At 40.3% G+C, this 72,089-nt stretch overlaps 1 protein-coding gene across 1 annotated transcript; it reads right to left on the bottom strand.

Moving 5' to 3' along the window:
* Positions 1–38,620: 38,620 nt before the first annotated feature.
* Positions 38,621–66,464, bottom strand: LOC103187478 (syndecan-4). Its single transcript, XM_007906995.2, has 5 exons — positions 66,287–66,464; positions 44,257–44,374; positions 43,008–43,495; positions 41,531–41,696; positions 38,621–40,896 (listed from the first exon to the last, which is right to left on the bottom strand). The coding sequence occupies exons 1-5, from the start codon at positions 66,338–66,340 to the stop codon at positions 40,730–40,732; spliced, it is 993 nt and encodes a 330-aa protein (XP_007905186.2). The 5' UTR covers positions 66,341–66,464; the 3' UTR covers positions 38,621–40,729.
* Positions 66,465–72,089: the final 5,625 nt, after the last annotated feature.

The following is a 72,089-nucleotide window of genomic DNA, read 5'->3' as shown; positions in this document are numbered from 1 at the left end:
TGGAATTCTCTACCCCAGAAGGCTGTAGATGCTCAGTCCTTGAACATATTCAAGACTGAGATTGATAGATTTCTAAAGGACAGAGGGATTAAGGGATATTGGGATAAGGCCAGCAGATAGAGTTAGGTTAGAAGATCAACCATGATCCTATTGAATGGCGGGTCAGGCTCGAGGGGCCGAATGGCCTACTCCTGCTCCTAATTCCTATGTTCCTATGAACTAGAACACATCAGCGCTTTCAAGCTAGGAGAAGTGGAAAGGAAACTGACAAAGATAAGTCTTAAGATTTCACAATCAATGAGAATTTTTTTAATATAAAAAAAATCAAAGTTGATATTTATGAAAGCGAGAACTACTCAATTGTTCATGAGGATTTTCACTGTTACACTTTTTCTGTTTAAAGCTTTTGTAGGTTGTAAGACATAGAGTGTATTTAAAATTTTATATTTTGTAAAATATAAACTGACATTTTTCGCTGGAAAATTGTTTGGATTTGGATATTAGGCTCAGTTAGTGGCAAACAAAGGCAAACAAGCAACATTATCACAAGTTAAAATTTTGATTATCAAAACTTAATGGATAATTTCAAGCTAAATTAATGTCTGCTGATAAATTACAAGTAACAGACATGTTTAAAGATGAAACACACTCTTTGAGGTGTAGATAATGTTGATGAACCAAGGTGTCACCTACAAATCTCAGATGTCTTACAGCTTAATGAAGACAAATGATTTTGCATTTTATAGCACACATGACAAAACAGCTTAAAGTGTGCCTTACAGTATTTATCGTCAAATGTAGTTACCATTTCTGAATGCAAATGTAGCCATCATTTTGCGTGCAGCAAAGTCCCAGAAACAGACCTAAGCAAATTGCTAATTTATCTGGAAGAACGTTGGCCAGGACATTCGGAGAAACTCCTTTGTTTGTAATAGTATCAGGAGATGTTCAATATTTACCTGAATAACAGACAAAGAGGAACTTGGTTTATCATGTCATCCAAAGGACAGCACCTCTGGCAATGCAATAATTGCCAGTACTATGCTGAAGAGTTGAGCTTAGATTATAAACTCCTGTCAAAACGTAGGGTTTGAATACACAATCTTGTGACCTCTTTGCATTATCCATCACAATTACTATTGTAAGCTTCAATCCTCAAAGGTCTCAACTCCAGCAGCATCTCCAGGCTTCAGCTACATAATCAAACATTTCCTTCCTATGTATAAGACCTGTTGTTGAAAAGGAATTATATTTTCATTACATTTCCTGCTAGTTTAATTATTTTGCTTGACAGCAGCTAAAGAATATTTTAGTAAAACAATAATATAGAATGCAATACAATGAAAGATAAAATACCACCTTGCACACAATCAGTAAACTCACAAAAATGATTTGGAAGAATAATTTCATAACTGATTAGGAGGAGATTAGGAAGGACTCATATGGAGTATAAATACTGGACTAGTTGGGCCGAATGGCCTGTTTTCATCTGGTACCGTTCAATGAAACTCTATGTATTTGATGCTGTTACAAGTAATTCAGAATCTTTGCACTGTATACAATATCCAGAATTCTAGTAATGAATGACTGGCTAAATCAATTTCCCTTAAAGCGAAGCGAAGGTTATCCAGCACACAAGGACTCACAAAGTACAGATTGCACAAATTCTGTAACAACACGTACCTGGGTCAGTGCTTTCATGAAAAGGCCGTGGGCAAACCTTTTTCCTCATTTGTCCACAGACATGTAACACAATCACATGAATAACATCAAAGCCTTCATTCTATCAGTTGCTCGTGAAGGCCAAAATTACATTGGCTCTTCTCCTACCTCAAACAACGAAAACCAAGATTTGCCAAGCATGGGTGCCTGAGTACAATGATAGCCTGTTTAATTCCATTACAATTCTTCTTTACAATTTCAGGACACTTTCTTTACCACACCCTGCTGAGAATCAGTTTCTACTATCATTCTGCGTTTCAGTAACAGAACAATAACCAATCACACTCTGTGACTAATGAAGTTTGTTAGTGCCTCTATATTGCCATTGTAATTATTTACCTTTCTATTGGCACCACATTGTTTATTATAAAATATTTTGGTAAATGAATAGCTAACGGTTAAGCTCACACTACGGCACTCATCCAGTTAGGACCTCTTTGCCCATTTAAGGATTTGTCTTATGTGGCTGTACAAAGGAGAAAAATAAAAGGCTAGAAAGTAATCTCAGGAGTTATACGTATGACATTTCTGAACCATTTAAGTTTAGTCTTGCAGTTTATGATATTATCCGACACACCTAATAAAGTGTTTAGCCTAGAATTAGAAAAGGCTGATTAAGGCTGTTTCTTCAACAACAATGGTGTCTTTCATATAAAACAAAAATTTTGAGGTGCTTGATAGATGCAAACAGGCAAAATGGAGATTTAATGGCTAGGACAGCATTTCTGATAATATTTTTCTGTATAATTTATTTCAGTTCATTTTATTGAAACTTTAAAAAAAAAAATATTTGTAACCTTTTCACAATTATCTGGACCGTACATCAATGTTCAATGAATGCCAGAAAAATTGTTTATTTAATGCTTCATCGGAGCAGTTAATGTGACAAAATTAAATTAAAATTCTCATTAAAAGTTCTAACCCTGTCATTAAGAAGCAATAGAGCATTGATAATCTTATTTCCTGTATCAATGTCAGTTGACAAAAGGCCCAATTAGGTATGACAAATATCTAACTGGGCTTGGAAAAATGTATACATTACAGTAGAATACAATATACATTTATATATTCAAATGAAAATGCTGCTGAAATTCTCATTCATGCTTTCATTAGCATTACCTTGATTTTTCCAATGTACTCCTCTAGTCTCCCCAGGTCCACTATTAACAAGGTTCAAATGATTCAAAACTCTGCCACCTTGGCATCACCTCTACCAGACTCCGTACTCCCATTACCCCAGTTCTTGCCAGGCTCCGTTGTCTCCCCTGTTGCAGAATGGATCGATTTCAACATCCTCATTCTCACTTTCAAATCTCTTCACGCAATGACACCACACTACCTCTCTAATCCCTTCACACCCCACTCCTCTCCCAGGCAATGGGTTCCACCCACTTCACAATTGGCGGCCTTGCTTTCAGCCACTATGCCTGAATCTCTGGAACTCCTTGACTCAATCCCTCCATCTTGCCCTCTCTCTGCCTGTCTTCAAATCACACCTGAAGACTTTCCTCTTCAAATCATGCCTTCGGTCAGCTCCCCACCACCCCACCATCCCACCCACCCCAGCCCCCCCTCCCTCACCATCCCACCCACCCTTTCTGGCTTGACGTGTTAGCAAGCCACACCATGTTAAGCAATCCGTGATAGTCCCATGTGAAGGGTGGTGGATAAATACAAGCTGTTGTTGTTGTTGTTACAGTTATATAGTGCTTGTCATTCCAGGAATATGTCACAAATTGTTTGACAATTCTGGTAGTGCACAAGAGTTGAGGGTCAGATTTCACATTATACTGAATTAAAGCAAAGTCTTGGGGGAGAGGAAGAAAGAAAGTCTATAAATGATCTTTATTAGCTATAGCAGGAACCGTGGAGATAAGAAGATACCTAGGACATTGTTAGGTCGGTCATTCACAGAAGTTATCTCTAGTTTATTTCATATCAACTAAAATCAATAAAGCCCCTTTGATACAATGTGCAAATATTGTTCATCAATGTGCAGACACAGAAGAAAAAGTGCTGGACTTTATATTGTAAATATCCTAAAATAATGGTGCCCAGTTTTCTACGCTGTGACACTATAAAAGGATAAGTACTGTCATTTTCTCTGTTTTTATTATTTTCACTTTTCTTTTACTTTATTTCCAATTAATCTCTAACTAATAAACCTGACTCACTTATTTAGTGGCACTCTTGCCATTGTGTCACTTTGTTCAAGCTGCATGTTCAGACTTCGACCTCATAGTCTAGGCTGACACTCAAGTGCCGTCCTTCAGATGAGATATTAAACTGAGGTCCTGTCTGCCTGTTCAGTTGCATGTTAAAGATTCCACGGCACTATTTGACTGTTTGGTTGGTGTATAAATGACAGTAACTACACTTGAATGAAGTGACTGTAAATTGCTTTGAGACATTTTGATGCAATTCCTTTCTTTCATTCTCCTGAAAAAGTGATGGTCAGCCATTTATATATCAACAAAAACACATCCATTTTATTCTTGATAATCATTTTAGTTTAGTCTTCAGGTGTTTAACACATGCAGAACGCACTCACCACGTTGTCTTAATAATACTAATGATCTTGATAGAGATCTTAATCAGCGAAGTGTACATAATTAATGTGGAAAGAACTGCAGGGTTTCAATGCTGAGACAACAATAATATTGTCTTAAAGTTAAAGAATTTTAAGACTCACATGAATTGGAGTCACACGAATTGCAGTGGCAGATTCGTTCAGTGACATATGATTAAATTACTCTGCAGTATGGAGTGCAATATTAATCAAATGACAAATTAATTCATGGAGTGATAAGGTCCACCTGACTTACAATACAATTTACATTATATAGGGCCTTTCTATTGTTTAGGATTTCTCAAAGAGCTTTACACAGCTGACCAGGAACCTAAGGTCATGTGGGACCTGAGTGAAAGCTATTGAGAATCCCAGTGGTTGAACTGAAGCAACCTGAAGAAAATTTAATTTGCTAGAAATATACAAAGCTGATTTTACTTACCTACAATGTATACACTCATTACACTTTAGAGTAAATCCTGTGAGATACTTTGAGACATTCTCAACGTGAAAGGCGCTACATCAAATGCAAGGATTATTATTTTATTATTACTTACAGGGGACCTGCCTGTGTAATATTGTTTACCTGTTGTTTGAGAACCAGAATGGAGATATGAGCCTGTTTTAGATAAGGATTTTCCACTTCCTTTTTTGACAAATAACAACTGCACACAAGCCGTTTAGAGGGTTGGATGTGCTTCCCAGGTAACATTAGTTTAATCTCAATTTGATCAGGTTAATTACTGGTAGGTCCCTAGAAAGCTCTTGGCATATTTTCTGTTAACATATGACTTGTTTTTCTCCTCTGTATACTTTTTTGTGCATATTACAGGCCTTACACATCCTCACTGTTCCAACGCTTTGAGATATCCACCCAACATGAACGGCACTATGTAATGTTTAAATTGTATTGAAATTGTATCTTTCAGGAAACACTGGGCTATTAGTTTTCGCTGTGTTTGTATATTCTGTGTTCCGCTGTTAATTAGTGTCAGAGTCACGTGTCTGTACCCTGGCAAACTGATGCAATCAGTGAAGGACAACATCCTTGAACTAATTTGATGCCAAACTGATCAACAAGACTCCCCAATGTATTCAGTCAGCTAATAACAAACGTATTACAGACATGGAAGGAAGTTGCTTGTAGGATCACACTCCCTAAGTATATGTAACCTTCATTCCTCTTACAATGGCTGAATCATTGAACCTGCAGCAACAAAAAATTCTAAATTTCTGTAGCACAACTGCAATGTATAGCTAAGCCTCGAAAATAGTTAAACAAAGCAACACTTGAAATTTCAACAACAACAAATCACATCTATATAGCGCCTTCATGTCGGAAGGATGCCTGAACTTGTGATACTGTAATTTTTTAAAAAAACATGATCCACATATCCTGATAATGAGGCATAACTTGGAAACGTGGGTTAATTACACACTGACTCATACATAAAAGGAGCTGTTTGTTACTGAAGGCAAACAATAAAGGTGAGGTGATTCACTGTTACATCACCGTCACACTAAGCCACAACCTCCTTTACGTTTTCATAGTTAAGATTTTATCTCTCCGCCCAGGGAGCAGCTTTATCAACTTCGCAGCAGGCGATAACGTACACAATATCTAGCAGATATGAGTACAGTTTGTCAATTTACCAATCAGATAGCCTCACAAACTGATCCAATACAAAGATGTTTCCTCATCTGTATTTCTCCTTCCTTTGTTATTACAACCCCCTGCACTCATAAAATTAAATTTATTACCAAAGTAAGACCCAGATAATCTATAAGAAACCCTTTGTTTTGGGAGTCAATTTAGCAAATCTCCCATGTTGCTATATACACCCAAGGAGTCAAACAGGAATTGGGACAGATTCTGTAAACTGCATTCAGATGAACTTAGTTCCAGTGTATGCAAAGGGACTGGGCAATACACTGTTTGTACTTTATAATGTGGCTTAATACCACCTGGCAATCATTGCCAGCAACAATAACAACAAAATTACATTTATAGAGCGCCTTTCACGTCGGGAGGACGTCCCAAAGTGCGGAACAGTCAAGTGTCGGAGCCCGAGCATGGGGGAGGGCGGTGTAGGGGTGAGGGAAGGCAGAGAGGTGGGAGGGCGACCAAAGGCACGATCGAAGAGAAGGGTCTTGAGACCGGCCTTGAAGGAGGCAAGGGAGGAAGAGAGGCTGAAAGCCCGGCCACTGATGGTAGGGTGGGTCGGGCGGGAGACATGGAGCAGACTGGAGCCCGCTGAACGGAGGGAGCAGGCAGGTTGGTAAGGAGTCAGCAGGCCGGAGAGGTAGGAGAGGGCGAGGCCATGGATGGCCTTGAAAGTGAGGACTAGGATCGTGAACTCGATCCTCTGGGGGATGGGGAGCCAGTGGAGTCGGGCAAGGGTAGAAGTGATGGGGTTACAGAGCCTGGTGTGCGAGAGTACACGGGCTGCAGAGTTTAGGATGATCTGCAGCTTGTGAAGGGAAAAGTTGGGAAGGCCGATGAAGAGGGAATTTCCATAATTGAGCCTTGATGTGATGAATGCGTGAGTGAGAGTTTCGGCAGCCTGAGGGGTGAGGCAGTGGAGTCCTGTAGCTCAGTGGTTAGAGCACTCGCTTTGCAAGTGAGAGACCTGAGTTCAATTCCAGGCAGAGGGCGAAACCTTGGGCAAGTTTCCTTACTCCACACGCCTAATAATAATCCCTCCAAAAAACCAAAAACAATAATTAAATTGGTCATTTTCAATCTACGACTGTTTGTGGGACATTGCTGTGCGCAATTGGCTGCCGTGTTCGCCCACAAATATACAGTCAATTCACTTTACAGTGTGTTCTGTGAAGCGCTTTGGGACATCCTCCTGACGTGAAAAGCGCTATATCAAATGCAAGGATTATTATTATTATTAAGTCTGGCAATGTTGCGGACGTCGTGGTAGGCAGTGCCGGTCATGGCACGGATATGGGGGAGAAAGGACAGTTCAGGGTCAAACAAGATACCTAAGTTCCTGACTGGCTTAGTGAGGTTGAGTGTGCAACCATGGAGACTGATGCTGCCAGCGCCTGAGGTGCGGAGGCACTGGCGTGAGCCAATCAGAAGGGCCTCGGTCTTGCTGACGTTGAGTTGGAGAAAGTTGGCCCTCATCCTTGATGTCAGACAGGCAGTCAGTCAGGACGCCAGTACAATAACAACAACAACAAGATTGCATTTATAGAGCGCCTTTCACGTCGGGAGGACATCCCGAGGCGCTGGATAGTTGGGTCGGGACCCGAGCAGGGGAGAAATGGTCAGGGTGAGGGGAGGGAAGGGAGGGAGCGAGGAGGGGGTAGAGAGTCGAGAGGGGAGCTGAAGGCATGGTTGAAGAGAAAGGTCTTGAGACCGGCCTTGAAGGAGGAAAGGGAGGAAGCAAGGCGAAGGCACTGGGGGATGGAGTTCCAGAGCCTAGGGGCTGAGAGGCTGAAAGTAGTCCTAGAGTTGAGGGTGGAGGCAGAGAGGTAGAGTTGGGTATCATCCACATACATGTGGAAATTTACCCCATGTCTGCGGATGATGTCACCAAGGGGAAACATGCAGAGGGTGAAGAGGAAGGGACCAAGGACAGAGCCCTGAGGAACACCGCACGAGACGGTGTGGGAAATGGAGGAGAAGCCGTTTGCCGTGATGAAATGGAGGCGGTGTGAAAGGTAGGACCTGAACCAGTCAAGGACAGAACCTTGAAGGTTGAGGTGGGAGGAGAGGCGGTAGAGAAGGATTGAATGGTCCACAGTATCAAAGGCGGCGGAGGGGTCGAGGAGGACGAGGAGGCAGAAGGAGGCCTGGTCACACATGGTCAGGATGTCATTTGTGACTTTGACCAGAATAGTTTCCGTTCGGAAACCCGATTAGAGGGGTTCATGGAGGGAGTGGGAGGAGAGGAATGAGTGAAGCTGGGAGGCAACGGCTCTCTCAAAGACCTTGGATTGGACCTTGAGGTTTGAGATGGGCCGGTAGCTGGCTAGTTGTGATGGGTCAAAGGAAGGTTTCTTCAAGGTGGGGGTGATAATGGCTGTTTTGAGGGGGGAAGGAAAAGTGCCATATGACAGGGAGAGGTTGATGATGTCAGCGAGTAGTGGGGCAAGGAGGTGGAGCTGCGATTTAAGGAGAGGGGTGGGGATGGGATCCAGGGAGCAGGTGGTGGGCTTCATAACCAGTCAAGTGATTAAGAGAAAATTTAGCTACAAGATAAAGGGCCCGATAGCCTACATGTGCTAAACATGAGATATATTAGGAACATAGGAAAAAAGCAGATAAATGGGGACTGAATGTATTGCTTTTTCAAAGAGCAGGTGGCCATCAAACCTGTTCCACCAGTTTATTCAATTTTGACATATTTTTGTTTTAGTGAACCGGGTGTCTGACACAGGCGGAAACCTATCGCCATGCTTAAGAGTATCCAAACCAAACTGAGAATTCACCTACATATGGGAATTTCAGAGATAAATTGTTGGAATGGAATGCGCACTCTCTCGCTAGAGGGACACATCCTGCTTACTTAATTCCGGAGTGTATTAGGTGAAGATTGGCACCAGCCAAGGCTCGGAGACTCCAGAGTATGTGACCTGCATTAGCTTGCCAAAGCCGCATCTACCAAATAGCTTGCCATTATCTGGTAAGCTTTCCCGCTGCTTGTTCGGCTAGGACCACCCTACCCACTAGGGCTTTGGGTTGCAGAGTTAACAGGAACTGAGTGCGATAATTCCCTGCCCCCAGTGACTGATCTGGGGTCCTGCCGATGAGTCAGGCTGGCTTTGCTATCATCAGCAGTGCCCTGGAGTACTGCAGACCCACATGGATCAGAACAAAACTTCCGAGATTGCCACAGAGGTTTGGCTCGATTCCAACATTCCATTGCCAGTTCAGCTCCAAGGAGACCTTTTGCTTACCTCTCCCCAAGGAGGATAGTCTCTTGTAGGAGGATAATCTCTAGTAGGAAGATAATCACGAGTCAGATCTATTAATTCCAATGCCTCGCCCTTTGCCCATACCTCTAAATATCAATGCTCCTCAAGTAAGTAAATACCTAACTAATAATAATAATAATAATAATAATAATAATAAAATAATAATACTAATCCTTGCATTTGATATAGCGCTTTTCATGTCTTCTAGACATCTCAAAGCGCTTCACAGAATATACTGTTAAGTGAATTGATTGTATATTTGTGGGCGAAACACGCACAGCAGTGTCCCACAAACAGTCATGGATTGAGTGACCAAATTATTATTATTTTTTCTTGAGGGATTATTATCAGGCGTGTGGAGTAAAGAAACTTGCCCAAGGTTTCTCCCTGCCTGCCTATCCTTCATTTAAAAAGCCGCACTGACTACAGCTCTATTGATTCAACCCTAACTCTTTGATCACCCATTCAGTCATCTTTCCTCTTTTCACTCCCCTCAGCTCCCATCCCCAGCTCGGATGCCCAGCCAGCAGTGTCATGAGCTTTGGGATGTCCAACTCACGTGAAAGAAGCTATGTAAGTGAAAATATGTATTGTAATTTAAATTGTACAGCTTTCTGAGGTTGCTGTACCTATTTGAAGAAATACTTTGTGGAGTACTGTAGCTCAGTGGTTAGAGCACTCGCTTTGCAAGCGAGAGACCTGAGTTAAATTCCAGTCAGGGCGAAACCTTGGGCAAGTTTCCTTACTCCTCACGCCTAATAATAATCCCTCCAAAACCAAAAACAATCATAAATTGGTCATTTTTAATCTACGACTGTTTGTGGGACATTGCTGTGTGCAATTGGCTGCCGCGTTCGCCCACAAATATACAGTCAATTCACTTTACAGTGTGTTCTGTGAAGCGCTTTCGGACGTCCTCCCAACGTGAAAAGCGCTATATCAAATGCAAGGATTATTATTATTATTACTTATTATCCTCGGTTCTGTTTTAGTTCTGGTTTTAAGGCTGTCTTCTTGCAATAGATCCCTTTATACTTTCTCATGTTCTAAACCAGTGATCTTCCAGCTGTTTATTGCTACTTTAGGCTGCCAAATGAGCAGTTTGCTTACTTACAAATTTATTGCAATCCAAAACATAATTCCTTCTTAAGCAGAATGTTTCGGTTAATAAACTGTTTTCTCGAGGAAAGTCAGAGGAGATCTTTTCAATCCCCTGATAAGTTGTATAATAATGTGTTCACCTTTTCTGTCTTGACTTGCTTTATCACAACAACAACAACAACAACATCTTGGATTTATATAGTGCCCTCCACGCCGGATGGCGTCTCAGAGCGCTTTACAGTAACGGATCCCGGGACCGAGCCAGGGGAGGGGGAGGAAGATGACCATAGGCACGGTCGAAAAGAAAGGTCTTCAGCAGAGACCTGAAAATGGGAAGGGAGGGAGCGAGATGAAAGGGGTGAGGAAGGCAGTTCCAGAGCTTCGGGGCATAGTGGCTGAAGGCATGGTCGCCGAGGGTGGAATGGAGGACTCGGGGGACGAGGATGAGGCCAGACCCAGAGGAACGAAAGCAATGGGTACTGTTTTGAGGAGAAAGGAGGTCAGAGAGGTAGGGGGGTGCAGAGGAGTGCAGGGACTTGAATACAAGGGTGAGTACCTTGAAATCGATCCTCTCTGAGATAGGCAGCGAGTGCAGTCTGGCAAGGACTGGGGTGATCGGGAAGTGGAGTTTCGTGTGGGTGAGAATGCGGGCAGCAGAGTTTTGAATGATTTGGATTTTATGGATGGTAGTGGATGGGAGACCAGCCAGGAGGGTGTTAGAGTAGTCCAGCCGAGAGGTGACAAACACATGGACCAGGCTTTCAGTGGCTTTTGGGGAGAGGTATTGGCGGATTCGGGTGATGCGTCAGAAGTGGAAGAAAGCGGTGCTGGTGAGGGACCGGATGTGGGGGAGGAAGGATAATTGGGGGTCGAACCTGACGCAGAGGTTGCGTACAGGTTCGGAGAGTTTTAGGGGGAGGTCGGGTAGGTGGAGGAGGTGAGAACCATGAGATTTTAGACGTTGACAAGAGCCAAAGAGTATGGCTTCCGTCTTGTCAACGTTCAGTTGAAGGAAATTTGCGCTCTTCGAGCCCCTGAGGTCTGACAGGCAGACTGACACAACATCAGGGGACTGCGGGTCGCAAAGAGAGGTGGAAAAATAGAGTTGGGTGTCGTCCGAATACATGTGGAAATGTACCCCATGTCTGCGGATGACATCCCCAAGAGGGAGCATATAGATTAGAAAGAGGAGGGGGTCAAGGATGAATCCTTGGGGTACCCCACAGGTGACCGGGTGAGAGCGGGAGGAGAAGCCGTTTGTGCAGATGTACTGCTGGCAGTTTGTGAGGTAGGACTCGAACCAGGTGAGTGCGGTCCCACTGAGGTGGATGACGGAGGAAAGGCGGTGGACGAGGATGGCGTGATCGACTGTGTCAAATGCGGCGGAGATGTCCAGGAGGACAAGGAGGCAGAGGGAGGTCTGGTCACAGATAGAGAGGATGTCGTTTGTGACTTTCACAAGCGCAGTCTCTGTACTGTGGGCAGGATGGAAACCGGACTGGAGGGGTTCGAAGAGGGAGTGGGAGGAGAGGTGTACGTGGAGTTGATTGGCAACATCGCGTTTTAGAACTTTTGAGAGGAAGGGCAAGTTAGGAATAGAGCGGTAATGGCTGGAGTTTGAGTGATCTAGGGAGGGTTTTTTCAGGAGGGGGGGTGATCATAGCAGTTTTGAGGGAGGCAGGAACTGATCCGGATGAGAGGGACTGGTTGATGACGTCAGCCTATAGTGGGCAGAGGAGGGGGAGCTGTGTGACCAGTAACTTGGTGGGAGGGGGTCAAGGCAGCAGGTGTTGGGTTTCATGGAGGTGATGGTGGGTGAGAGGGAGGAGGGAGAGATGGGGAGGAAGGAATGTAGAATGGGGATGGTGGTAGGAGCAGATGATGAGGAAGGTGAAGGGGACAGAGAGGGCGTGGTGGTGGGTGACAAGGGGCAGGTGGATGAGGCTGCCTGGCGGATGTTAAGTATTTTAGATGAAAAGAATTCCATGACCTCCTCGCACTTGGCATTTGATACGAAGATTGAGGAGGCCTGAGGGGGGGCACGAAGGAGGTAGTGGGTGGTGGGAAAAGGATTTTAGGGTTGTGTTTAGTCTCCAAGATGATGTTGAAGTAGAGTTTAGCCTCCAAGATGATGTTGGAGTAGATATGTTAGTCACATATGTAACCATGACCCTGTCCCATAGACTTCCTGCCCACACCTGCCAGATAACCTCAGATTATATTAGTCATGCATGCTTATCTATCAGACTTAAATCAGGGTAGCTTTACCTCCATTTCAAGGGTGCTGGGTTAAAATCTTAAAAGGGCAAAGGATGAACGACTTATATCACTTTGGTTGGAACTTAAGATGAAAGCTGCTTTCTGCCGCAATTTGTTTTACAATTTCACGATTAAATGTAGCGTTCCAGCAGCATTATTTATTTCCAACCGTTTAAAACCAGCAAAACTCGATGCTTACACTGTTCTGCATGATTGTCACACAAGAACCATTTAATTGTTTTGTAGATACTCATTCAACTGGTAATATTTAAACTAAGATGAGCCGAGCAGTAATTTCTGAGACATCTACTGGCTGAGTTGAAAAAGTAGATTGAATGATTAACTTGATTTTAACAAACCAAGGTGAACTGATCAGGTATGTTTCAGAGGAAACGTGACAGTGAATGATCTATTGTAACCAACATCTAAGAATGTTTAAAGTCATTTTTTATCGATTTCCAGGCAAACATACCTGGAATTTTTTTGATGAAAGTAACTTGGTTAAAGAATGATTCTCTCTGAAAAAGAATTTAATTTTCCATCATGTTCACCCTGTTCAACTTGTGTTCTGCATGCACATTACAGTCCACCACCCTAAAGGCAGGTGATGTCAAACAGCTGATGAGGAAACTCTAAGGCCTGAGACGACAACTGCTGGAAGGTGTTATGGAGTCCAAGCTCATGAATAAATGCTCACGTATCCAGGCCATTGAATCCTACTTGGTTATATACAGAGAGGTATAACTCCTGCTCAAGCTCTGCAATTCCAACTGGTGGAACCATCACTCAATGGGTAGAGATGTGTGTCCTCAGTAGGGTTCTGGCAATGCTCTCGCATATTTTGTTATGAGATGCACTGCTTACAAGGAAGTGTTCAAATCTGCATTTATCAAATGTCAACTGACCAATCATTAACTATCTTTCAGGAGTGGCCAGGTAGGGAGGTAAGTGAGGTCTCCTTGGGGCTAATCTGGCTTCAAGGTGACATAAGAATAAGAATAATAACCCTTGCATTTGATATAGCTCTTCATCATGTCTTTGAGACATCTGAAAGTGCTTCACAGAGTATACTGTAGAGTGAATTGACTGTATATTTTGTGGGAGAAACATGGCAGTCAATTGCGCACAGCAGTGTCCCACAAACAGAGTGACCTAATAATTTTTGGTTTTATTTTGAAGGAATTATTACCTCTGGAAAGGTGATCCACCAATCAACTAACAACTTGGTTCCTACTTACCTAAACAGAGGCATGTGGAGTTAGGAAACTTGCCCAATGTTTCGCCTTGCTGGGAATTGTCTCACTTGCGAGGTGCGTGCTCTAATCACTGAGCTACAGGACATCCTTGGCAATGAAATTAGGTCAATCCTCTGTAGTGGTCTTGATGTTCGGGTTCCTGAATCGGGTGGGTCCGCAGTGCTCCAGGGCCTTGCTGATGAAAGATCAGCGAGTCATTAATGTGACAGACATTAGGGTCACAGGATACTGGGGCAGAAATTCATACCACTCACATACATCAAAATCCCTAACCGATAGGGTGGTCCTAGCTGGACAAGCAACAGGAAACTTAAAAGACAGTTCATTCAATGACAAACTACTTGGTTGTATCTGATTAAACTCTACAAGCCTTGGTTCTTGCTAACCTATGATCATGCATTCCAGGATTGATATTATTAAGGTGAACAGCCTTAATAAGAGAGAGTATCTGCTCCTTTTCAGACATATGGAAATTTACATGCATAGATGTAACACTCAGTAATTTAGTATTAATACTCTTAACCATGTTGATGCGCATGTCAATTCATGCTCAGTTTTAAGCACAATTTGAACCACAATGCCTGTACCATTCCTCAATTATCCCAAATGATAATTAATGAAGCAATATCTATGGAACTAAACACTGAGTCAATAGAGGAAAAGAGAATGCTGTAGAGAGGAAAAAAATATAAGCGTGACAAACTTAACAGACTGTCCTTGTGAACTGATTCATGCCATAGATTTTTTTCCCCTAATCTTCCCACCCAAACCAATTATATCTGTGTTTTGATAAGTTCAGTTGTTACTTGGCTGCGGAGGACTGGTAACTCTGGAAACCACCTGGAGAGATTGATTTGCTTGACTCCTATTGAAAACACCAACAGTTCACGTTCCTTGCGTTTACCAACAACAAGTTGTCACAACTTGTAAGTACAGTAAAGCAGAAAAATGAACGATCTTAATCTTTCCATTTTTTAAAAAAAAATTATGCAACAGTAAACGATTATCTAATATTGAAATCGTAAACTGCTTTAGAGTTAATTTCATGTATTTCTATTTCTAATCGGTTAAGTTAATGCCAGTAATATAATCCTTATTCGCACCATTATTTTCATCATCTATGGGAACAGGATGCAGAAGGAAGCTTTCAATGAGAATAATTCCACTGGGAGGGCACTAGTGGGGTTCTTCAGGGATAATGTGTAGCCATGCCATTGGCAAGGAATTGGAGCTGTAATGTTTTGTACAGAATTCATGAGGAAAGCAGATGATTACAAAGTGAGAAATGGTGTTCAAAGCTATGTACAGAAACTAAGTAACAAGAAATACAATGATACTGAACTCTGCTGCAGGAGTTCTCTCCAGCACAAGGCTCTGCATGTGCATTATTCCATTTAGCGCCAAGCTCCAAAGTTTCACCTCAACCCACCAACCCAATCTTCTCCACCCCTACATTCTCATCCATGTCCACCCTTCAGTCTTCCAATTCTTGCTCACCACTATCTTTAATCACTCATTCCTCGCTCGCCACTCTCTTTACTCCACAAACAATAGTTGAATCTTCAACCATCATGCCCATGTCTCCCATACCTCTTCCAAAACTGCTCCACCGTGTAACTTCTCTCCCTTCGCTTAATTTCAGAAATGTCCTAAAACATCGCTCTTCACCCATACCTTTGATCAACGTCTTTAGTTCCCTTCTATTTTATCTGCTAATAGTACAGGCTGCCCAGTGATCATGAATGATACGTGTGTGAGGAAATAATAAATCCAAACCAAATGTAAATGGGGAAATCTTTCATATTAGAACTGAGATTCCCACAGAGAGTTATGAAGATGTGGAATGCTCGGTCCCAGAAAGCTGTAGAGCAGAGTCAATAGGTATGCTTAACAGAGCCAAACAGATGCTTGTGTAGTAGACTTATTAAAGGATAGGGTGAAAGTGCAAAGCATTGGGAATAAAAGACCTGCTAAAGTGTAGTAAACAAATCGAATTGGTTTGATGGGCAAAAAATAAGACATTTTATATGAACATAGGAAAATGTTTGTTTTCTTGTGCTAATATAATGGAGTCCTGTAGTGTAGTAGTTTACCCCGCTTGTCTCACAAGCGAGAGGACTGGGGTTCGATTCCTGGGTGGGCTTATGCAAGTTTTCTTACTCCACATGCCTCTGTTTACCGAGCAGTAAGTAGGAACCCAGTTGTTAGTTGATTGGTGGATCACTCTCCTGGGATGATAATCGCTATATGCACTCAATCCATGACTGTTTGTGGGACACTGCTGTACACAATTGGCTGCTGCGTTTCACCCACAAAATACACAGTCAATCCACTTTACAATAAATTCTGTGAAGAGCTTTGAGACGTCTCAACAATGTGATAAGATGCTATATCGAATGCAAGGATTATTACTATATAAAATATCTCTTGTTTCTCTAGTTCCTAAGACTAAGCTACAAATGTTGAACAATCAAATATCTGGTTAAAAGGTCACCAGTAAAATTGTACATGTCAAAGCTGTGCAGCATTTATGCATTCATACATTTTCACAGCAACTTTATATTTGTTCTCATTTCTCAAATGAAGTAAATACTGAGAAATTCCATGTGATGTTGCCTTTGACCCTAATTTATGGAATAAGAACATATTGCTGTACTCTGTTACAGAGGAGAAATTCTGCCCACAGCCATTTGTATTTCTGAAAAGGCTGCTCAGTATGAACTGCCCATTTCATCTCCATTACATTATGATCATCACGGCTTAAGTACTGTCAGTTTCAATCCTGATTTACTTTTAAATTACAATTTTTTTCAGATAATATTCTATCCAGTTATAATGCTGTATTATTGTAATTCACAGTGATAGAGGAAATGGCAGGCATAAGAAGTTGACTTGTAAATATCCAGGTTCCCTCCCATCCTCTCTCCTCCTTCTGCCTGAAATCTGCTATTTGATTCTTCAGAAGATTTAACGTTGAAAAAAGAACTCAATCAACATCTGTAATCCTCCACAAGGGAAAGTCAGCATCTGTTTTTCCTGCAGGGCAACTTGGGATGAGGTGATGGGGCGTTACATGAGAGATGTCACTCAGTACAAAACATTCCTCATGGGGGTTAAACGGAACAGATAAAGGTTAGGAACAGTCATTATAGATAGGAAAGCACATGATCTGTGAAGCGAGTAGTAAAAATGGCTTTTTCTAATTAATAACTGTGGAGTCCTGTAGCTCAGTGGTTAGAACACTCGCTTTGCAAGCGAGAGACCTGAGTTCAATTCCAGGCAGAGGGCGAAACCTTGGGCAAGTTTCCTTACTCCACACAGAGCCTAATAATAATCCCTCCAAAACAAAACAATAATAAATTGGTCATTTTCAATCTACGACTGTTTGTGGGACATTGCTGTGCGCAATTGGCTGCCGCGTTCGCCCACAAATATACAGTCAATTTACTTTACAGTGTGTTCTGTGAAGCACTTTGGGACATCCTCCCACATGAAAAGGGCTATATCAAATGCAAGGATTATTATTATTATTATTATTAATAAATACATTACAATACAAATTGTTGGGGGTCAACAGGAGGTGAGGGGGGTAATAATAATTCTCTGATTATTCTTCACAAATGTAAGGAGCCTTCAAATCCCCCAAATAAAATTGGTCATTCATTTCATGGTTGTTTATGGGATATTGTTCTGCGCTAATTAGCTGCTGTGTTCACCTTCAAAACATATAGTTACTTAATTTTGCAGTAAATTCTTGTGAAGCACTTTGACACATCCTCCTGACATGAAGGTGCTATACTAAATGTAAGGATTATTATTATTGCTATTGCTATTGTTATTGCTGTTATTATTATCATTATTATTGTTGTCATTATTGTTATTGGTATTATTATTATAGGGGAAAAAGCGGGCACCACCAGGATGTGTGACTCAAAACCACTCATTTAGAAATGGTGAAACGGCAACAAAAGGCTCAAATTGCAATGACAATAAAAGCAGATGAGATGGAGACAAACCTGCATTGAGTGCCTGAAACAGTGCGTAAGTGAGGAATCAACACCTAGGTAACATTTTCACTTTGCAGCATGAGTTTGAGCTCATGATCCATTTCACAAACAACTTCCAGACACCAAAGTCAATGCAGGACCATATTTAAAAAATCTAATTTTATGTGGCAGAATGCTTTTTTTTAGCATTCCAACATTATTTTCAAGCATTTCAAATTAACCTTATTTTTAAAGATTAGAGAGCAGACATGAAAGCGAATCAGATTGCTTTTACAACATTGAGAAGAAATTATTATCATTAATTATGCGATCAGTGTTTATTATTCTTACATTAGTCATGGACTGGAATTCTGGTTCAGTCCTCGTCAGTTTACAACAACAACAACAACTTGAATTTATATAGTGCTTCACGCGGGGTAGTGTCCCGGAGCACTTGACAATACAGCGTCTGACAAAGAGCCAGCGTGAGAGGGAATGGGGAGGTAACCATAAACATGACCAAAGAGGAAGGTCTTTAAGCGGGATTTGAAGATGGGGAGGAAGGAGGCAAGGGGCTGGATTGAGGAAGAGAGTTCCAGATTTTGGGGCATAGTGACTGAAGGTACGATGATGAATGATGGTGGAATGAAGGGCACAATGGACAAATAGAAGTCAAGCGGAGGCAGCGGGTGTGGAGTGGGAGGTAAGCAAGTCAGATAGGTAGGGGCGTGCAAGGGAATTAAGTGATATGAAAATGAGTCGGAGGATCTTGAAATCGATATATTTGGTGATTGGGAGCCAGTGGAGCCTGGCAAGGACTGTAGAGATGGGTGTACAGAGTTTTGTGGGGTGAGTATCCTGGTGGTTGAGTTTTGAATTAATTGGATTTTGTGTTTACCATCAAATGTAGTTAGCTACGTATGTTTTGCAGTCCTGCTTATCAGCTTTATGTCAGCCGTGGTTTTAATTAGAACAACTGAAGATGTTAATATGAATCGGGTTACACTGTGGTTACTTGTCAATCTACTTTCCTTTCAGCTATGTTGTTTATGCATAATTATTTTTTGCCCTCAGATATTAGATATTCTGGAAAAAATGGAGTAAGAATGGGATATGTGATGTGCTAATTATCACAACATGGGACATTTTGCTCCTGGAGATATCCCACAAATAATTGTGGCAAGGAAACACCCCACCTTTGCAATGATCTCCCTCATTGCAGCAACAAGCTTTTGCCCAGATGCCAGTAGCTGCAAGCGTTGGATCATGTAACTATGCAGATCCCAGAAATTAAGGGTCAGAAACAACAACTTGATTCTACTTTAAATGTTAAATTGAGTTAGCATTTCCCAAATCAGCACTGAAATGCTGGGGTCTGTGTGAAGGCAGGATTAAGCTTCTCACCAGATACTCAGGAGCTGCAGCAAGTGGCTTTCAGCCTGTGTGTGTGAAAAAAGGTTTTTTGCTCTGCTTTCAATCTATAAAGGTCTGGATAAATTAACTTTGATTTGTCATGGAGTTGAGCAGCTCTGGGTCAATGGGTAAAATCCCTGAGGGGGAAAGATTCAGGAGGAAAGCCGGTTAGCACAATGGACATTTCAATCACTTAAAGATGAAAGAAGGTTTTGATTTGAAAAAGTCCACTGGAGATCTTCCTTCTGATCTCCTCAACATTTAGCCTATTTTTGAATATGGAACAGGAAAATGACTTTAAATATAATAGTGTACACAGCATATTACTCTACTTAACATCAACAGTTCAGTTTCCACCAATGAGAAAGCAAAAATCCTATTAAAAATCCCATGGCATTGTATGAGTTTGTAAAATACTCAATGTGCTTTTAGCTGAAAAGCCTGACGTAATCAAAACTATGTCTTCAAACTGAAATCAGCCCAATAAAACTAATCATTCACTTCATGGCTGTTTGAGGGACATTCAGGGCTCAAATTGGCTGTCGCATTTGCCTACAAAATACACAGTAATTACACTTTACAGTTAAACCTATGAAATGCTTTGAGATGTCCTCCTCGCTTGAAAGGCTCTATACCATATGTAAGGATTATTATTATCTGTATAATTTGGATGGGTTTTGATTATAATAATAACAAAAATCCTTGCAAGTTAACACATTTTCACTGGGTTATAGACAGACTAAATGAGGGGGCTGAGATGTTACAGATGATGTTTAATATAGCACAATGTGAAATCGCATACTTTGGCTCCGAGTCTGATAACCTGCCCCTGTGGAGAGATCACTTACTCAAAATGGATGAGAAGCTTGAGAAGTATTCTTAATACTATAGTAGTAATGACCATAATTTACTGAAGCTGCTTATACATTTATTGTTGGCTATGTATTTACCATAACACTGATTATATAGTAATATATTGTCCTGATATAATCTCAATGATTGCTGATGGTGCGCACAACATTTCGTTGTCATAATAAACAACCAGTACTAATCAGTTTCTTGTTACACAGGTATTCTGTTGTGCAGAGAGCAGATATATTAGAATCTGGATCATGGCTACTTGATAAAGGTGGTTACTATTTGTATCTAAAGTACTTTGAGATGTTTACCTATATGAAAAATGCAATATTAGTGTAAGTTGTTTTGTGACTTTGTTTTATATCGTGTATAATAGCACGAATGTCCCCAATGTTGATACGTCAAATATCAATTCCCAAGATATTTGGAAATGTCAATTTCAATGCAGCAGGGAAAGCCATCATTTTTACCTTTTTGATATTTTTTATTAAGGCACAACTTAGCATTTCATAATGGGTTTATTGTGATCATTAACATGTTGAACATTTTACAAATCACTGCTAAAATTGTAGACAAATTTTATATTGGGATTCATTGCAATTCAGAATGACTTGGCAAAACAGAAAATCGACCGAGCTTTGAAACATTGTCAAATAATGATGATTTTCCAAATGCTTCACACCACCCTTTGCCCCCACCCTCTGGAACTCCATCCCACAGTCCCTCCTCCTCGTCCCCTCCCTTTCCTTCTTCAAGATCCATCTAAAGACCCTCCTCTTTGACCATGCCTTCAGTCACCCTCCTACCCCTAGCCGCACTGCCCTCCAGCCCGCTTGATCCCAACCACCAGCTCGGGTGCAGATCTTTGACTGTCCAGGGCCTTCGGATATCCTCCTGATGCTATACAAATGTAATTTGTTGTTGTTGTTAACTATTGATTAAACTGTCTTATTGAGTTACTTTTGTAATAACGTACAGGACAGTGTTCAAAATCTCTTCCAACATTTACTTTATTAACTTTCAGGATATATTGTTTAGGATTTCCGAATGTGGAATTTACAGAATACTTGCATGAAAAAGGCAAGAACAAGTTGTAAAAGAGCTTAAGCCTTGAAAAACAACTTTTGGATTGAGAAATAAACCCATGCTCTCCCCTGCCCCCAGAGAGCTTTGGTAGGACACTGCTAAAATGAAATGGTGCATCTCCCATTAACAGGGAGTGGGAGGAATGTAGAATTAAATAAAAAGATTCAAGCAACAAACCAGAAATTAATTGACGAAGATTCAGTAACTCCCTCAGGAGTACAAGAAGTTGTCTTTACATCCAAAGAGCACCTATAGCTAATACAATGGAGCCCTATAGCATATTGGTTAGAGCACAAGCGAGAGGACCCGGGTTTGATTCCTAGATGGGGTGAAACCTTAGTCAAGTTTCCTTACTCCACACGCCTCTGTTTACCTAGTAGTAAGTGGGAAGCCAGTTGTTAGTTGATTGACGGATCACTTTCAGATGGTAACAATCTCTTAAAAAAAATTGTTCCCTCAATTCACGACTATATGTGGGGCACTGCAATGCGCAATTGGGCTGCCATGTTTCGTTCACAAGATGTACAGTCAATTCACTTTAGAGTATATTCTGTGAAGCGCTTTGAGATGTCTCAATGATGTGATAAGGCGCTATATCAAATACAAGGTTTAGTATTATTATTACAGAGGACAGCAGTGAAGCACATCACAGGGTATCGATAGTTTTGAATGGAGCAGAAAGTGATGGCAAGATGCTAGCTTCTCAATAGTCTGACGGTAAATCCTTCATTATACTATTATTTTATTTATTCTTTTAAGGATCCCAAAAATTCTTGCTTCTAAATTATTATATATACAAGTCTGATGTCTGATATGTTCTCATGCTGCTCTATGGTTAGTAGATAAACTCTTTGGTGTTAAGCAGACGTCTAGAGAGTTATTTGAATGCTGACTGTATGTTTCACAGCCTACACCCAGGATCTCAAAACCACCCTTTCTTTCTGTCACAAGAGTTTGTATGTGTAATTAATCATAATAATAATAATAAAAATAATCATTGCATTTGATATAGCACCTTATTATGTCTAAGACGTCTGATTAAGACATCTCAAAGCACTTCACAGAATATATACTGGAAAGTGAATTGATTGTATATTTTCTGAGGAAAACATGATCATGGACATGAAGCCAAATTCTCTTGTACTTTAATTTAATGATATATAAATAGTCACTGGTAGGAAGCAGCATTATGGTATCTGTGTCATAATTGTGTCCTTGCCAGGTTCCACTGACTCCACTGACTATGTAGAATGGATTAATTTCAAGATCCTCACACTCATGTACAAATGACTTTGTGCCCTGTAACCTCCCTACTTATCCAATCTACTTACACTCCACTACCCGCCCCTTTCACTCAGCTGGTTCTGGCCTCCTACACATCCTTCATTCCCTTTGCTCCACCATCGTCAGCTGTGCTTTCAGTCACTATGCCCTGAGACTCCAGAACTCTGTGCCTCAATTCCTCCACCTTGCCCCATCCTTGCCTATCTGCAAGTCACACCTGAAGACCTTCCTCTTTGACCTTGCCTATGGTCACCTAACCTTTCTCCCTGGCTCAGTGTGAAGTTCTGCCACCGTTCTGAGATGCTACCCAAGTGAAGGGTGCTGTATAAATGCAAGTAGTTGTTGTACCTCTACAGTATTAAGAATATTTCTCAAGATATTTATCCAGCTCCAGTGAGGTGCTCCCAACCCCAGAGGCAAGTTGGAGACTGTGTTTATCCCACCTTCCAATCCAATTACTCCAGTAGCATGGGATTCCTTTTGTTAGCTCAGTTGAAACAGATTCCCAGCGAGGACTCACTCTTATAACTATGTATGACATCAGTTCCTGTGGGTAAGAGAACCAATAATGTAGGAAAGTCCACAATTAACTGAATACTCATACGGTGAGGTCATGAGCTTTAATAATAATAGTTGTGTTTAATATGGCGACTTATCATGTTGAAACATTTCAAAATATTTACTGGAAAGGTCACTTTGAAGTGTAGTGAGTACAGGCTTTCCTTCCAAGCAGTCACATCTGGTGTAAGAAGAACTATAATGCAATTGTGCAAGCAAGTACAAGTCACATAATGTTGCAGCGCTGAAACCCACACCAACCTATTAGTACCTATGGATGTTCTACAAATGTCATTAATTTTAACACAACAAAAAAAATTAAACATACAAGGCATAAAAGTGGGAACATGTTATCCTTTTATTCAAATCCTGCTCTCGAATCTGACCATGGGAGGTGATTTGCATAGACTCATAAACATTTATAGCATAGAAGGAGGCCATTCAACCCATTAAGTCTGCACCATCTCTCAGGTCAAGGTTTTGCAGTATTTGTTTTGACCGATTTCTTAATTAAGAAACAGCTTGGCCTGATTGAACAATTTCCTAATCCTATGTGAGGAGCGTGTTTCAAAATACTATAGATTTGTCCTTAATCGTTTAATGATTTTCTAAGACTTTGTAAATTTGCCTACAGTATCTACACTCTAGAGCAAATCTTGTGAAGCACTTTGAGTAATTTCAATGACATGATAAGATGCTATATCAAATGCTAGGATCATTATTCTTTTCTTCTAAATGTCTGGCTTCTCTACACAAGTTGTTAACTTCTACCAAGCAAGACATTCCACTTTTGGTTATTTAAAGCATTAAGCACTCGCCTTGCAAACGAGAGGACCTGGGTTCGATTCCCAGGCAGGAGCAAAACCTTAGGCAAGTTTCCTTACTCCACACATCTCTGCTTACCTAGCAGTAAATAGGAACCCATTGTTTAGTCGATTGACGGATTGCTGGTCGGTGGTAATAGTCCATTCAAAAAATAATAAGAATGATAATAATTTGGTCACTCAATGCACGACTGTTTGTGGGACTCTGACCCATATCCTCAAAAATATACAGTCAATTCACTTTACAGTGTATTCTGTGAAACGCTTTAAGTCTTCTCAATGACGTGATAAGGTGCTATATCAAAAGCAAGGATTATTATTATTATAACTTTAGAACAGTCCAGGAGCACATGTTTTAGACTTTTATACAGTCCCCGAATTATTGGCAAAACTTTCCATTTTAATGTCCTACATTAGTCACTGGTCACATTGTTTATCTCAATGTTCATGGTTCCCACAGTCATAGCGCCAGATTCCATAAACATGTCTACAAACATAGGCAGATACCAGGAAATAGTAATAAATTAATAAATTAGTGGTTGATACTATACCTTTCACATCACTGAAATGTATAAAAGCACTTCACAGTATTCAATGTAATTGGTAGCAATAATAAACAAACATTAACAAGCTGCTTCTTAAAAATGTATCCCACCTCCTAGCATCAACCACTTTTCCTGCTTATCTGTTCCAGCTGCTGATTAGTCTTGGATGACACTGGGTGTTGGGGTTGAGGTGTTGGGGTTGAGGAGGTCAGAGCTGCAGGAGAGAAGACTTTGACGGGAGCCAAAAAGTGTGGCCTCTGTCTTTTCGACATTCAGCTGTAGGAAATTTACACTCATCCAGGCCTTGATCTGACAAACAAGCTGACAGAATCTCAATGGATGGTGATCAGACTGTTTAGATGTAGTTGCTTTAAACAAAGAATGGTGAATATGTAGAATGAATGACTCAGAGAAACAGAGGAGACAGATTATGTAAATTAAATAGTTATTCAGTGAAGTAATCAATCGAGGAATTTGAGAGATAGAATACTGCAGCATTTCTTTTTATATGTTGACACCAGCCAGATGACCACAATGATTTTTTCCAGGCTGTACATTCCTTGCTTGATTGCTTGGATTAAATAAGCAAGTATGTCATCCTCTTCCTTTAGAAGGGAGATGCTAGTGTGGTAATGAATTCACTGTTTCTGACCTCTGAGAGAAAAAATAGTTATCTTCCTTTGCACCATTCTGCAAAATAAATGAGCAGTTTTTATTGAATCATGTAGCTACAATTAAAAGATCATGATCTTAATCGTCTTTGAATAATGGCACTGAACAAAATGTCCTCTTCAATTTTGAATGTTCAGTGGAGACAATACAACAGTCTTTGGACACTTGACTGGACTCAGTACAATGCAGGGAATAGGATTGTGTCTTAGGAACATATCACAATGACCACTTTCAACAATGGACTCTGAGGTGTAATATTCACAAACCGGATTTGTTGTGTTAATTGCGATATCTGGTTTCAAAATTCCAGATTACAAAATCCAAAGAAGGCTGGAGTGTTATCAACTGAGGTAGGTGGATATAGTCAATCTGATTTGCAAATACTGTAGAGAGGTTTAGACGCCAATATACAATATTGCTTGGAATTTTATTGCTTATTTTCTGTCATATTTCGCTATTGTGAAGCATTTGAACCTTCACCTCCCTAGAGTGAATTTCTTTATTTTTTAGAGGTGAGCATAAGGGCACATGTTACTATTCACTGATTTAACATTCCAAAACTTCTCTTTCAATTCTGTATGCCACACCTCGATGCCCTCCTATTCTAATCGTGGGATACAGATTGTTTACCTGATATCTTTGGCATCTGTTACATCGGAAAATTAGACAATGTGGGATATTATCTTTAGTATCGTACTTCAAAACATGGACTGGAGTCTTCTAATCAGTCAATCTATGTCATGTTGTTCTTATGTTTTAGAAACAAGTCTCTTGTGTGGCGGACACATTATTTAATATGCCGATTCTATTTTCTTCAATCGCACCTCATCTCTGATATACCTCTCAGGAATTTCACCCGCTATCTATCTTCCTTTGGAACTTTACCACTACCAAACAAGTGAATTAAAGCAAGTAATTTACTGATTCAGATGTATTTTAAAGTACAATCCAGAAACACAGGAGGTATGGGATAGGATAGGGTCACATTCTATTTTACAGGTCCCTTTCATTTATTATCTTGAAGCCCATTCTCAATCTACAGATAAGCAATGAGGAGATATAATACTCTGTAATGCCTTGGTTCTCACATCTACAACAGTGCCCGACAGAGAATGTAGCAAAGATTGGAAATGAGAAGAGACTGTTCATTTCACCAAACCTCATCCTTCTAGGATATTATACTGTAGTAATTTTAATTATTAATTTTGTATAAAATTAATGCGGGTAATGCAATAGATGTATATTTAGATATCCAAAAGGCGTTCAATAAGATACCATATAATAGACTAATGAATAGGATCAGAGCATGTGGAGTCAGGGAAAAAATAGCAGAATGGATAGCAAGCTGGCTGCAAAACAGAAAACAGAGAGTAGGGGTAAAGGGTAGCTACTCAGACTGGCAGGGGGTGGGCAGTGGTGTTCCACAAGGATTGATATTGGGATCAATGTTGTTCACAATATACATTAATGATTTGGATTCGAGAATCAGCAGCACAATTTTAAAATTTGCAGACGAAACCAAAGTGAGGGGAGTAGTTAATACAGAGGAGGACTGCAACAAATTACAGCAAGACATTAATAAACTTGCTGAGTGGGCATTTAAATGGCAAATGCATTTCAATGTAGAAAAGTGTGAGGTGGTACATTTTGGTAGAAGGAATAAGGAAGTCAAATACATCCTGGAAAATAAAAACCTAAATGGGGTAGAGGAGCAAAGGGACATAGGGGTACACATACACAATTCACTAAAAGTAGCAACCCAGGTTAATAAGGCCATAAAAAAGCAAACCAGGCACTGGGGTTCATTTTTAGAGAATTAGAAATGAAAAGCAGGGAAGGTATGCTAAACTTCTATAGAACCTCGGTTAGACTTCACTTAGAATACTGTGTGTAGTTCTGGTCCCCACATTATAGAAGGGATGTAGAGGCACTGGAGAGGGTGCAAAGGAGATTCACAAGGATGATCCCAGAACTGAGAGGTTATACCTATCAGGAAAGGCTGAACATGCTTGGACTCTTTTCTCATGAAAAGAGGAGGGTCAGGGGTGACCTGATAGAGGTCTTTAAAATGATGAAAGGTTTTGATAGGGTAGACATAGGGAAGATGTTTCCACTTATGGGGGAGACCAAAACCAGGGGCCATCAATGTAAAATAGTCACAAATAGATCAAATAGGGAAGTTAGAAGAAATGTCTTCACACAGAGAGTAATAGGAATGTGGAACATGTTACCACAAGGAGTTGTTGAGGCAAATAGCAGAGATGTATTTAAGGGGAAGCTATACGTACATGAGGGAGAAAGGAATAGAAGGTTATGCTTGAAGGCCTAGTTGAGGAAGGGCAGGAAGAGGCTCATGTGGAGCATAAACACCGGCATAGACCACCGAATGTCCTGTTTCTGTGCTGTATATTCTGATGTATTCTAATGTACATCTTTGTATTTTATTCCAGTTAATTTGCTTACTGGTACTGTTCATTGAAACAGAGGGATATGATCTACAATACTCTATTACACTTTTCCTAAAAGGTACCATGAAATGTAATGCTTATTACCTATCAGGAAAGGCTGAACATGCTTGGACTCTTTTCTCATGAAAAGAGGAGGGTCAGGGGTGACCTGATAGAGGTCTTTAAAATGATGAAAGGTTTTGATAGGGTAGACATAGGGAAGATGTTTCCACTTATGGGGGAGACCAAAACCAGGGGCCATCAATGTAAAATAGTCACAAATAGATCAAATAGGGAAGTTATGCTTGAATGCTTAGTGTGAATGCTTAGTAATGCTTAGTGTGGAGTCCTGTAGCTCAGTGGTTAGAGCACTCGCTTTGCAAGTGAGAGACCTGAGTTCAATTCCAGGCAGGTCAGGGCGAAACCTTGGGCAAGTTTCCTTACTCCACACGCCTAATAATAATCCCTTCAAAAACCAAAAACAATAATTAATTGGTCATTTTCAATCTACGACTGTTTGTGGGACATTGCTGTGCGCAATTGGCTGCCGCGTTCGCCCACAAATATACAGTCAATTCACTTTGCAGTATGTTCTGTGAAGCGCTTTGGGACGTCCTCCCGACGTGAAAAGCGCTATATCAAATGCAAGGATTATTATTATTATATTATTATTATTCTACAGTGTACTGAGACAGAATATAAAAGTTAAAAAAAAGTTTATCTTTCCTTACTCCAAGTTCTTTAACCCTCTTGAATTTCTTTTTAACAATCAGCTTAATAATACACCTAAACATCTTTTTGCTAAACATCCAGAATCTAACAGTCATTATGCTCTACAGTTCAACACCAAGTTGAGATGAAGCATGCAACAACAACAATTTGCATTTTTAGTTCCTTTCGAAGAGATTTACAAAGATAGTGTCAGATATTGAGAAAGTGGGAGGTGGCCATAGGTACGGGGGAAGAAGTAGATTTTTAGGCAGTATTTTAAGACACTCAGAAATGGAGCAAGACAGAGGGGTATTATAAGAACATAAGAAATAGGAGCAGGAGTAGACCATTCGGCCCCTCGAGCCTGCCCCGCCATTTAATAAAATCGTGGTTGATCTTCTAACCTAATTCCATTTACCTGCCCTATCCCCATATTCCTTAATCCCTTTAGTTTTTAAAAATCTATCAATCTCAGTCTTGAATATGTTCAATGACTGAGCATCCACAGCTTCTAAAGGTGGAAGGAAATGTTCTAATAGTTGGAGGCATAATTGCTGAAGGTTCGGCCATCGATGGTGGGGCGAAGGGGGATGGGGTTGCGCAGCAGGTTTGAGCTTGCTGAGTAGAAGAGTGGAATAAGAGAAGCTCACAGAGATATGGAGCTGCTAGGGGGTGAAGGAATGTATAGGTAAGAGTGAGGACTAGAAGATTGATCTGTTGTGAGACAGCGAGACTGTAAAGTCTGGCAAAGGCTGGAGTCATGGGTGTGAAGACTTTGGAGCACATTAGGATGCAGGAGTCAGATTTTTGTTTGAGATGAAGCTTGTGGATGGTGGAGCAAGGGAGACCAATGACAGGGTGTTTAAGAAGTCAAGTTGGGAAGTAACAAAAGCATGAATGAGGTTGCAATTGATTATTGAGGATCACAGGTAATGAATGCTTTTGTGGAAGTACTGTATGTAGATATTCATAATAAGTCTCATTGCAATACTGTATGTCGATGTCACACTGTTTGGATTAGCACAGCTTTGAGCCCAGCATGAGTACAAATGCAACAAGAATCTTTTGGAATGGGACCTCTTCCTGTTTACCTTTGTTATACTGGCATGACATTTTTTAAAACCAAATCTTTACATTTAATACAGTGCTATTTTGTCGAAGCATGTCACAAAGTGCTTCGCAGGATTCACTGCAAAGTGTAGTGACTGTGTTTTTTGTGTGGGCGAAGGCGACAGCCAATATCTTTGTTGCTCTGCTATTTCTGTTGATTGAGAGAACATGTGTGAGCTGTAAGGCCTACTCCTTTTCCTGTGTTTGTGTTGTTCCAGTTCTGAGAAAGTGTCATGTTAACAGTCATACATCCACCTTTCTTTTTTAGAAGTTGGTTGACTTGCTCAGTATTTCCAGTATTTTCTGATTTTATTCCAGAGAGAACTCCGGTGAATGAAGATTAAATAACAAAACCATATAATAAAGTAATATTGAAGGTGTTTGAGAATCAGTGAACTCTGCGGGCAAGTATTTATCAGTGATAATTTATCCAACCCTTTAAGTCTATTGTCGACCTGTCTCGGTTGGTAGCAGGTCAGAAGGTTGAGAGTTGAGGACTTTTAACTCACAATCTAGACCTATACAGTGTTGTGGGAGTGCTGCATTGTTGGAGGTGCCATCCTTCGGATGAGACATATACCTGCCTGCTCGTGTGGATGTTAAACGTCCTATTGCTTTATTTGAAAAAAGAAAGGGGATTTTTGATTGGTGAACAGGCCAACAATCACCCAGATAAAATTGGTCATTCATTTCATGGATGTTTGTGGGATATTCCTGCATGGTTTGCATATAAAAGACACAACAAGTTACGTAAATCATATGAAACACTTTGAGACATCCTCCTGACATGACTTGACTGTATCAAGAATTAAGCAGGTTCTCAAAGTGAAACATTATCTCTTACATGAATAGAAGTGTTCCCAAGTCAGTTTCTCCCACTTAAAAACACACTGTGGTATGCAATTCACAAATTCATTTCACTACAGCAGTAAGTATAGTATCTAGGAGTATGTTAAACTTGGACAAGTTATTGCTCATCATTAGTCCCCATAGCAGGGAGCCCACACTTCAAAGGAAGCTTTTGTTAATGTAGATTAGAAAGAATGTGTCATTCAAAGGTGATTGTAGTTTAAGATTGATTCTTTCCTGTCACACTGTAATAACTCTCCTAAATGACGGAAGTGTCAGGTTATAATCAGTAGGTAGCTGTGCTTTGCCATGAATTTACTTTTTATGAGAGGATTTTACAAAACCAAGAATGAACTTCTCTATTGCTCAAGTGCAGCATAGGGCTACGTGGTGGGTGCAGTGATTGAAATAGATTTGCAGAGTGTGCAAAAGGCATGTACAGAATGTGGTAGATCTTTACAAATCAGTAGAAATATAGCCAGGTAATGTTGCAGGAAATGTCAGCTTAGTTATGCTGTGATGTTGATTGAAATTTAAACCTGTATCTAAGAAAAGGAAATTAGATTTACCAAAATAAAAGTGTATTTCATTCTAAAAGTTTGGATGCTGTTCTTTGTATCAGTTCATGCCTCTCTTGTTCATTCCTTCATCACCTCCAGGCTCGACTATGCAAACCCCCTGCTTTTTGGCCTTCCCAACTCCTCCCTCCACAGGCTGCAGATAATCCAGAACTCTGCAGCCCGTGTCCTTTCCCGCACCAAACTCCGTGACCCCATCTCCTCCATTCTTGCCTGACTCCATTGGCTCCCTATCCTTCAGAGGATCCAGTTCAAAATCCTGGTCCTCACCTACAAAGCCCTCATTGGTCTCGCCCCACCCTACCTCTGCGACCTCCTAACCCCCTACCAACCTGCCCACTGCCTCCGCTCAGCCGGCTCCGGCCTACTCCACGTTCACTGACCCACCCGCCCCACCATTGGTGGGAGAGCCTTCAGCCACTGGAACCAACCTCTGGAATTCCATCCCCCAATCACTCCCCCTCCTTAGCCTCCTTCAAGTCCCGTCTCAAAACCCTCCTCTTCGACTATGCCATCGGCCACCCCCTTCCCCTCCCCTTCCTTCTCCCCCCTGACCCTAGGTTGGGTCTGAAATGCTGTACACTGTCCAGTATCTTGGGACGTCCTCTTGACGTGAAAGGCGCTATACAAATGTAATCTTGTTGTTATTGTAGTGAACCTGAAGGGATTCTCACCTAGCCTAACATAGCCAATGTGTCTGGTATTACTGTATATAGTTTCCTAATCAAAACATCCCTGAAGGGCTGCATAAGTTTAAATGTTATAGAGAGTGATACACTTACATAGTATTACTTCAATACATAGGATTATCCTGCTTATATTATGACTTTGCCGATAATCCTCAAATAAAATTCGGTATTCACTGAGAGCAGTTTGTTAGATGATGCTGTTTGCAAATTGACTACTCTATCTGTCTACAAAAATGCAGTCACTACACTTTACAGTGAATCTTGCAAAGTGCTTTGAGATGTTCTCCCAACCCGAATGGTGCTATATCAAAGGCAAGGATTGTTATTACGATTATCAAAAGGCATCTCTGCTTCCAGGCTGCTTCTAACCACCTGTTTTTGCACTGACATTGTAAAGCCAGTCAAGAAGTGGCTTAAATGCTCTATTTTCAAAACGAGTTTAGTTCACCTAACAAACAGCAATATATAGTGGGTACATCCTTCTGTTGGTCCATGCAACAGCTTCTGTGCTAGGGGAAAATAAGGTTGAGTCCAGCAGCTGTACAATCTGAAGGAGTATGAAGTGAACTGAGCAATTGATATAGAAACAAATAAAGGCATGTAAAAAAGAACTAAAAACATATTGACTTATGTTACCTTTGTTCGTTCCGTCACGTGACCTGACTAGTCTTTGGTGAGCAACAGCTTCTCTTTTGTGAGTGCAATTTTTATATAGCCTGCAGTATCAGTAGGTCTTGTCAAGATCCCTTTTGAAGGCCCCTTCCATTTATTGTACCATTAACATACCATAATGCAAGTTTTCATTTTATTTTGAATGTTGCCAAGGCATATCCTAAGCCTTGGCAGTATCCTACTCAAATAACACTGAGTAAATAACATTCCGGTCAAACAGTCAATGACAAAGCGAGGCTAGTCTAACTTGCCAGGAATTTGTACAGATGCAGTTTTCTTTTAGGTTGGAGTACAAAAGTAACATTGACATTAAATGTTTATATGCCTTATTACATAACATTGAGACCAAATCACAGCTTCTAAAACTATTTGCTTCAAAATATGTGCTGTGCATTAACATGAAGTGTTGTATTCCTAAATAGCTTTAACTGTAAGTGTCTGCAGCAGGCGTCCACCTTTAATCGTTCCCCACATTTTATGACTTAATAATAACAGTCCTTGCAATTGATATAGTGCCTTTCATGTTGGAAGGCTGTCTCAAAGCAATTCGCAGGATTTACAGTAAGGTGAAATGAATGTGTATTTTGGAGGTGAACGCAGTGGTCAATTTACATGTAGCAATGGCTCACAAATAGGCATGAAAGTGAACCATCAATCTCATCTGTGGGATTGTTGACCAAGACTCCGGGAGTGATTAACTGTTGTATAATCTGCAGAAGTGTTGGGAGAATGCAGGTAAATGGAACTGAATAGATTGCTCTTTCAAACAGACAGCACAGACATAATGGGCCAAATGGTCTTCTGTGCTGTAAAGAACCATATCCCCAGAATAGGAAAGAAGAAAAAGAAAAAAATATTTGATGTAATGATATTATCTTGTCTTGAATTTATCTTATACTGTGCAGTCCTATAGTTTAGTAATTAGAGCACTCATTTTGCAAGCGAGAGACCTGGGTTAGAAGCGCTCTGAGACGCTGTCCGGCGTGGAGGGCGGTATATAAATCCAAGTTGTTGTTGTAGATTTCCGGCAGGGCGAAACGTTGAGCAAGTTTCCTTACTCCACATGCCTCTGTTTACCTAGCAGTAAGTAGGAACCTGATTGTTAGTCGATTGGTGGCTCGCTTTTCCGGGAATAATAATTCCTTAAAAAAGTAATAAATTGGTCACTCAATCCACGACTGTTTATGGGACACTGCCGTGTGCAAGTGGCTGCCACATTTTGCCGACAAACTATACAGTCAATTCACTTTACGGCATATTGTGTGAAGCGCTTTGAGATGTCTCAAAGACGTGATATGGCGCTATATCAAATGCAAAGATTATTATTATTGTATTCTAAAGTCCAGCAGTGATGGCATTTTTTTTTCTTAATGATATTCCTTAATATAAAATCCTGTTAGAATTGCTGTCAGCCACAGGAATTGCGTTCTGGAACTAAATCACATTGACAAAGAGCAAGCCGGCATGAATATCTGATTACTAGAGGCAATTCTCATTTGTACATTGAAATACCTTATTAAGCAATCCATTTAAGAACTACAGCATCTTAAACAGTATAATTTCATTAAAAGAAAATATTTAAGAGGAGCCCTAATAGAGATGTTTAAAATTATAAAAGGGCTCAAATAAGGTTAGTATAAATAGACTGTTTCGACTGGTTGGTGAATCCCTAACCAGGGGACACAAATATAAAATAGCAACCGGGGATCCAAAAGAGAATTTAAGACTTCGCACAGAGTAGTGAGACTGGAATTTGCTGTATGAAGCAATAGTTGAATCAGACAGTGCAGATGCAGGTGGGGGTAGCAAGATCGAAAACACAGTCGAAGTTTTGGATGATCTGCAGCCTGTGCAGGGAGGAGTTAGGAAGAACGACATGCAATGAGTTTGCATAGTCAAACTTCAATGTAATGAAGGCGTGTATGAGGATTTTGGCGGCCTGTGGTGTGAGCCAGGCGATGTTGCTGAGGTGGGGGAAGGCAAAGCAGATCATGGCGCAGATGTGGGGTAGAAAGGATATTGAGGGTCAAACAAGACCCCAAGGTTCCAGACTGGCTTAGCAGGTGGAGTGTGCAACCATGGATGGCTTTGAAGGGCCTTGAAAGTGAGTGTGAGAATTTTAATACTGTCCCCTGAGGGATGGGGAGCCAGTGGAGCTGGGCATGGAGGTGATGGGTTCATGGTTCATGGAGCCTGGTGCGGGAGAGCACACGAGCTGCAGAGTTCTGGATGATCTGCAGCTTGTGGAGGCCAAAAAGGAGGGAGTTTCCGTAGTCAAGCCTTGATGTGACGAACGCATGTATGAGGGTTTTTGGCAGCCTTAGAGGTTGAGGCAGTGGTGGAATTGGGAAAGATTGTGTTATGTGTTTTTGGCAATTTACATTCAGAAAGGCATTGATGCGTTTGGAAGAACTTCATAGAAAAGTGACAAGGATGATTGCAGAACTAAGGGCTCTTATTCGGTGTTATACTGGGCTTCTGGAAGAGAATCGCAAAGCTTTGGAGTGGATGGTTGAAAAGTAGGGATGGTTGAATATTATGGAGTTTTATTTGATTTCTCTTTGTGGGACATTTTAAAATGTTTGTGGAATGTGTCCACCCCAATACATTAAGGAAGAAGTTTGGAAAGTGGAAATAATTTTAAAAATGTCATGTATATAAAGAGGCAGTAATGACACAGACATGCCCCACCTATGTTTCAATTTGTACTGCTGCATGAAAACACATCATATTTGACCAGCAACAGGTAATGGCCAGAGTGAAAAGATGTGAAGTCTCGCTAGTAGCTACGACATTCCCAATCTCAGGAATTCTGATTGGCAAGTGGTCTCCATAGTCCCATTAGTTGCTCTTACACATTTCCAGGATCAAGCGGAAATGGTGGAAGCTCAGAAGTTTGTACACAAAGAAATGCTGAACAGGAGAAAACATTCGAATAACACAAGGGCTCAGAAGCAAAAGAAAGATGAAGACTTTGATTCTCTTTTGCAACCCAGCGTAGAATATGTTGCAGAAGTTAAAAAAATTGCAATAAGGTGAAGGATCTGCCCACCCCCCAATCTATTTTGTGTTATTCAAAGCTGGTATTCCCCTTCATTCAAACTAGTTCACTTACAGTTGGATACCACATTTGCAGTTAATACAATGAATACAACCTTTGATATCAGTTTCCAATTCTGTAAGAAAACACATGAAAATAGTCCCACAAATACTATTTTACAGACACATTATTATTCATATCTCTATTCGTTATCAGAATAATTTAAATACATCTGAATGGTATCTTGAAACTGGCCACTCCTGATTGTAATCTGACCAAACATAGAGGCAAGTTTTCATACTCAGAAACAGTGATCATTGTAATTTTAGTGGCAATGAAATCTGCATTATTTACAAAACAAATGGTTAACAGCAGGAAGTGGGTGCAATTAGAGGCAGATCAGAGTTACAGATATTACTGCAGTATTTGCCGACAAATGCAAAGTCACTACACTTCACAGTAATGTTGCGAAGTGCCTTGAGACATTCTCAATGTTATGAGCACAATATCAAAGTGCAATGATTATGGGTCCATTAAAATCTACAGTACCCATGTTGCTGGGTCTGACTTGAAAACACTAACTTACTTATTTTATAGATAAATAATCTGAAATTGCTGCCTTCAGAATCATATGTATGATGCCAAATTAGAAGCCCGATATATTCAGAAAGATCATAAGCCTGAAGCCATAAGATCATAGCTTTAAAAATTGAGCCAGCCCACTGTGGAGGTCTCAGAAGTCACGTTCCTAAGCCAGACAGGTCCGCAGTATTCCAGGGCACTGCTGATGACAGTATCGCCATCCTGGCACATTGGTAGTACTTGATAGGGCAGACCAGTCACTGGGGGCAGGGAGTCATCCCACTCAGCTCCTATTAACCCTGCAACCCAAAACCCTAAAGAGTAGGGTGGTCCCAGTTGGACAAGCAGCAGGAAAGTTTGCCAGACAGTGCTATCAATGGCAAGCTGTGCGATTTTAGCTGGTTAGACTCCAGCAGTACCCCAACGCACATTCTGGGGTCCCCAAGCCTTGGCTCATGCAAACCTGTGCCTAATGCTTTCCAGAAAGTAAATATCTATCTCTGGAATTCCCATGTGTAAGGGGGATATATGCCATTTTCAGCTTGGTTTGGATACTTTCAAGCATGGGGATTGGTTTCCGCCTATGTCAGACCCCAACATTTTACTTTTAATTTTGGAAAGTTCTTAAATTCAGTGTTAAATCAGACCTGCATATTTTTTTTAAAGAACAGCTTCCAAATTAACATTGAATTAAGTATTTTATTATTATAATAAAATAATGTCCCTAAGGCTATGACTTTAAGAAAATTCAGGTAGTGGTGGGGTTTATGCCGGCGAATTGCTTTCATGTGTTTAATAACAAACAGTGTTTGATCTGTCCTGCCATTATTTGATTCAGTCTACATTAATTGCATTGTTCAACAACTGAATGGTGAACAAAGTTCAAAATAAATGTAAGGTGCAACTTTATCTTGGTTAGGCTTCCTGCCAGCCTGAGGTCATTGCTGAAAGGGAGAGCAATGGTCATAGTAATGTTTAACTAGCGTAAAATTATGCAGTCTAAGCTCTGCATGGATATAAAACTCAACCAGGCATCTGGAAGTCTATTCTCCATTTCTTATACATGATATATGTATGAATCACAAACTCTCAAAGCTTCTTTCCATCTTTGTAGCCTGATAGGAGTGAAAGGGGTGACATCCTACATAGCTTCACTATAAAGATTTGCAGGATAGTGCTTTTGACCTATTGCAGCATGAATCTGTCTGTTAGAGATATCAAAGGTGGAGATTACGTTCGTCTGCTAAGCCTATGTAGGTGTTGTTACACACATTTTGATTTTACAGTACAACAGAAAAGTATCTATTGAAAAAAAATTACTTTGTAATTCTTAAACAATCTTGTGAATTAAATAAGATTTCATACTGAACATAAATGTAATGAATAGCAGAACACTAGCCTACTGATCAACTCAAACTGACTAATAGACTGACTGGTCACTTGAAAGTCATTTAAACTAAGGAGCTGCAGAACAAGAGTCAAGCGTGAATCATGGTGGAAACAAATAATTAGTTCTATCAGATAACTGTAGACAGGTGTAATCTTGTCCATGTACACAAGGATTTACTGATTATATCCCTTCAATAGTGCCCTTTGTTGAGCTTCTTGAATTCTTCCTGACGATGTATTATAGGATATTTTTGATTTTGTAAGAGAGTTCTGATATACCACACATCTCAAAGTATAGATATTTAACCATAGATTCCAGCTTTCTCAACATCCTGATGAGTGAAGTAAATAAACTGCACTGTTACTCCCAAAATCTTGTACATCATCTAATGAGGGATTCGCTTTAATGATATTCACTGCCCCACACCCCCTCTCTGGGGCTCACTTCCCAACAACAACAACACATTACAATTGTATTAGCGCCATTCACGTTGGGAGGATGTCCCAAAGCGCTGGACAGTCAGGGATATTGGACCTGAGTTGGGGGTTGGGGTCAGGAGTGTTGGAGGGCACGGAGGGTAAAGGTAGGAGGGTGACTGAAGACGCGGTCGAAGAGAAGGGTCTTGAGATGTGCCTTGAAGGAGGCAAGGGAGGGAGTGAGGTGAAGGGACTGTGGGATGGAGTTCCAATGGGTGGGACCAGAGAGGCCCGGCAGCCGATGGTGGGATGGACGAGCTGGATGGAGGACATGGAGCAGGTCAGAGCCCACTGAGCGGAAGAACCAGATAGATCGATACTGAGTTAGGAAGGAGCAAGGCCGTGGAGGGTTTAGAAGCTGAGGACGAGGATTTTGAACTCTCTCCTCTGGGGGATGGGGAGCCAGTGGAGCCGGGCAACCATAATCCCTCTCTGGGGTTCGCTGCCCCGTGTCCCTTTCTATCACTGTTAAGAGACAGCCCAGGTATGATATTTACCAGTTCCAGTTTAAAACAAAGTGTGAAGAACAACCCAGAAGTAGTTTCCAGATTTGGAAAGGAAATGTAGTGTATACTGTAATAATAATAATTCTCGTATTTGATATAGCGTCTTTTCACATCGTTGAGACATCTCAAAGCGCTTCACAGAATATATTGTAAAGACTGTATATTTTGTGGGCGAAACGCAGCAGCCAATTTCATACAGCAATGTCCCACAAGCAGTCGTGTATTGAGTGACCAAATTATTATTAGTATATTTTGAAGGAATTATTACCCCCGGAAAAGTGATCCACCAATCGACTAACAACTGGGTTCCTACTTACTGCTAGGTAAACAGACGCGTGTGGAGTAAAGAAACTTGCCCAACAATTCGACTTACCGGGAATCAAACCCAGGTCTCTTGCTTGCGAGGCGATTGCTCTAACCACTGAGCTACAGGACTCCACAATAATCAAAATGTAGCGACTCAGTGGCTTTACTACATTAAAAAAGACAATTGCAACGTGAGTTACTGCATCAATGTTCATTTATTGGAAGTTAGGTATGGAAATGGCACAATAAATAGAAAGTTATCAATGAAAGCTCGGGACGAAAAGTTTTTAAACATTCACAAAAATAGTCACCGACTCACTTTTGTTCTGTTCTGGCAACCAATATCTTGATAACTAGATCTATTTGCTGAACAAAATGGTTTCAGATACAACTTAACCACTAGAACTACGATACAAAACTTACAAACTTTAACAACTTTAGATGTGTTAAAAAANCATACAACTGGTCCCGAGAACTTGATTTTTTGGTGTAATTAATGCTTAAACTTTTAGATTTCCATTTAACTCATTATATACTTTTGAAATTGCATAAATTCAAAGACAGAGCATGATGCACAGCTACAACAACAACAAGATTCCATTTATAGAGCGCCTTTCACGTCGGGAGGACGTCCCAAACAGTGACTTAATTTATACAGCCTTTCAGCTTCAATAAATTCAGAGCCTTTGAAAAGTACAACTTTGAGGAGAAATTTGACCTGGGTTTAGATTGGATTTATGGCCTTTTTGGTCGGCCAACAAAATCATGATAGAAATAATAAAATAGCATAGATTTATGCCATAAATCAACAAATAGTCAATCAAGAAACATATATTTTGTTAGCCAACCAAAGAGCTTGGCCACCACTGGTCCAGATTGACTCTATTTTCTTGGCATTTCAGAGCATGGAGAATTTGGCAAATTGTTTAATTCTGTCTGAATCCAAAATAGATTTTCTGCAGGTTCTCCTAAAAGAATTTACAAAAAAACAGCTTCTAACAAATTCTATGCTTACGAATTTGCAAACTTCTGGTGCCTCTTAAATGCTACATAAATTGAATAAATCTGGACTAAAATGGGATTTCTCCCCCAGAAAACAAACCCAGTGTTTATATTTAACACTGTACGATATCTCTGAAGTAAAACAACAAAATAAGAGTTTTGAAAGTGTTTTTAAATGGTGCATGAATATAAAAAGGTGCAGCAATTTTTGCCTGGATTACACAAATCACATTCAATAAGTTACTCCTTTCCACTAGTGTTTGTTGTATTACCTTTCGAAATCTGTATAGTGCATGCAATGTAAGCTTTAGATATTTAGGTATATTCTCAATTTAAAATGCAAGCTGAGAAAGGATCAACTGCATTTTGTTATTAAGGTAAGTCACAAATATAAGTAGAAAGGCCAACATAAATGCACACACAAAATGACTTCCTGTGTAAGAAAATATCCAAGTAAACCAAATCTTACACAAATTCAGAGGCCCAGCTCTGTAAAAAGGGACCAATCTCAAGTGCTCTGCAATCAATTACAGTGTAAAAGGGTAATTGTCAACACTGGAAATAGACAAAGCCCCTTATTGTCCTTGATTTATTCCAAAATATACAATGCATTAAAACTGCATTTAACTGCTCCCCTTTTTGATTCTTGTATTTAGCAAGTAGAACAAAGATTTTACCCATTGATCCTTCAAGCACTATAAAGCATCATCAAACTTAGAGGATGTTGAAAACATGAACATTCCAGGACTTTTTCTTAATACAAGCACATTTACTAACAAGCTCCACTCCGATGGTAGAAAGTTTCTGTAGCCAAGCAAAGGAAAATCCTTAAATCTGTACTAGGTAGACAAAGTGAAACAGGCAAACACATTTAAATCACAATAGTAAAAAGGCCAAATACAGCCAAATTGCTGCATCCCTTTCTTGTTTGGTTATAATACAATATAGAAATTTATAGATATTTAGTAGTTTGTGACTTTTAGGATACAAAATTGGTCATTTTTTTCTGTTAAAAAGGAGTCCAAATATTTTACAAGGCAGTGTTATTTGTTGATTGTGCTTGGGGGAGGGGACGGGGTGGTAGATCTAATCGTGTTCTGCCTTTTCATGAAACAAAATAGCAGAAATCCTAATAAACACAAACCTAAGTTACTCCTGTTTGTTCCAAAAAAAGGTGTGTTAAATTGGTCAAGGAGCCAGGGTACAGATGGATATTAATCTGATATTAATCAGTTTCTAATTCAGGCAAACATAAATCATGACTTTGGAGAGAATGATTTAGGACAGTCAAAAGTTGTGTTTCTTATGCATAGAATTCCTCCTGTTTGACTGGCTTCTGGTAGCCTCCATTTGGCTGCTTCGTTTCCTCCAGTGTATAGGTTCCTTCATCCTTTTTCTTCATTCGATACACCAACAGCACCACTAGCAGAACAGCAAGGATGAGGCCCACAGCTCCTCCAGCAACAACAGCTAAATGATGAAGATAAAGGGAAGAAAGGATAAATATCGACTAAATCGAATCTCTCAGAAAGGATCAGTTAACACTTCACTACTCTAAATCTTCCTTAAGTCAGTTGAAGACTGCACTACTTTTGGAAACATACAGCTCAGTGGTGGCCAACAAAATAAATGTTTCTTGATTGAATATTTTTTGATTTATGGCCAAAAGCTGTGCTATTTTATTATTTCCATGATTATTTTGTTGGCCAAGCAAAAACGTTGGCCACCGCAAGTATAGCTGAACAGTAATGTGCATTGCCAATAAAGCACCTTAGGTGGTGGTAATGGGGTGGGTAAGAGGGTTTTCTGGAAGCTGAGAAGACATCAAGGTAACATGCTTGGCAATTCAATGTCAGAATCAAGTCAATCCTTGGTGGTGGTCACTGATTGCTGAGCCAGGCGGGTCGGAATACTCTAGGGTACTGGTGATGATAGACCAGCCAGCTTGGCTCATCTTCTGTTATCCCTGCAAGCCAAACTCTTAACAGATAGGGTAGTCCTAACTGGACAAGCAACAGGAAAGCTTGCCAATCATTGCTTTCAATAGAAAGTTATGCAACATGCAAAAATAGCAGTATACTCTTAAGAAATGTACAAATCGTACCTGCCACTATTTCGCCTCTTTCCAGGAAACTCTTAGAATTGCTCATCTCGGACATCTTATTAGCATCTGAATTTGCCCCTACTGGAGTCTCTTGTTTCTGGACGATTTTGCGCTCATTGGGGAAGTAAATCTCAGGTTCGTTCTTTTCAATCTCGTTCCCAGTTTCCTAAAGAAACCAACCATTTTAGTCACATGCAAGGCTGATTGTGTAATCATTATGCAACCGATGCTTACAGTGTGCAAGAATTCAGGCTAACAACTAGAAAAATAACAACTTGCATTTATATAGCATGATTTCAAATGCTTACCAAAATGTAAAAGAGGTTCTTGCATAGTACTTGTCACAGACCTTTTAGAAATCCAGATACAAAAATCCAGGGACACTAGATCATATCATTGTCAAATTGGGATGTCACTTTATAAATGTCTGAGTCAGATGAGATATATGCCTTCTAAAGCCATGCTTGCTGTCATATATTCCAATATTTTATAATTTTCTTTGAAGCATTTAAAACATGTTTACTTGAGGAGAAATTCCATCTGGGTCCATATACACCAGTTCTTATCACTATGCAGAATTTGGCAATTTCTGGAAATTTACTTATTTTAAATAAAATCCACAGAAAACCAGCGTCAACATTTAAGAACTTGCTAAAGTATGCATGCCCTACACATAGTTGGAATTTTTTCTTACGAAGAACAGACAGGTTTCAGTATATCCCCATCATTCCCCCCCGCCATCCCTTATAAATGTAAATTATATTGTATTAGACCAATATGGCAATTCATTGCATAACTCCCAATTCAAAATGAAAAAGAAACCAATTCATAAGATACCACTTAGAAAATAAATTATTAGAGTCTTTATCCACTAATTTTGTCCCATTAGTACAAGATTATGCAATACAATACATTGGGCAAAAAGGTAGTTGATAAGAATAAGAATATATGCAGTGCCTAGGTTTTGTAAAGTTAAGCTATTCTGAATAATTTGGTAATAGTAATTTTGCACTATAGCACAACTTAGTAGATTTGATCAAAAGTCCACTTGCAGATGATACCAGATCAGTATTATTCTCGCAGTGGGGAGATGCCAAAACAAGTTGAGAATCTGAAAAGTTACCAAAGAAAGTAGGCAATACAGCTCCAGTAGAGAAGCTAGCAGCAGCATAGTTTGTATGATTCTAAAACTCCATAAAGCAGGAAAATTAACTGGTGAGAAATTCCTGAAACCAACACAATTATAATACAATTTACTTTTATATTACACCTTTTCCAATCGGGAGGACGTCTCAAAAGAGTTTGACCCTGCTGGCTGTGAAGCCAAGCTGGGGGTGAGAACTGAGGGGGAATGGGGAAGGAAAAGATGACCAAAAGAGATACCAAAAGTCAAAAAGATACGTTTTAAGATGGGTCTAAATCAACCACATGCTATAACTCAATTTGCTCTACAATTGTTCTTAGTGTAAGAACTTACCTTTTCAATTAGATCTACTTTTCCTTTCACGTTATCATCTACACTGGTAACTTCACTCACTGAAGTTGTCTTTGGCACAATTGAAGAAAAAAGTTCCCGAGAGTTTATGGCGATGTCAGCTCCAATGTTGGAAGTAGTGGTTAGAGAATGGTCAGGTGCAGTTGTAGAAGCACGTGAAAGGATAGCTGACACATAAGGAGCAAAGGCAGTAACGGTTTCTTCACTGCTATCTGGGACAATGACAGGCAACATGGTAGATGGTGGCAACATGGTGGTGTGTTCAGTCACTAGGATTTCCACAGGTGGTTTAGTATTGTGCCTGGGTGCTGGTTTGATATAGACTACGGTTGCTTCTGTAGTAACTTCACTTGAGCTTGTGGTGAAGGACACTTTGCTTGTTGATTGCAAACCGCTTGGAGTCGGTGAGGAAAACACTTGCAATACTGGCGCTGATGTCTTCTTTTCATAAGGTAGAAAAATCAGTCCGTCTAAAACAGGATATAAAGAGAACAAATTCGATAATAACCCTTGCATTTGATATAAACGCTTTCATTTCAGAAGATGTATCAAAGCAGTTTACAGGATTTATTGTAAAGTGTTGTAACTGCATCTGAAGGCAAACGCAGTTGTCAATTTGCGCATGACAGTGTCCCACACACAACTGCAAAGTAAGTTTGAGGGATTGTTGGACAGGACACCAGGAGAAATTTTCATATAGTCCCATGGGATCTTCAACATTAAACCTGAACAGATAGACAGGACCTCGATTTAACGTCTCAGCCAAAGGACAGCAACACCAGCAATGCAGTAGTTCCCAGCATTGCATTGGAGTGTTAGCCTTGACTATATGAGCTCAAAGTCTTGGCCTGGGGTTTGAACTCATTAAAAACCAAAAAATGCAAAACCAGTGCAGTTCTTATCTGAAGAACAAATATGGATTAGACCAAAAACTTAACCTTATCTTTCACTTTCAGATGCTGACCTGTTTTTATTTTCAAAACTCTCAAGTTTTTTCAGAGTGTACAATATTTTAATAGAAAATATATTGGTACTACACTTTACGGTATATTCTGTGAAGCGTTTTGAGATATGTTGAAGACATGATAAGGCGCTATATCAAATACAAGTATTATTATTAGTTTTATTATTATTACTACTTTATCTTTGATAGCTTGTTTCCAAATTGTAACATTTGCACATTCAGAATGGATGCACGCAGTTGAAATAATGTAAAACAACATGAACTCACCACCAGAACCTGATCCAGAGCCAGAACCAGAATAAATGTCATCAGTATCCTCATCTATAGCAGATCCTTCCATGTCAGAATAAAGTGATGCTTCAGTGATTTTTGTTGTAGTAATGACCTATTTTGAAGAAGAAGAATTTAAGTACAATATTCCATATACAATCAGAAAGTCACCTTCACTTTCTTAATTGAACTCGAGTTTCAGTTTATTGCTTAATTTTACAACTTTATTACAGGTTGGGATTTTAGTTCTGACTTTTACAGCAAAGCAAGCAAAGAATTGAGCAACCATTTACACTTGTATAAAGTGCCTTTTAGTTAGGCTGAACTACTCACAATGCTTTACAAACAAATACAGAGTCGGAGCAAGATCTGAAAGAGAAACTAGGAGATGATAGGAAAATTGGGAAAGAGTGTGTGGGGATTGGGAAGGAGATTGGGATGGGGGAGAGAGATTGGCAGGAAGGAGATGTGCGGGAGGGAGGAAGGTGTAAAAAAAGAACCAAAGGAATAACTCGTCCAAGCATCCAGCATCAATTTGATTTCATCTAATTTACACATCATTAAAAAACATTACATACAAACACAAATATTTTGAATTGACATAAGATAACCAGTAGCAGATCTAAGGGGAGTCTAGGAAGAACTTTTTTTTACAGAGGGTGGTGGAATTAATTGCTGGAAACTGTGGTTGAAGCAAAGAGCATCACCGTATTTAAGAGGAACCTTGTGTACAAGTGGGAGAATAGAGGGTCACAGGAGATGGGGTCTCAGGTGGAGTATAAAGGTGGGTCAAACTACAGAACTTGTTTGCCAGGATTTGCTTCTCAATTACAGATCACAAAATTGGTTTGCAATTTCACATTTAACCATCCCTGCTTATGAAAGAGATATGGTTTGTGGAGGAAGAGGGTAAGTGAAACCACTATAGATGAGAAGTTTACTTTCATATTCAGTTTGGCTTTAAAACAGTATGAAATAAATACTTAAACTGTGCCACGATGGACAGCTATTAATTTGATGGGGGAGTTTTAATTATCGCTAGTAACAGGGTTAGGATGCAGGTGAAATTTTGTGCGCATTTCTGGGTTCGCATTACAGAAAGGGTAATATAGAGGGACCAATAATGGTTATGAGCATGATATCAGAGATAAAATGATAAATCTATAAGACAGACATTAGGAGTCCTATTTTTGAGCAAAGAAGGGTGAGGGTGAGATGATGAAGGTGTTTCAGAAAATGACAGGGTGTGAGAAAATTAATTGTGGAGAAACTCTTTCCACTGGTGAGGGATCTGAGGCAAGATTTCAAGATTGTAAATAGGGGAGTAAAAGGAAACATTCAGAAGAGCTTCTCCAGGATTATCGGGATTTAATTGTCAGAGCTAGCTGTCAATTATGAGTATTTAAAAACATGCAGAGGAAAGATATTATGGAGTAACAACCCCTCCTTGGTCCTGACACCTTTAGGACTTAAGGGAAAGGTAAAACACCACATATTTCCTCTGGCAAAATTCTTATTTTAAAATTAGCTCTGCATGACTTGGAGAAAAATGGAGATTCGGTAGAAATGAAAATGATTGAAGAATGTCTTTTTGGGTATGCAACATTGTTAAATTTATAATGCAAATGTAATTATATGGCATCTCCATTTTAAGAATGTTCATAATGTAGATCTGAAAGTACTGTATTTGGGCTTACGGTGTTAACCAACATAACTGTTGTTTTAACATCTGAAACAATAAACAAAGTCCAGTAAATTCCAGGTATAGTGCAGCGATGTGCAGGGGCAGCCTTTTTGATCTGATGTATATCAGTCACTAAACCAAAGCCTCAAATAGGTCCTTCGCTTGTGGCTGAGAAACCAATATGCCAACTTCAATGAATGTATAATTAGGATTATAGAGTTTTCAGTGTGGAGTCCATCATCAACAACTGGTTTTCTAAATCAATTTCCTACACGTTACAAGTTAAATAGATCTCATAAAAAACCTCCAAGTGAATTCTTAGTTCATCTTAGACAATACAAATTATACAGTCACATCACTTTACAGTAAATCCTGTGAAGCACTTTGAGGCTCTCAACGACATGATAAGGCACTCTATCAAATGCAAGGATAATTATTATATTTATTATTATTTACATCTGTGGCGAGGATACCTTTGGGTGTTACTATCCTACTTAGCTACACCAATTTTCAGATCTTACCAAGTTATAGTAGATTAAAACCAGACGCTTCACTTTACAAATCTTAACATGTTCTGACAGGCCTTCCTGTACCTAGTGGAAACGCAAGGATTTTGTATTTGTGGACATTGCGTCCTTCCGGTGCTTAGAAACCACCAAACTCACGTCAAGAATGCCAGAGTGCTTAAGGTTCACACAGGAAACCTGGTTTGGACTTGCACCAATGATTGAATTTGGTGACAATAGAAATATAACCAAACCTAACTGGAAGACATATCTTTCACTGTCAGCAGCTTTTGCTACTGTTTGTACCGAATATTAGAATTTATGTTGCATGCAATAGGGGGTAAAGTAAATAAAAAAACAATATTTAATATCATGCCTTATCAAGTTTACGAGACATCTTAAAGCATTTCACAGGATTTACTGTAATGACACTATTTTGTAAGTGAACGATTCAGTTTGCGATTAGCAATGTCCCACAAACAGTGTGAAATGAATGATCAATGTTATCTGGAAAATTGCTGGTCATGTCACGGGGAGAAACTCCCTTCTCTTTTCAAAAAATGCTAAGAGGCATTTAATTTTGACCTATACAGGCAGATGGGACGTTTCATCTGAAGAACAGTACTTCCAACAATGCAGCACACCCCCAATAATAATAATAATCCTTCCATTTTATATAGCGCCTTATCACATCTTCGAGATGTCTCAAAGAGCTTCACAAAATATACTGTAAAGTGAATTGACTGTACATTTTGTGGGCGAAATGTGGCAGCTGCCAATTGCATAGAACAGTGTCCCACAAACAGTCATGGATTGAGTGACCAAATTTTTTTTAAGGAATTATTATCCCCAGAAAAGTGATCCGCCGATTGACTAACAACCAGGTTTCTATTTACTGCTAGGTAAACAGAGACGTGTGGAGTAAAGAAACCTGCCCAACGTGTTACTGAAATGTCAGCTTCGACTGTGAGCTCAAAGTTCCAATGTGGTCTTGAATGATAACCTTCAGATGAGTGTGCTATGAACTGAACCAGGCTGACACCAAATGCAGTATAACCACATTGAATACAAATTGTATTGCCCTGTCTTTGCAGAAATCCACCTCAGTTGATATCGTTCAGTGGGGACATTGATTATAAACATGTAGATTCAAAAATAGTCCATTATTGGTTGTGTTTTGTTTAGGTGCGGGGGGGGGGGGGGGGGCTGGAAATATCTTAAAAATAAATTAAGTGAAAACAATTCTGAAACATTGATTCACAAATGAAAGACTGGAAATCATTTCCATGAACAATTGCTGAGGCCAATATGTCACACACATAAAATGAAAGTTTTGTGCTATCGTGCTTTCCATCTATGAATGCTGGATCATATACCCTGGATGATAAGTTGGTTGTGCCAAGCAAGGAGTGCCTATGGACTTCAGACTTTACATCATCTTCTAAATTTGAGGCTGCAGTTAACCGCAGCAGCTTTTTCCTTGAGGCAACTGAATATTAAGTGACAGAAAGCAATCTGACAGACATATGCCAAGGGAAAACTCAATACCTATAATTGAATTTCAGGATGTGCACGCAAGATATTCCTAGAATTTGGTAATCCAATGATGACAGATGAATTTCGGAACTAAAATGTTTTTCAGGCACTTACTATTGTTGACATATCAAACAATCCATCAACCATTTTATAATCTACCTACCTATTTTGAAGATAACTCCAAAATTCACTTATCCCAGTCCATCAACATCATAGAACTACAAACTAAGATGTGTAATGCAATTTTACTTTCATGCTATAAGAGAACAAGGCAAAGGCCCATGATGGAGTTTAATTTATAATTACACTTGCCCCCCATTCCTCCCCATCCTCAGAAATTTATGCATTGGAACGCTATTTAAAAAGGCTTTTAAAATATAACCTCCAATGGACACTGAGTATGGCTTCATTAGATAAATCACACTCTGAAAGTAGATTGAGTTGGTGCAATTTTGAGTCGCATTGATTGTACTGTTGAGTCGCATTGATTGTACTGATGACTTCCTGATAAAGAAATCCTGTTAGAGTTCGGATTTCACTCATCTCTGCCAAAACAATTATACAGGTTAATCGGCTGTTTGAAAAAATTCTGTATGTTATAATAATAATAATCCTTTTGATATAGTGCCTTATCACTCATTGAGATGTCTCAAAGCACTTCAATATATTGTAATGTGAATTGTAAGACGAAATGTGGCAGCCAATTGTTCACAATTGTTGTCGATTGGGTAAGCAAATATATATAAAACGTTATAAAGTTAATAAAGCTAAAAAGCAAGTTATAAAGTTGTTTAAATGGTTAGAATTTTAAAAAGCTTTCTGTGTACTTATAAATAGAAACTTTCCTGTGTCTGGAATAGAATGCAACAACAACAAAATTACATTTATATAGTGCTTGCCACGTTGGGAGGTCGTCCCAAGGCCCTGGACAATCAGTGTTTCGGATCCGAGCTGGGGGTTGGGATTGGGGAGGGTAGAGGGCGGGCTGGGGGGGGGGGGGAAGCAGGGTGATCAAAAGCATGGTCGAAGAGGCGGGTCTTCAGATGGGTCTTGAAGGAGGCAAGGGAGAGGGCGAGACGGAGGGACTGTGGAATGGAGTTCCAGTGGGTGGGGCAGAGTGGCAGAAGGCCTGCCCGTCAATGGTGGGGCAGGCGAGGCGGTAGGGGGTTAGGAGATCGCAGATGTAGGGGGGAACAAGGCCATTGAGGGCTTTGAAGGTGAGGACCAAGATCTTGAACTGTATCCTCTGAGCCAGTGGAGTTGGGCAAGCATGGTGGTGATAGGGTCATGGAGTCTAGTGCAGGAGAGGACACGGGCTGCAGAGTTCTGGATGATGTGCAGCCTATGGAGGGAGGAGTTGGGGAGGCCGACAAGCAAGGAGTTTGCATAGTCAAGCCTAGATGTTATGAATGCATGTATGAGGGTTTCGGCAGCCTGCAGTGTGAGACAGTGGTGGAGCCGGGCGATGTTGCGGAGGTGAGGGAAGGCAGAGAAGGTCATGGCACGGATGTGGGTTCGAAAGGATAGTTGAGGGTCAAACAAGATGTCAAGGTTCCGGACTGGCTTAGCAAGGTAGAGTGTGTATCCATGGATGGTGATGCTGTCAGCGCCTGCGGTGCGGAGGCGCTGACAGGAACCAATCCAGGCGGGCCTCAGTCTTCTTGGAGTCCTGAGGAACGCTGCATGAGACAGCGCGAGGGCTAGAGGAGAAACTGTTTGTGGAGATGGAAATGCACACTCTCTCCCTGGAGGGACGCACCCTGCTTACCCAATTTCAGTGCTGATGCTAATGTCTCACTTTGCCCCAAGATGAATGTAGGTATGAGAAAATCCAGTGTGTGCATGTGTGTGGCCTGTTTCACCTGACTGTGCACACAAATCTACTGCTGACATTAGGCTAATCATTAATAGGATAAGCCCTATCAAGTACCATATCCGCTTGAATGCGTGTTTTTATGTAGCGTTACTTTTTAAGGTACTATGTGTGTTAATGTTATGCATAGTATGGCTCCTAGTTTGGGAGTTTAGGTGGGAGTCACTGAAGCCAAATGTGCCATCCTATAGCCTGAAATTACAAGAGTCAGGAAATCACATGGAAGTGATATGAAGGACACTAAAATGGAGCCGACATATTACTGCAGTAGTCATGCATAGGAGGATTATGGTATATAATTCCAGCATCTAAATGTTGTAAAATGTTTTAATTGTATTTTTAAGTGTTTAAGTAATTACGTTGGAAATGTATTTTCTGTGCATTGAACATTACACCCTGTAAACTGCAAGAACTGATGACGATAACAGAGTTTAATGTTATGTGAATTGTTAATCTAAGGTGATAAAATTATCTAATAAAATCACACTTGTGCCATTCTGAAACCCTCAACTGTTGCCAAAGTGCTGCCTTAATAATCTCACCGATGAGCCTTTCTAACATCTGTGGACATTAATTATAGATTAAAGTGTTCTTATTCTGTGGCAGAACCTTCCCCTACTCTTGGGGACAATATGGTGCCAAATGCAAGTACTGTAGCCTCCTTCCCTCCACAGACACCTTTCTCTGGTCTCAGCAGTTTGCAGTATAGAAACTACTGTGTCTGTGCAGTTTATAATCTCATTCAGTGTCTATTGCTACATTCACCAACTGTTTTTATTGTGTGTCAGCGTGACTCTGTTGGTAGTCACTCTACCCTCTGAGTCTGAGTGGTTTCAAGCTCCACGTCGGGACTTTGAACTCACAGCCTAGGCTGACACTGTGCTGCGTTGTTGGAGGTGCCACCCTTTGGATGAGACTTTAAAAAGAAGCGATGACCTTCTGCCTGTTCAAGTAGATGTTGAAGATCCCATGGCATTATCTGGAAGAGAAGGGAGTATCTCCCGGTGTCCTGTTTGGCTGTCGTGTTTGTCTACAAAAATACACATTGGAGGTCCAATATTTGTGAAAACTGATCTAAATGGATTTAGCTTATTTCTCTTCACTATTGGCATTGCATTGCACCAGTAAAAGGTTTCTTTCACTGCTCAAGTACATAGTTGCTCCCACAACACCAACGACTATTGATTTCAATGCTTGTCTGTCTCTTTTTCCACTTGACCTGCTGTTTACTTCTGTTTGGCAGCTAGCATGAGACTACGATCCATGAAGTTTGGTATTCAGTATTAATGAAGCCTCATTCACTCTGTTTTGAATGAGACAGAAGGATGGAAAGAATAGATTGTGGTTCTACAGTGTCACGGTTAAAACACTGCTCGTTCTAGCTTTTAGCTAACCACTATGTACTCTCTATGATACGAGTTGTTGACTCTGAATCTTAAAGTAGAACAGGACTTTTACAACTTAATGTTTTCTTAAATGTATTCTATCAGGTTAATCTAGGTTGACAATCTGTAATGGGGTGTGCTCCATTGCAGGAGGTACCATTGTTTAGAAACTTTGAACTGATGGCCAGTCATTCTGTGTATATAAACAATGAAAATCCTAAACATCACCACCAACAATTTACACTTATATAGTGCCTACCACGCTGGGTAGCATCTCAGAGCGCTTAACAGTGGCGGTGCCTGACTCCGAGCCAGGGGTGGATGGGGTGGGGGGGAGATGGCCATAAGCACGGTCGAAGAGGAAGCGCACAATTTGAAAAATGAAGGGTGTTCTTCCAGGCATCAGGACCAGCATACTCTAAAAATGTAATTGAATACTGAATCTCATTACTCTGTGTAGAACTGAGCTGATATGAAAGGTACCCACCACAGTTTGGCTGCAATAAATGTACAAAAGCTTCACAGTGAATGCGACCTTGGGACATTTTGGCATGATATGAAAATAAAAAAGCAGTTTCACTTTTTATGTGGAAATTGGCTCGGTTTGTGTTTCCTTCTAACTTTATTGGAGTCTTAAAAACAACAAGGCAGTTCGGATGAAGAAGACCCATTGAATCTCATCCTTCCGGAATATCCACTCTCCCACCCTTCTATTACAGTAATCAAGGTGTTTCCTGAATGAATCCAGTGTCTTGGTCTCAATAAAGTGGAGACCGTTTTCACCCTCAATAATACCACTTCAAATCTATTTGAAGGGAGTAGAGTGGACCAGTAATATCAGGAGCAGAGCTACCTTTTCAGCAAGATAATAGCATAAGAAAATCACATTCTGTCACTGTGCAATCAGTTCAACAACAACAACTTGCATTTATGTAGCGCCCTACACGCCGGGCGGCGACTCAGTGCACTTAACAATGGCGGAGTCCGAGGCTGAGCCAGGGGGAGGGGGAAGGTGAGGGAGACGGAATGGTGGTGGTGGTAGGCGACATGGGGAAGAGGGATGAAGCTGCCAGGCGGATGTTGTCAATTTTAGAGGTAAAGAAATCCATGACCTCTTCGCACTTGGCGTTAGTTATAATGATTGAGGCTGCTTGAGGGGGTGCACGGAGGAGGTGGTGGGCAATGGAGAATAGGATTTTGGAGTTATTGTTGGCCTCCACTAAATTGACTAAAGTTTACTAAATAATCATCATTGTGCTCCATTGGCATTGACTATTTCAAAGCCTTCCTATTCCTGGCAAATGTTCAAAGGCTGAGATGAGGTATGTTAATAATGCCCAAGGTCTGCATTAATCAGTCTTGACAGTGTTCATCCGGTATGACAAGATATCACCTGGGCTCAGTTGGTACCACTCTTTTTCCTCTGAGTCAGAAGGCTGTAGATTCAAACTCCATGTTAGGACTTTTACTCACTGTCTAGACTGACACTCCAATACAGTGCTAGGAGTATGCTACATTGTTCGAGGTTCTGTCTTTCGAATGAGATATTAAACTGAGGTCCCATCCACCTGATCAGATTGACGTTAAAAGATCTCATGTCGTCATTCAAAAGGGGAAGGGAGTTTCTTCCAATGTCCTAGCCACCATCCTCTTGATAAAACTGGTCACTCACTTTATGGATGTTTCTGGGATAAAAGTGGGATAAACCTGAGGACAGTTTTCTGATCATTAGAAATAGACTTGTAAGTGAAAAGGGAGTCAGCATAAGCATGTGTTTATAAAACCATTAAGACCTAATTGAGTTTTGGTTAGTAGGCAATTTTAACTTCAAAATCTCTTCAGAAATGTCCTCTTGCAATTTTAAACTCTAATGTCTTCCACTCCCGCCTGAATGTATAGAGAGTGTGTGTACACATGGGAGATTCTTGGTGTTTCGGAGTAATTTTAGGAAAACTCTCCATTGTATTTGCGAGACTGCAACCGAGTTACTGAAAAACATTTTGTTAGAAAGCCTCAATATCAGCAATGTCTGTTTGGGGGAATGATTCAATGCCCTTACTCCACAGTGACGTAATGTACATCTAATTCCTTGTTAGGGTGAGGTCTTCTTGCTGTCAGGAGTATGATCGCAAGTGACATTTTTTTNCCTGCACAACACGTGTGAATGAATACATGTCATCCTAACTATCTGATTGGATTCATATGAACCAGTCTGTAGTAAGTTATAATCAGTCTCTCAATTTCTCATAATCCTCTCCCATGGCCATCTATGGGAAGTGAAATATTTTACTGATGAGCCATTCCTTCACAGTCACACACACACACAGACAGACAAATACACATAGTAGTACATGCGACTAAATGTAATTTAATACTGTCACACCCATGCATGCTGGGATCTATTGTAATGTACACACAAACACACAGTAACCAGAATTATAGAATGTGATGTGACTTTCATTATAATGTGTCTACAACAATTCTTAATAAAAGTTGAATTAATGCTGTCCAGTGTGATTTTCTCTTCAAATGTATATTTAGAGATGAGCCAGCGCAAGCGAGTATCTGTCAGCATTCATCAGATAGAAGTTTTCAAAAGTAACAACTACAGTTACTACAAGTTTGAAGAGCTCCCCTTGTTGGGGTAGGTTCAGTATGTACTCTACTGCACATAAACCCCGAATTATAACTTCAGACCAAGCCAATTGTAAAAAAAATTTGAATTAAAAGTAATCCACAGTCATCAGAAATGGTATTGTGAAAAGTAATACCTTAGCAGGAACCTAGAATTACCAAGTTTCACAGAATAATATTTATGCAATGATTACAGAAAATTCATTGCTACAGGCGATAGTACATCATATAAGATGGAAAAATTTGTGCGATACAAATAGCCAAAGAAATGAGATGTTCTGTGATGTCCCACAGGATATTTAATAACAGTTTAAATATTAGAAATAGTAGGTGGGTGAAAGAGGGTTTTTGGCAGTAACATGGGCTTGGGGATCAAATGACTAACCATCCAATCTAGCTTTGATCTCATTACTTATGGTATTTAAACCTCTTGTTGACTTTTTGTTCTGTAATTCACTCCGATCTACTTAATACTCTCCAATTGAAATTGTCTGACATGTATAAAGGCAGCTCTGTACAATTATACCCAACTCATTGTGCTGCAATAGATAGAATCACTTACCCAACACAGCGCTTGCATAACAAAACATTGTGTGGCCAGGATTTGATCACTACTGAACATTTTGTAAACCTACAGTATTATCTCAGCTTCAACACTGAAGGATTGAAGAAAAAGGATGGAAGAGGAATAAACAATATCTTTGTATTTGGTATAGGGCTTATCACATCGGGAGGACATCCCAACGCATTTCACTGGATTTACTGTGAAATGGAGTGGTTGTGTATTTGTAGACTATGGCAAAACTCCAGTTCAATGTTCCCAAAACAGCTATGAAATGAATGACCAACCCACTGTATTGGAGTATCAGTTTAGACTGCAGTAAACTACTGATATCTTGACCCTGTCTTAACTTGTCTCTACTGCTTAATTTTAAAACAACAAGAATAGCTATTCAGGGGACATTAAAGAGCCCAATTTTATAAATTGATTAAAATGTAGTCCAAGGCATAAAAATCATATTCTTAATCTTACAGGTATTCTGGAAAACCATAGAGGCCACAAAAAGACCACAAAGCAGCTTGACTGAGAAACTAAAACTGCAGGATTGTGGCAGCGTGCACAGAGGAGATTGGTTCCGTTCACTGTAAAGTATTCTGCAGAGCCTGGCTTCGAATCACAGACTAACCTATTTGGTTTGGTTACAGCTTAAAATAGAGCACGGAATTGCTTGTATGATTGTACAATTTATTTTTAAGCTCCTTAGTGTACCACCAGATGAAAGTTTATGTCCAATGCGGAGGAGTCTGAGTCAAGTTATTGGGTCAAGTTTGATTGTAAAAGCCTGCCAGCAATCACCATATGGATATGATCAGAAGGCAACCAGCACCCAATTAATGCAAAGAGTCAAATATCTCCAGGAAAGGACATTAGGAGGTTTCAAAGAAAAACAAGACTTTAATTATTAGATGCCTTATGATTGATGGACTTTAACCCACACTTGTAACATGGTTTAACTTTGTTCATTTATAATTAAACACAATTTAATTAATTATTTAATTTAATACAAATCATATTCAGCAATATGACAGAAGGAACAGTGTCAACTCTATTGAAATGTCATGTAAATTACTTCAGATACATCGTGTTGTACCAGCACCAGATCGACACTATTGCAACTGCAAATTTCAGTAGACAACCACTACTTCTGATGAGATTAGGCAGACAAATTAGGCATGCACAATGACCACACCACTGTTAGCAGAATTATGGAAGCTATTAACAGGTATCCATATCCATTTCCCACATTCACATTGAATTTTGTATTCCTTTTCTACAATTGACTACAGAAGAGGGGTGGGGGTGGGGGGTAGGAGTTGGCGGAAAGAATTTTTGTTTGCTTTGAAAGATATCAGCTCTTATCTCTGAAAACAACATAATCAAGAGCGATACCAGCAAACGTGCCCCTTGAGCCAAATCTGGTGGGAAACACAATACATCCTTGTGGTTACAGTCAGGAAATACAGCCTTGGGATTACTTTGCCACATGCACCCAGCCCGAGATCCAGCCCCAATTCTTCAAGCTGACACTCCTGTTTATAAATATAAAATTCTAAATTAAGAGCAACACCCTTTAAATACGAAACAACAAGAGTATCTATAATCAAACAACATTCTAGGTCCCATTTACAAAAAAAAACTGCAACTCTAATGAATTGGATCCATTTGCTAATGTCAGTTCTCTCTCTCTCAAACAACATTTTAAGACAAAAACACACACTTCATCTACAACTATGATAAATCAGGAACATGGAGCATCAGTGTGTTAATTTCTGACTCCCAAATCTGTATGAGGATGATCAAAAACCACACCAAGGCCAACAGCTGCAAGAGCAGACAGTCCAACTACTTTCCATATTGGGCAAGGTACAAAACCTTATTCACAAGTCACATATCCAATGATCATTCAGAATGGTTCGCAGATATTGGGCATGCTATTACAAGTGAATATGAGTCAGGTTCCGTGAACATAGTTTAAAGACATATTCTTCACAGCAGATTCTATCTGAAGAAACCATGTATCTGCCCTTGGTACACCTAGATTTACAAGCCATGACCTGCTATACTATACCAAAGACAACATTAACATGAGAAAGAAACTCGATGATGATTCACACGCCGACACTAAATGTTGGGATGAGAAGTGGATTGTTTTTACAGCACTGTTTAATCTACAAAGATTCATTTCAGTTTCACAATAAAGCCAGCTGCCAACACCCAATATTTACAATACCCATGTTCTGACTTGCGATACAATCACTTCACAGTCACAATGTTAAGCTTCTCTATCCGTTCCTTTCTTGCCCCCCACCACCGAAAACTATTAATGCTGTTTGGTGCACATTAAAAAATGTCTGCTTTTTTATAAATCAAATCAACTGTTCATCAAATTGCCTACATGTATTCAGGGAATAAAAGTATCAAGAAAGGTTCCACTGGGAGAATCGTTGGCCAGGACATCGGGAGAAACTCCCTTCTCTTTTTGAATAGTGCCATGGAATTTTTAATGTCCACATGAGCTCGGATTAACGTCTCATCCAAAGGACGGCACCTCCAAGGATGTATTGTGTTTCCCACCAGATTTGGCTCAAGGGGCACCTCCAACAACATAACAACAGCACTGCATTGGAGAGTCAGCTTAGACTATGTGATTCCTGACGTGGAGCTTGAACCCACAACCTTCTAACTCAGAGGTAGCAGTGCTATCACTGCGCCAGGCTGACACACTAAATATGGTAACTCTAGATGATCTTGTATTATGAAAGCAAAATTAAAGTATTCTGTTAGGTAAAATACAAATTGTATTCTAGGCAATTCCACTTGTTAGATTCCTAATTCATTAATACTATCTCATCAGGATTCATGCACCTGGTAAACAGATAACTAGTTCTGAAATTCTTAAAAAGAACCAAGAAATATTGGTTTCAAAATTCAGACGGAACTTCAGGCTTTATCAAAACTCTGCATGATCTTATCACTAAGAATTTCAGGCTGCACTGAACCTAAAGGTTAAATACTTCTTTGGGCAATCTGTGTTTCAGTGCAACCATTAGTCGTCTCTTTTTACACCTTGCTTATACTATAGATCTACTAATGGCGACACACTTGCTGCTGATTGTCAAGTGAAGAAAGATTAAATAACTCCAAAAGGGAAAAGGCTGCAAAAGGCATGCACGAAACACAGATTTTTAAAAATATATAAATAAAAGGTTTGGGCTGCTTTAGAATGTTTTTGTGCAGCATCTTTTGATTATCCACAGAACATCACATTTTTGGGCAAGTTTTGCAAACAATCGCAATCAGAACAATTACAGAGATGAGACAACATTTGCTTTCATTCAACTTATGCATGGAAACAAAGGGCAACTGACACACCACAATCCCAGGAACAGGAAGAACGTACACACTGAAAGGGAAGTATTGAGCAACACAGCTTTTGACGTCACCCACCATGCCCTATTTCTGTGTGGGAGCTGCTTAGCATAAAATCTATCTATTCTGCATAGCATCTGATCTGCAGATTGCTTTGTGACTGATTTTGCCTGTTGGATCACCAATGGTATGGAAGGAAGTAAAGCTTGAGCTAAAACCCAGCCTCTTTTTAAAGAAAGAGAAGCTCCTAACTTTGGCCTAATATGCCCCCTTCATAACAGAAGTAAGTTCTGTGCAATATTTTTGCTCTTTGAAGAAGATTTAACCACTCATCAATCGAGTTAGCTTTAACCTCTCCCTCCCAACGTACCCCAGTTCTGACGAAGGGCCGTGGACCCGAAACGTTGACTCACCTTCCTTTCTCCATAGATGCTGCCTGACCTGCTGAGTGTTCCCAGCGACATTTGCTTTTGTTTCAGATTTCCAGCATCTGCAGTATTATGTGTTTTGTGTTGTGATTACTGTCACTTAAAACTGCTGATTTAAAGTCAATACATTGCACCACAAGATAACAATAAGCCTGCCTGTGGCACCCTAACGCAAATCTGATATTGCTTTCTTCTTCTCAGTCACCACCAGATAGATACATTTTGGGATACATCTTTTCCAGTTAGTTGCTTGCACCGGTACCAGGCTATTCAACAACAACAACAAGATTACATTTGTATAGCACCTTTCACGTCGGAAGGACGTCCCAAGGCGCTGATTTAAATGGTTAGTTACATATGCCCCATTGTCTTTAAATTCTTAAATGGAGGTGTATACTATTACTAGTGTTGGAGAAGGGTCTGATTAACCTGTTTCGCTATTTAGAGGCAGCCTCAGAGGAAATACGTTGTGTACAGCACCACTTACAATCAGTGGAGAGACAGACTGCAATTGAGGTCCCCACCCTCCATTTCTGTTGTAACTGACAAAACTTCATATTATCATTAGTAAATGCACAGCGTTGAAGGGATTTGGGAAGCCGAAAACATGTAATATTAATGCAATGTGGAATGATCATTTGAGACTACATTACGGTCCTATTTCAAGCCTTAACACAGGAATGTCAAAGTTAAATATACTTATTATATACTTACATAATAATAATAATCCTTGCATTTGATAAAGCGCCTTATCCCTCCTTTGAGAGACGTCGCAAAACGCTTCACAGACTATACTGTAAAGTAAATTGACTGGATACTTTGCGGGCGAAATGTGGCAGCCAATTGCACACAGCAGAGTCCCACAAACAGTCGTGGATTGAAGTCACTAACTTATTGTTATTTTTCGAAGGAATTAGTACCGCCGGAAAAGCGATCCGCGAGTCAACTAACAACCAGATTCCTACTTACTGCTAGGTAAACAGAGGCATGTGGAGTAAGGAAACATGCCAACATTTCGCCCGCCGGGTATTGAACCCAGGTCTCTCACTTGCGAGGTGAGTGCTCTAACCACTGAGTTACAGGACTCCACAACTACATATCCTAAAGGTGAAGTTAGTAAAGACGTGCTCTGGTGAGAATGGTTTATCAAGTACTTAATCAAAATATTGAAAACTATATGTGTTCTAGCATCACACACGTGTTCACAATGGTAACATAATCTCTCCTTTTATCACTGTCATAAACTGTTAGAGATAGAAATAAATAAGACAATCACCAAAGTAGAGAGAATCTTGCAGAGGTATGCAAGGAGCCAATATTGTCCAGAATTGGAAACAAATTCAAAACTTTTTTTTAAAAAAGTGGGAAAAACATCCAAGTTCCTTTGCTGTGTTCATGCCTTGGCACCATTTATAGAGCTTTGTAAACACCCTTCCTCCAAACCAGTACAAAGGAACCAATCTTCCAACTGTGCTTATGTGGATGCAGGGTCATTGTCAAAGAGCACAAAGCTGTGAAATCTCAATACATATCACAGTTTCCACCAAATGTTAGAGCTCATAGACAGACTATAGTATACTACAACAATACTGTATTTACAGTCTCTTTCTTTGCCCCCGCAGCCAAATCCTAATCAGCACATCACAATATTAAATTTCCTAAACACTAAGGATATCTCTATTGGAAGAAGAATTAAATTATGATGTGAAACAATAAGAACAGGATTTGATTTTACTCAACAGGTCTGTTCAAAAACAAGATTCTTTATTTTCAAAAAGGAAATAATTTTAGTAACCAAATATCTCCTGTGGATTCACTTTTAAAGCTACCTTTTGACTGTTATGCCAAACCTGCCACCGCCAGTTTTCAATTTCCATCCCTGCTTGACATGGACACTTCTCAAGGCATCTCAACCCACAGGGAAGCTCAATGACATTAACAACAACAACTTGGGTTAATGTAGCGCCCTTCATGCAGGGTTATGTCTCGGAGCACTTAACAGTGGCGGAGTTTGATGCCGAGCCAGGGAGAGAGGGGAACATGCTGCTTGGAACATACAAATCCATTACTTTCTGTACAGCATCAGCCATCACCAAGGAACCAGTCTGAATTATCAGCTGAGGCACCAAATTCAACTACCTCAGCACAGATGGGGTTTGAACCTATGGCAAGAAACCACATTTGTGCGCATTTTGGGGGTGGCTCGTCATTTTATGTTTGGTAATCAAAGTGGCAAAACAGATTCTAACTTCAAGGTCTGAGGTAACAGTCAAAATTGCATTGACGTATTAAAATTGGGGATCCTTAGTGAGTTTTTAACTGATTTTTGTTGAACACATTTTGTTGGTGAAAGATAAAACATGGTTCTCTTTGAAAACTCCTGAATTCTGTACTTTCTTTAATTTGACTTGGGAGATGTGTGTGTCTCGCAGTCCAGCTGACTTCACTCAATTCACAGATAAAGTCAGAGCAGTGCTGTGTGTAGGCAACATGATTCAGGTTATGTTCTTGGCTCCTGAGTGTGGTACCTTGTACTAGAATTGCTCACATTAATAATAATAATAACAATCCTTGCATTCGATTCATATTGAAACTAACCACACCAAAAGTGCTGAGCCAAAGCTAAGTCACAAGTTGTTCTTTCTAAACTGAGCGTCAAAACAACATGGTAGAAACGTTCATAATAATAATAATAATCCTTGCATTTGATATAGGCTTTTCACGTCGGGAGGACGTCCCAAAGCGCTTCACAGAACACACTGTAAAGTGAATTGACTGTATATTTGTGGGCGAATGTGGCAGCCAATTGTGCACAGCAATGTCCCACAAACAGTCGTGGATTGAGTGTCCAAATGTTTCTTTTTTGAGGGGGGGATTATTACCGCCGGAAAAGTGATCCGCCAATCAACTAACAACCTGGTTCCTACTTACTGTTAAGTAAACAGGGGCGTGTGAAATAAGGAAGTTTGGCTACTATTTCTCCCTGCCTGGGAATTGAACCCAGATCCTCTGTGTGTTCACAGCAATTGAAAGTGAATTGTGCTGTGAAAAACTTGTTGGTGTTTTGACTACCTCTCACACAGACGTAAAAATTATGGCAGATTTTTAAAAGATTTTCAACTTAACCTATAAAGAAATGCAAGTTAGCTTGGATTCTGATCTCGCACTGATCTAACATAGCTTTTCACTTCATTATTTTTGCTTCTAGTTCTTAAGAACCTGACTCGTACATTCCTGCTACCAATGCAAAATACTCATTTAATCCGAGATATGATTTTAATGAGGCATTACCTACCACACCCTCCAGAAGGAGGTGTAAGTAGAAAAGGTTAGGAATTGCCTCAAGCAAATGCAAAAACAAAGAAGGATATACATATTATAAAGTTACAACAGATGGCTTCATTGGTCATTAATGCGAAAGAAGAACAATTCATCTGAATGATTTTGATCTTCCATCTCACAATTCTAACAAAAAAAGAGCCTATCCATTCCTTCCGCTTACCTAACAGGAGAGGCAACATTCTGATTTGAATACAACACACTGGATTTCCTCAACAAGGACATATTGGATGGTAATATGTCCTATGTCCTTTTTTCCTTTTTTATTTAAACCTCCTTCTGGAGGGTGTGGTAGGTAATGTATCATTAAAATCGTATCTCGGATTAAGGCTTTCAGTGCCTTGGGACGTTCCCCCCGGCGTGAAAGGCGCTATACAAATATAATCTTGTTGTTGTTGTTGTTGGTAATACCTTCCTATTTCATTTATAAATCTACTCTAGGTTCTCATAGTTCTACAAAAAAAATTTTTTTAAAAATCAGAGTGCCAGTAAATAGGGTTGAGGGTGTGGATGGGGTGGAAGAAAGTAGATGTGATTCATACATTTTCCTTCAAAAATACATCAGCATTTTGAAACCAACCACACCAAAAGTGCTGAGCCAAAGCTAAGTCACAAGTTGTTCTTTCTAAACTGATCGTCAAAACAACATGGTAGAAACATTCATGCTGAACATTAGGCCAGTGACCCTATGGTGGATTGTGAAATTCTAAATTTATGATTCCACCAGCTCCCCTCTCCCACATTCAAATACCCAAGGCTACCTTAGAGCTCTAACCCCACTTGTAGTTCATTTATAGCAGGAGATAGATTATTTTTTTCCACTTATCATTGGTTTCAGGTTCTAAAGAACATCTGTGTCCAACAGAAAGGTCATCAGGGTGCTGGGAAATGTATTTTGGAGATGTCATCTTTCAGATGAGACATCAAACTGAGGTCCTGATTGCCTGTTCAGGTGGGTGTCAAATATCACATGGCATTATTCGAAAAGCAAAGGGAGTTTCTCCAAGTGTCCTGTTTGTGAGACATTTCTGTGCATTAATTTACCTAAATATACACCAACACTACACTTAACAGTAAATCATGTGAAGCGCTGTAAGACATCCTCCCAGTGTGAATCATGTCAATCATATGAAATTCACTATATCAAATGCAAGTTAACTAAATGATTATTATTAACAACTTTAACACCTGAAGTAAGTTGATCTTGTTTTCTGTACCAAATTCTTAATTTTTGTGCAAAATTCCAGATGTAATTTCAGCCTGAACATATATGTAACATGGATATCACAAAGTTTAACCTGGGTATTAGACTGAAGCCATTTTGCTACTAAATCCACCAGATAGGAGTAAGTGGACTATTACTGGTTACTCCCCTCATGTAAGTATGATTAGTTGAGTAATCAGCCAAGCCTAGCCAGCACACATATACGCCTAAAACTCCTTTTTATACCTAAGACTCTTTAAAAGTTTTAAACTGTCTTGATAAATTGAATTTTTAAATAAATGGTTTATCTACATAGTTTAATTGAAAAGTATATTGTAATTTTATGCATTTAATAATTCACAGACCATAGAAAAAAACCATAAATGATCCTTTCTACAATTTACAAGGTGTATTATCATTAATAACAAACGAAGCTATCAGTGAAGGACAAAAGTGAATGTCATGTGAAACTGTGACAATGCTGGAAGCTGATAAGATCATTGCCTTTGGATTACAGCAGTGGGAAGTGATGTGTATCGTGCTCAGAATAACTTTAAATAGAAGAAATCCAATTTTAAAAATCACAGTTTTAAATTAAAAGACCCGAATGTAAAAGCAATTACCCCTTTCTCAAGGAAAACTGACCACAAGAGGGTGCCAAAGATACACAGTACTGTGTGTACATTTTAGCATGGATATAAGAACGGGAATCCAGCCAGGAATGAATGTACTCCAGTTAAAGGCACTGGTTAATCAAGCGCTCTGGGACGTTACCCTGCGTGAAGAGCGCTGTATGAATTCAAATTGTTGTTGTAATCATGTATGTTTTTGGAATACCAGCTCTATTATATCTCATCATGGCCAATCCCAGCACACTGTTGTAGAGTGATTAAGTCTTAAATTTCTTTCAAAAATAAATTTTTAAAAAGTTAATTGCTTTAAAAAACAAATACTTGGGCCATATGGCCTGTTTCCGTGCAATGTTCCTATATAAATAGAGTTGTTACAAGATTGAAACAATAAGAGTTTTGAGGCAAGTCTCAGACACCCAGCTGACCGAAAAAAAAGGCAGTACAAGTTACATGATTTGAGGCTAGAGGTTAAAAACAATTATAATAACTTATTGCCTTTTCAGCAGGTAGTGGCACTTTCATTGGCAAACTCTTAGCCAAGATGAAAGGCAGGGTTCACTATACCCAAATGGATCACAGTGGTATTACTCATGTGAAACAAATGAGCAAGACAAAGAGACTTCAAATGCCAGAAACCTGAAATTAAAAAGGGGGAAATACAAAGCAGCTCGATCTGCATCTGAAAGAATGGAACTGCCGCGGAAAAAGATTGGCTGACAAAGCCCTTTATAGGATTGACTAGGGCAAGTGGGGCAAGACGAGACCAAGAAAGCACACACTATAGGCAAAAACAGGGTAGCTAATGGGTTATTAACAGACATTACTGGAATGAGAGGAAGTACGAGATACAGAGAAACTCTCAGGCACAAGTCAGGTATTCAAGCACTAGTAAAACAAAGGCACAATAACAACAAATTACATTTGTATAGCGCTTTTCACGTCAGGAGGACGTCCCAAAGCGCTGGACAGTCAGGGATCCGCAACTAAGCTGGTGGTTGGGATTAGGAGGGGTGGAGAGCGGTGAGGGTAGGCGTAGTATCAAAAAGGGAAACGCGATGTCTAAAAGCTGTCTATGAAAATGACATAGAAAATGACATAAACTAGAGTTTAGGTTAGCAAAATGAGTGACACAGATAAGATCTGAAGCTCAATCAGACAAAGTGCCCAAGAGGACGATGAGATACATTTTCTGAAGGAGCATTGATATTGTTGGAGCAGCACACAAGACAAAACAAAGAAAGGGAAAAATCAGAGGGAGCATTGAAGAGAAGAGAGTGAGCAGTAAATAGAGTCCAAGAGGACTTCTATGGAAGTACTGTCTCACACAAAAAAGCCCTCAACCGATCAAGCGCTTAATTATGAATAACCACTGCAACCTGTGTGGAATCACCACAAAGCATCTTGTCTGATGTCACGTAAATAGTTGGATCGTTATCGCTGATCTACATTATTCATCAATTCTGTATTTTTTTCACTAAAAAAAGCAGAGTCACGAACAGAGATAAGGGGAGGAAAAGGCATTGTTGCATTTACAAGGGGAATTCACCTGGGAAACAGAGTTGAAGGAGTGAATGAGGGATTGATTCCTCTGGAGAACAGGGAGAAGAATCAACAACAACAACAACAAAATTACATTTGTATAGCGTCTTTTACGTCGGGAGGAATCATGTGGAGATGGCATCAGGTTAAGGGGGGGTAGTGCAGGATCCGGTGAGATAAAGGGGTGATCAACACTAACACATTGATTACTTTTTTATGGGGGGAGGGGTGGGGGGCGGGGGCGGGAGACAAGAAGCGAGGCAGAGGAAATGGGATAGAAGAAGATTAACCATAATAAATCCCACCACAGAATCAATTTCAGAAGTTTTGGCCGGGGAATTGGAGTAACCAAAGTGTAATGGGGAAAGTGAGACAAATGCTAATCTAAGTCCATGTGGGAGTTTGTGGGTGGCCTCTGTTCTCCTGCAGCGTATAGTCTCTCCACATTATGTAAAATATATCCTGCAAAACGCTTTGGGACGTCCGCCAGATGTGAAAGGCACTGCAGCAAATGTAAAGATTATTTATATTACTAATAAAATTATTTAATCCGATCACATTTCATGATGTGTCAGTGAGAGATCAGACAAGGCTTCACATCCTGCTCTTAAAGTTGCTTCAGTTTCACCAAAAAACACGAACTAATCTTTTAGGAATTGATTCATCTGCCTTATCTGAATGATAACCTCATTCATCTTCATGACACTGCAACAGGAAGATGGGAGTTCCAACAGTTTGGGTTGACTTTTTGCATTGTTTGCAGCTCTGGTGTACAGAAACCTTTCCTCACACTAATTCACACAACTTCTCCATTGATCCCGTCACAGAATGGAATAGTTTGTAGTGGGAAAAGATGGGGGAAATGCAAATCTATGGCTAGTCGGTGTGCAAGTTGGTGGCTGACTCCTGTTCTGGTACAAAGTGCACAGTCACTTTGTACCAGAAAAAAAATTCCTTTTTTTTTCAAAGTGCTTCAGCTCCTGTCCAAGTCAGTTGAAATGGGAACACATTATGAGAATGGGGCAGAAGGAAACTGCTTTAACACTGAACACACCATCCAGGTCAGTGCAGAAAAGGGCAAAGCTAAGTGTAGGATCAGGGTCTCAGGTAACTGGGGACAGAGTCAGCCCCTCACCCCTGGCAGTTGGGCAACAGGGCAAACAGTTGCACAAGCCACACAGGTACTGGGGGAAATGCACTTCAAGGCTTCAAAGAAAAAAAACAGACGGTTCTGCAATAAATATTCCGATCTGCAAAGCAAACTGTTAATACTTCCGTCCTTTACCTAAAGGTTACATGGTTTGCAATGTTGTTTTCAAACATGCACAGCACTCACCAGCAACATCAGGACACATCCCACTGAAGCCACACTAACACCTGAGATCCTCATCTTCCTTCCCTCTGTCACTCTCTTTCCTTTGAGGGAAATCGTACCGACTCTTCGTTAAAGTGCCTGAACTGAGACAATTCCCAATGGTTTCTGACTAATGTACTGGCTCTGCCTCTCCAGCCTGACCCGCCCACTCTTAAACAGGCAACATCCCAAGCTCCAGCAGGACCTGGTTACACCTGCAGTAAACTCACTGCAACTTTGCAAAGGCTTCTTCGGGAATAGTTCGTCAGGCTCCTGGGAGCACTGAAACCAAACAGAAATTAAACTGGACAACAGGATAATTTAACCATATTGGCCGGACGTTTGTCTTGCTTGCGAAAAAGATTGAGAGATATAATAATAATAATAATAATAATCCTTGCATTTGATGGGAGGACGTCCCAAAGCGCTTCACAGAACACACTGTAAAGTGAATTGACTGTATATTTGTGGGCGAACGCGGCAGCCAATTGCGCACAGCAATGTCCCACAAACAGTCGTAGATTGAAAATGACCAATTTATTATTGTTTTTGGTTTTTGGAGGGATTATTATAGAGTAGAATGACCCATTTACTGATATCGCTGTGGAACCATTACCATATCATCTGTCTATTCCTCAGACTCACCGAACCAGTGTGCAACCTGGGCGTCAGGTTAGACCCACAGCTGTCCTTCCTTCCCCTCATCCGGTCCCTGACCAGGATCACCTTCGTCCACCTCCGCCATATTGCCCGCCTCCGACTGTACCTTACCCCAGACAGAGTCAAAACCCTGGTGCATGCATTCGTCACCTCCCGACTCGAACTTTCAAAATGTCCTCTTCGCCAATCTCCCCAGCTCCACCATACACAGGACCCAGCTGATCCAAACCTCTGCCGCCCGCATACTCACCGTTAAACTCCCCTATCACACCAGTTCTAGCCATAACATTTTCCAGGAGATGCAATGGGGAAGATGGGGACCACAGTAGGAATATCTGGAAGGAATAAGCTTCATAGGCTAACCTACCTTTACTCATTCTATATTTTCTTGTGTTCTTTAAGATGATTCTAATATTCATATCTTTTGTAATATAAATTCTGTGATCTTTCTCTCATTATTATTATTATAGTTATTTTATTTTATTTGTGTTGATAGATTACTTCTTTTGTCAGTGAAGGCAGAACACAGTAACAATCTAAATATCATAGAGACAATCTTAATATCTCTATATGATATGTACTCTCAGAGAGTTGGAAATTCATTACTGGAGGGTACTTCTGATTGAAGAATGAAGATCCTTTATGAGATGACATATCTAATTTTCGTCTTCATTCCAACACCATTTGTGTAGAAACACAATTTACATTTATATAGCGCCTTTCACGTCAGGAAGATATCTTGAAATGCTGGCTGGACACAGGTGCTAGTGGGAGCCGAGGAGGTGTGGGGAAGGGAAAGATGACCAAAAACAGTCAAAGAGGGACGTTCTTCAGAACAACAACAACAAAATTACATTTGTATAGCACCTTTCACATCAGGAGGACGTCCCAAGCCACTGGACAGACAGAGTTATGGACCCGAGCTGAGGGTCGGGGTCAGGGAGGTTGTAGCGCATGGGGGAAAGCAGGGGAGATCAAAAGCACGGTCGAAGAGGAGGGTCTTGAGGTGGGTCTCGAAGGTGATGAGGTAGGGGGTGAGATGGAGGGACTGCGGGATGGTGTTCCAAAGGATGGGTGCAGTGTGGGGGAAGGCTCACCCACCAATAGTGGAGCAAGCAAAGTGGGGGATGTGAAGCAGGTTGGAGCCCTCTGAGCAGAGGGAGTGAACAGAGTGGTAAGGGGTTAGGACGTCACAGAGGTAGGGGGGAGCAAGACCCTGGAGGGCTTTGAAGATGAGGACCAGGATCTTGAACTGCATCCTATGGGAAGCCAGTGGAGTTGGGTGATAGGGTCGCGGAGACTAGTGCGGAAGAAGACACGGGCTGCAAAGTTCTGGATGATCTGCAGCCTGTGGAGGGAGGAGTTGGGGAGGCCAACAAGCAGTGAGATGCATAGTTGAGCCTCGATGTAATGAAGGCGTGTATGAGGATTTCGGCGGCCTGTGGTGTGAGCCGGGCGATGTTGCTGAGGTGGCAGAAGGCAGAGCAGGTCATGGCGCAGATGCGGGATAGAAAGAATAGTTGAAGGTTGAACAAGATGCCAAGGTTCTGGACTGGCTTAGCAAGGTGGAGTGTGCAACCAAGGATGGTGATGCTATCAGCGCCTGAGGTGAGGAGGCGCTGATGAGAGCCAATCAGGAGAGCCTCGGTCTTGTTGACGTTCAACTGAAGAAAGTTAGCTCTCATCCAGGACTTGATGTCCGACAGACATTCTGTCAGCACAGCAGTGGTCCTGGATTCAAGGGTGGAGGCAGAGAGGTACACTTGGGGGTGTTTCGCATACACATGGAAATTGACCCCATGTCTGCGGATAATGTCACCAAGACGGAGCATATAGATATTGAAGAGGAGGGGACCAAGGACAGAGCCCTGAGGGACGCCGCAGAAAACGGTCCGGGGGCTAGAGGAGAAACCGTTTGAGGAGATGAAGTGCAGGTGGTGTGAGAGGTACGATCTGAACCAATCAAGAACAACGCCGTGGAGGTTGAGGTGAGAGGAGAGGCGGTGGATGAGGATAGAGTGGTCAATGGTGTCGAAAGCAGCAGAGAGTTCAAGGAGGATGAGGAGGCAGAGGGAGCCCTGGTCGTAAATGAACAGAAAGTCATTTGTCACTTTGACCAGAGCAGTTTCTGTGCTGTTGGCGGCACGGAAGCCCATTTGGAAGGGTTCAAAAAGGGAGTGGCGGGAGAGGAAGGAGCAAAGCTGAGAAGCAACAACTCATTCCAGGACCTTGGAGAGGAAGGGGAGGTTGAAGATGGGGCGGTAGTTAGGGAGTAGAGAAGGGTCCAGGGTGTTTTTTAAGGATAGGAGTGATCAGTACCAGAGGACAGGGAGAGGTTAACAATGTCAATGAGTAGAGGGGCAAGAAGGTGGAGCTGGGAGGTAAGGAGGGGGATTGGGATGGGGTCGAGGCAGCAGGTTGTGGGTTTCATATGGGTTATGGTGGTGATGAGAGAGGAGGGGGAAACAGGTTAAAAGGTGTAGAGGGAGGGGTGGGTAGGGGCTAGGGTGGGAGGAGATGGGGAAGAGGTAGCAGTTGCAGGGACAGCGGAGAGTATTCCCTTGACTTTGGATTCAAGGAAGTCCAGCATCGCCTCGCAGTTGGCATTTGAGGTGAGGAAGGGTGAGGTGTGAAAGGGTGGGTGGAGGAACCAGTTCATGATGGAGAAGAGGAGTCTGGGGTTGTCTTTAGCTTCCAAGATTGTCTTCGAGTAGAACGACGATTTAGCACTTTACTGTAAAGTAAATTGTCTGTATATTTGTGGGCGAAACACGACAGCCAATTGCGCAAGGTAGTGTCCCACAAACAGTCGTGGATTGAGTGACCAAATTATTATTGTTTTTTTCTTGAGGGATTATTATCCCCGGAAAAGCGATCTGCCAATTGACTAACAGCCGGATTCCTACTTACTGCTAGGTAAACGGAGGTTTGTGGAGTTAGGAAACTTGCCAACATTTTGCCCTGCCGGGAATAAAACCCAGGTCTCTCGCTTGCGAGGCGAGCGCTCTAACCACTGAGCTACAGACTCCATATAGTGTGAAAATAGTGAAGATCCCAGAAAATAAATCTGTACAGCACTGACTGTGGAAAACACGGTAATCTAATGCATTATAACTGTATGAGTCTCAGTTATGTAGGAAGATTTACTCTCCCGGTTATGATGGTTGGATCATCCATTAAAAAATGTAGGCAATATATTTGGCCATTTTTAAGAACCAAACTAATTTTGGATGCAATTTTTTATCCCAAATGTGACTCATTAAAGCCATAAATGCTGATTAGTTGATATTCTTAGCACTGCAAATCTCTTTGAATTGAAGTTCAGCTTTGAACAGCATAAAGTAGGAGCAGACAATATAAAAGCAACACACTTATCTCTCTTCTCTCAATAAAAGAAAACTGGTTAATTACTAACTGCAACTGCAAATACAAGGATTATGATTATTTCTTTATTAATAATAATATTGTCTTATCATAATGCATACCAACAGTGGTCCTTCTAGCTACAGATCCTTTCTATATATTTAGATTTTGTTCCCATATTAAATAAATGGAAATATTTGAAAGGGTCTCATCATGCACTTTATACTCCCAAAAGTATAAGCATAATCATTTGTCAAATTTTAGACATTGCTGGTCGCAAATTGACTGCTGCATTGGCCTACAAAATACTGTCACTGCACTTCACAGTAAAATGTTGTGAATATATTTGAGGCATTTTGCCAATGTGATAAGGCACTATATAATAATAATAATAATCCTTGCATTTGATATAGCGCTTTTCACGTCGGGAGGACGTCCCAAAGCGCTTCACAGAACACACTGTAAAGTGAATTGACCGTATATTTGTGGGCGAAACACGACAGCCAATTGCGCAAGGTAGTGTCCCACAAACAGTCGTGGATTGAGTGACCAAATTATTATTGTTTTTTTCTTGAGGGATTATTATCCCCGGAAAAGCGATCTGCCAATTGACTAACAGCCGGATTCCTACTTACTGCTAGGTAAACGGAGGTTTGTGGAGTTAGGAAACTTGCCAACATTTTGCCCTGCCGGGAATAAAACCCAGGTCTCTCGCTTGCGAGGCGAGCGCTCTAACCACTGAGCTACAGACTCCATATAGTGTGAAAATAGTGAAGATCCCAGAAAATAAATCTGTACAGCACTGACTGTGGAAAACACGGTAATCTAATGCATTATAACTGTATGAGTCTCAGTTATGTAGGAAGATTTACTCTCCCGGTTATGATGGTTGGATCATCCATTAAAAAATGTAGGCAATATATTTGGCCATTTTTAAGAACCAAACTAATTTTGGATGCAATTTTTTATCCCAAATGTGACTCATTAAAGCCATAAATGCTGATTAGTTGATATTCTTAGCACTGCAAATCTCTTTGAATTGAAGTTCAGCTTTGAACAGCATAAAGTAGGAGCAGACAATATAAAAGCAACACACTTATCTCTCTTCTCTCAATAAAAGAAAACTGGTTAATTACTAACTGCAACTGCAAATACAAGGATTATGATTATTTCTTTATTAATAATAATATTGTCTTATCATAATGCATACCAACAGTGGTCCTTCTAGCTACAGATCCTTTCTATATATTTAGATTTTGTTCCCATATTAAATAAATGGAAATATTTGAAAGGGTCTCATCATGCACTTTATACTCCCAAAAGTATAAGCATAATCATTTGTCAAATTTTAGACATTGCTGGTCGCAAATTGACTGCTGCATTGGCCTACAAAATACTGTCACTGCACTTCACAGTAAAATGTTGTGAATATATTTGAGGCATTTTGCCAATGTGATAAGGCACTATATCAAATGGAAGGATAATTATTATCGATTTTGCCTTATTGTAGTACATATCCTCACAGGCATTTCAAAAACAAAGGGAGCAGAAATGCATGTTGCCCCATGTGCACTCAATTATTTTAATAGAATAGCATATTATTTCAGGAACTTTATCTAACTTTAACAAAGCAATAAAGGATTGTATCAAATGCAAGGATTATTATTCCTACAAATTCAAAATGTCCAAAAACATTGCAGTTACAGAAACCTACCTGTGACACTAATGAGAAACTAAAATTTGACAAATGATTATGTTTATA

This window comes from Callorhinchus milii, unplaced genomic scaffold (genome assembly GCF_018977255.1).
Source record: "Callorhinchus milii isolate IMCB2004 unplaced genomic scaffold, IMCB_Cmil_1.0 Scaffold3, whole genome shotgun sequence".
Classification (NCBI taxonomy): Eukaryota; Metazoa; Chordata; class Chondrichthyes; order Chimaeriformes; family Callorhinchidae; genus Callorhinchus; species Callorhinchus milii.
The sequence above is the reverse complement of the archived record's forward strand: the minus strand, read 5'-3'. Positions and strand labels throughout refer to the sequence as shown.

Bases quoted from the DNA above. Each gene is read 5' to 3' on its own strand.
- LOC103187478 (XM_007906995.2), bottom strand. From the start codon at position 66,340: ATGAGGATCTCAGGTGTTAGTGTGGCTTCAGTGGGATGTGTCCTGATG. The intron at 44,375-66,286 runs GTGAGTGCTGTG...TCTTCAAAATAG, and splicing joins GATGTGTCCTGATGTTGCTG to GTCATTACTACAACAAAAAT. The intron at 40,897-41,530 runs GTACGATTTGTA...TTCATCATTTAG, and splicing joins AAGAGGCGAAATAGTGGCAG to CTGTTGTTGCTGGAGGAGCT.